The sequence below is a fragment of the Raphanus sativus genome, chromosome 5, assembly GCF_000801105.2.
Source record: "Raphanus sativus cultivar WK10039 chromosome 5, ASM80110v3, whole genome shotgun sequence".
Taxonomy (NCBI): Eukaryota; Viridiplantae; Streptophyta; class Magnoliopsida; order Brassicales; family Brassicaceae; genus Raphanus; species Raphanus sativus.
Genome location: NC_079515.1, coordinates 22,848,370 through 22,904,223, shown reverse-complemented (window position 1 = coordinate 22,904,223; position 55,854 = coordinate 22,848,370). Strand labels below are relative to the sequence as shown.

General features: G+C 33.0%; 9 protein-coding genes across 10 annotated transcripts; 7 read left to right on the top strand and 2 right to left on the bottom strand.

Annotated features, from left to right (window-relative positions):
• Positions 1-7,752: 7,752 nt before the first annotated feature.
• On the bottom strand, positions 7,753-11,210 carry LOC108805285 (sucrose transport protein SUC4). Its single transcript, XM_018577292.2, has 6 exons — positions 10,517-11,210; positions 8,872-9,608; positions 8,726-8,789; positions 8,602-8,645; positions 8,233-8,417; positions 7,753-8,155 (listed from the first exon to the last, which is right to left on the bottom strand). Exons 1-5 carry the CDS (start codon positions 11,010-11,012, stop codon positions 8,259-8,261), a joined length of 1,500 nt encoding a protein of 499 aa, XP_018432794.1. The 5' UTR covers positions 11,013-11,210; the 3' UTR covers positions 7,753-8,155; positions 8,233-8,258.
• Positions 11,211-16,986: 5,776 nt separating this feature from the next.
• LOC108857784 (protein RESPONSE TO ABA AND SALT 1) lies at positions 16,987-18,099 on the top strand. Its single transcript, XM_018631797.2, is given in 2 exon segments — positions 16,987-17,672; positions 17,675-18,099. Coding segments are annotated over 2 exon segments (699 nt in total). The 5' UTR covers positions 16,987-17,197; the 3' UTR covers positions 17,899-18,099.
• Positions 18,100-20,325: 2,226 nt separating this feature from the next.
• Positions 20,326-22,768, top strand: LOC108805165 (glutamyl-tRNA reductase 2, chloroplastic). The gene is made up of 3 exons (XM_018577138.2): positions 20,326-20,776; positions 21,134-21,375; positions 21,467-22,768. Exons 1-3 carry the CDS (start codon positions 20,551-20,553, stop codon positions 22,577-22,579), a joined length of 1,581 nt encoding a protein of 526 aa, XP_018432640.1. The 5' UTR covers positions 20,326-20,550; the 3' UTR covers positions 22,580-22,768.
• Positions 22,769-24,476: 1,708 nt separating this feature from the next.
• Positions 24,477-26,072, top strand: LOC108857665 (phosphoglycerate mutase-like protein 1). The gene is made up of 9 exons (XM_018631676.2): positions 24,477-24,527; positions 24,627-24,734; positions 24,845-24,924; positions 25,017-25,119; positions 25,217-25,291; positions 25,373-25,461; positions 25,552-25,671; positions 25,768-25,812; positions 25,898-26,072. Exons 1-9 carry the CDS (start codon positions 24,477-24,479, stop codon positions 25,920-25,922), a joined length of 696 nt encoding a protein of 231 aa, XP_018487178.1. The 3' UTR covers positions 25,923-26,072.
• An 898-nt stretch (positions 26,073-26,970) lies between these two features.
• On the top strand, positions 26,971-29,901 carry LOC108857663 (oligopeptide transporter 2). Its single transcript, XM_018631672.2, has 3 exons — positions 26,971-27,620; positions 27,995-28,558; positions 28,787-29,901. Exons 1-3 carry the CDS (start codon positions 27,037-27,039, stop codon positions 29,838-29,840), a joined length of 2,202 nt encoding a protein of 733 aa, XP_018487174.1. The 5' UTR covers positions 26,971-27,036; the 3' UTR covers positions 29,841-29,901.
• A 464-nt stretch (positions 29,902-30,365) lies between these two features.
• On the top strand, positions 30,366-31,818 carry LOC108857664 (uncharacterized). 2 transcript variants are annotated; one of them, XM_018631675.2, is made up of 5 exons: positions 30,366-30,525; positions 30,877-31,012; positions 31,110-31,247; positions 31,330-31,442; positions 31,534-31,818. In XM_018631675.2, the coding sequence occupies exons 1-5, from the start codon at positions 30,485-30,487 to the stop codon at positions 31,679-31,681; spliced, it is 576 nt and encodes a 191-aa protein (XP_018487177.1). In that variant the 5' UTR covers positions 30,366-30,484; the 3' UTR covers positions 31,682-31,818. The 2 variants fall into 2 exon arrangements, with proteins under 2 accessions (XP_018487177.1, XP_018487175.1); XM_018631673.2 differs by having other exon boundaries at positions 31,531-31,818.
• A 1,133-nt stretch (positions 31,819-32,951) lies between these two features.
• On the top strand, positions 32,952-34,045 carry LOC108856682 (uncharacterized). The gene is made up of 3 exons (XM_018630542.2): positions 32,952-32,995; positions 33,433-33,568; positions 33,884-34,045. The coding sequence occupies exons 1-3, from the start codon at positions 32,952-32,954 to the stop codon at positions 34,043-34,045; spliced, it is 342 nt and encodes a 113-aa protein (XP_018486044.1).
• Positions 34,046-34,245: 200 nt separating this feature from the next.
• Positions 34,246-40,837, bottom strand: LOC108858409 (uncharacterized). Its single transcript, XM_056985795.1, has 12 exons — positions 40,686-40,837; positions 36,785-37,027; positions 36,534-36,621; positions 36,176-36,457; positions 35,930-36,088; positions 35,707-35,847; positions 35,563-35,619; positions 35,333-35,471; positions 35,151-35,255; positions 34,877-35,067; positions 34,663-34,704; positions 34,246-34,576 (listed from the first exon to the last, which is right to left on the bottom strand). Exons 1-12 carry the CDS (start codon positions 40,835-40,837, stop codon positions 34,445-34,447), a joined length of 1,731 nt encoding a protein of 576 aa, XP_056841775.1. The 3' UTR covers positions 34,246-34,444.
• A 2,767-nt stretch (positions 40,838-43,604) lies between these two features.
• On the top strand, positions 43,605-46,419 carry LOC108859600 (uncharacterized). Its single transcript, XM_018633511.2, has 10 exons — positions 43,605-43,855; positions 43,937-43,993; positions 44,224-44,301; positions 44,500-44,553; positions 44,747-44,829; positions 45,014-45,113; positions 45,271-45,333; positions 45,521-45,769; positions 45,933-45,993; positions 46,073-46,419. Exons 1-10 carry the CDS (start codon positions 43,628-43,630, stop codon positions 46,168-46,170), a joined length of 1,071 nt encoding a protein of 356 aa, XP_018489013.1. The 5' UTR covers positions 43,605-43,627; the 3' UTR covers positions 46,171-46,419.
• Positions 46,420-55,854: the final 9,435 nt, after the last annotated feature.

Sequence of the window (55,854 nt, the reverse complement as noted above, 5' to 3'; positions counted from 1 at the left end):
ACTATTTTTTGAATTTTTAAAACGTTTTTTGATTTTTAAAACGTTTTTTTATTTTTAAAACGTTTTTTGATTTTAAAAACTATTTTTATATATTAAAACTATTTTTATATATTAAAACTATTTTTATATATTAAAACTATTTTTTTATTATTAAACTATTTTTAATATATTAAAACTATTTTTAATATATTAAAACTATTTTTTGTAATTATTAAACTATTTTTAATATTTAAAACTATTTTATATATTAAATCTATTTTTAATATATCAAAACTATTTTTTGTAATTATTAAACAATTTTAATATATTAACAAATTAAATAAATAATTGTATATATTAAATAAAATTTATTTATATAAAGGTCTCAAGAGGAACATACCCCCTCTCGACAGCGTCGTGGTCGTGGTGGTTCGGGGAGCGGCTCCATTTCGGGTTCCGCATCGCCGTACAGCTCCTACTAGACATCTCCTTCTCCATTTCCCTCTCATTCTCCTCCCGCTCCCGGTGTGGCACCCACTCCTGCTCCTGCTCATGCTCCTGCTCCTGCTCATCCGGCACTTCTGAGAGTTGCGGAGTTTGTTCGACAGCCGGGTCGTGACCATCTTCCATATCTCACTCAGTATCCACGTGGACAGGGTCAGACATGGTAATTAAACCTATTTTTTTTTCATTAAAATTTGATTCATTTAAAATATTTAATTCTAAAATAATTAATTCTTTTTATTAGGTTTGACCGATCCGGGAACGGGATCAGCGGATGGATCAACAGTATGATGTACTCGTCCCTCGACAAAGGACATCCGACTTTCACCGACTTCCCTCTCGAGAAGCAGCATATGTGGTTTCAACAGTTTGCGGTAAGTTTTCTATTTTTACTTATTTTTTACTTATTTTTTTCATCTTTAATATTAATTTTCTACTAATTGTGTTTTATTTTCAGCAACAATTCAACTGGAATGTCGATGATACGTTGTTTATCTATTACCACTTCGTCCATAAAGTTATGGACAACTATGGGAAGCAGATGCACTCGTGGAAGAAGAAGTGGGAAATAAACAAGGTTCGTTTTTATTTATGATACAATTTTTTTATTTTTTAAAATATTTTTTTATTTATTTAACAATTTTTTTTTAAAGGTTCCAAAGTTGATGGACCCGACGGTCTGGCGGGAGTTGAGTGAGCATTGGAGTAAGAACGAAGTCAGAGCAACTTCTTCCACCAACTCCACCAACCGCAAGAGCGACCGTAAGGGGAAGGGCATGTACGTCCATAACTTGGGTGCTCAGTCTTTAGCCAGTCTGGGAGATCGCTTGGTAAGCTTGTCGGTTTTTATTATATTATTTAAGATTCTAATATTTTTTTGTGCATTTCTTTTAATTACTAATGTTTGTTTAATTTATGTTTTTTCCAAGGCGCAAGAAAATGAGGGGGAGCCGGTTGATCATCTCCGCCTAATAAAGACGGCGTATACCAACAAGAAGACCGGCGAGATTGATGATGGTGTTGTGAGGGATGTGGTCACCCTCATCGACAGTCAGATTGAACAGGAAGTGTCTCAGCTTCAAACCGAGGATGACGATTCGACGGGATCGACCGGCTTGCCTCGGGTTCGGATCAACCAAATCGTTGAAGCGGTAAGTTCATTTTTTAAAGTTCAATCTTTTTTTATATTATTTAAATTTTTATATTATTTAAATTTACACTTTCTTTTTCAGTCGGTTCCAAAGAAGAAGGGCCGTTTGTTCGGTTTGGCTCGTCGGTCTCCCTCGGTTCCGTCTGCTTCTGCACCACCACCGTCCTATGTTGATCAAGAAGTCCTTCTGAGCCAGATGAGGGACAAGGATGCTCGCATATCTGCGCTGGAGTCCATGGTGGCGAGTCAAGAGGCGGGCTGGGAGGCACAGAGGAAGTTGAACGAGCAAATGATGGCGATGATGAGGAGCATGAACCCGAACGCCAACGTCGACTTCCCGAACATGCCAGACCCGGAATTCCAAACCCCGTAGTTTAATTTATTTCAAAAACTCTAAATGTTTTCTTTTCGTTTGTATGACTTTGAATTTTAAATAATATGTTTTTAATTTAAATTTTAATTTTATATTTACGAATTTAAATTTTAAAAATATTATTTTTTAAAAAAATATTTTTTTAAAAAAATTTAATTTTCGGAATATTCCGAGGAACAGATGTCCTCGGTATATACCGAGGGAAGCGTTCCTCGGTATATTCCGAGGGATGGTTCCTCGAAAATTTTCGAGGAAAGCAGCCCTCGAAAATTTTCGAGGAACCTGTCCCTCGGAAAATTTCGACGAACCGCTTTCCTCGAAAATTTTCGAGGAACACTTTTCGTCGGAATTTTCCGAGGAACAGGTTCCTCGAAAATTTTCGTAGGTCTTTTCCCTCGGTATATACCGAGAGAATTGTTCCTCGATATATTCCGAGGACCTCTTCGACGAAGGACAGTCCTCTAAATTTCCTCGGAAATATGTTTCCTCGAAATTTCGTCACAAAATTTCGAAGAAATTTCGACGGAAAATGAAATTTCGACGAGTTTTTTTCGAGGGACATTTTCCTCGGTATTTCGTCGGAATACGCGTATTCCGACGAAATACCGAGGAAAAAGCCCCTCGATATCGGCGTGTTTTCTTGTAGTGTTAAGTCACTCAGGTTAGAATTATTATTGGATCAAACATAGTTTTTTTTGAATTTCTCCAAAAAGAAACGTTCTAAATATAAAAGTATGTAGCAATGATTTTCAGTCAAATTTCTTTATTTTCATACTACATAAACAGTATTTGGGTTCTGTGTAAATTTTTTTAATGCACGTCCGAAGTATGTATTGATAAGATGTAAAACTACATTGCTATATGTATAATATACACTTCAGTTAAAGGTGTTAAGGCATCACCGTAAACATGCGCTGGTTGCATGCTTCTTGTGGCACACGAGTGGCAACCACATACCTTTAACCTTTTCAAAAGTTAATTAGGAAGTAGTTATATGTCCCAAGACTCTCAACTTAAAGCAAGTTAGTATTTTTATTCTAAAATGCAAATTTTATAGTAACTTTTAGTTTTTAGCTTGGTTTAACCCTTAATAACAAATAAAGTTAAAGGTCGATTAGTTTTTTTACTACCACCCACAAACATAGCTTTTGCGACTGGTATGGTTTATTAGTGTTCTAAAACAATCACAACAAACGTTTTAGATCATCAAATGCAGTTGAGATAAATAAATAAATATTAAAAATTATATTTTTAAAAATAAATTAAAATTTAAAAATTGAAATATTATAAATACATATATATTATATATTTTAATTTAAATTCACTAATACATCATAATTTGTTTATTAAAATTTTAAATAAAAATATTAACTATAATTTTTAAACACTAATATATACATATATAAACGAAACAAAATATCTTTCAAAACTTCATATATAAATTTTCAAGACAAACTTTGTTAAAATCATAACTTTCATCTAAATTAAATAATAAATAAATATTATTATTACTTATCTTTTATTAATAATTATTATATCTTAATCATAATATTATGTTTTAAATATTTTTATAATGTTATAATGTATTAATATTGGTAAGTTTTATTAAATCAATACAATATTTCATAGTCAACCAATCATAAATATTACGCAAATATAGCAATCTTTAATAGATATATCTAAAATACAAACTGCTTACTAACGTTAGAAACCAAATCATGCACATCTACAAACTTTCATAACCGCTGCGTGTGAACCGGTTAGATCCTAAAACAATTTTATAAGTGTGAATAGATTAGATAGTGCAATATATATTTTTTTGGTCTAATAGTGCAATAAATATATCTAGACAATATTTTCTTTGTTTCATTTAAGTGTTAATTTAGCGTTTTTTTCTTGTTGTATAAATTACAATTCTAATGCAATTTACATTTACTTTCAGCTCAATATAATTGCAAAATATATTGATTTTATAAATAAAATTATTTATTTAAAATGGTATTGGAGATTATATTAATGACAATATAAAGCATTTCAACCAATTTCTTAACATGTGTAAAAAGTATTTAAGTGATATTTTTGTGAAACGGAATGAATTCTTTGTCGAATGATTCGAATGAAGGGAGTATAACTAATGAGTTTAAGACATATTCCCTCTGTTTTTTAAAGATGTATGTTTTGGAGTTTTCACACATATTAAAAAATACATTAATCATGCATTGTTTTTAGAAATTACCAAATTTCAATGCATTTTAACCAATAATCTTTCAATAAATTCAATTAAATTCTTCGGTTCCATTATTGCTATATATCGATTGTCTTTGCGGACTCTCTTTTTCGGTGGACTCTTCTTTATCCGACATAGAACAATAAACATGAAAATAATTTATATATTTTTGTTAATATATGTATAGCCGAGTAGGAAAATGAAATTCGTTTTGTCATATTCTGATTAGGTGGAGACAATTAATAATTGATTCCACGCCAGTAGACACCAGCGAGTGCAAACAAAAACACGTATTTCAAATCTTTGAAAATCCGTATGGAAAAACCTTTTATATTGTTGTATTATTTGCCATGATGGAGTTCTTGTGACTATAAGTGATCATGTAACTAGGGAAGCATAATATAAAACGGTCTAATCTATATTATTAAAGAGAAGTATTAAAATAAAATATTCCTTAGTTTTTTAATTTATTTATAAAGTTATGCCATTAAAATTATTAATTAACTTTTTTTTAGGATTATTTGTTTTTTACGTTTAATTAATGTATTTCCAAAATCAAATTCTAACTAAAATCATGGCAACAATAATTAATAAACCTAGATTTAGATTTAGTATTCCTCCTATTTTATTATATGTATGTTTGAAAATAATTAATAAACCTAACTTTAAATAGTTAATGAACAATATTGTTTTAAATTCTATATAATTATATTTTATTATTTATTATTAATAACTAAAGTAAAATTCATATAAAATGAATAATTTATATGATATATAGATTAATATATAAATATATTTTCAAATGTTGAAAGTTATAAAATATATAGCACCATATATTTTAAATAGTATATACAATATTTTTATTATACATTATCATAAAACTTTAATTCATAAAAATATAAAATTTATTTGTGCAGATATATAGATCATATTATAAAATATGGATGATACAATTGATGATTTACAAGATATAATAAAATTACTTAACATAAACTATAAAATTATTATATTTAAAAATGTCATATTAACTAATTATTTAAACGAGTAAATTTTAAAATACATATTATCATTTATACAAACAAATATTTATTTATAAAAAAGTAAAAAGAAATATCCAAACATATGGATTTTTCCGATGTTTGATTTGTTTATATGACTACGATAAAATGTTAGTTACCGCAAAAAAAAATAGCTCAATGTAATGCAACAAACTTCGACAAATGCATCACTAAATACAAAGTAAAAGAAATAAAAATAAAAAATAAATATCTGTGCGGTTAAGGTCTAGTACTCTGATTACGGCCAAAGTATAATTACAATGATAACTAGCTTGCTCTTAAGTAAGATAGGTGCTAAAAGAGCCGATCATCGAATAGATGAGTAGAGAGGAGTCGTTTGCCTAAAGCAATTCAATGTTTTCAAATCTGAAGTTTTCATATAATTTCTATTATACTATTATTCTACTCGTATTCTAGTATTTGTATTCTGCATGTTGACTCGTCCACATTTGTATCAACTGTGGAGACTGTCTCCTCAGCACATACTGAGCATGCTGCTACAAGATAACATTCGGAAAGATATCAAAAATTTCAAATGAAATGATGACTTAACCGAAACCAAGTTCAATAATGTAAATTATAAAGATAATCGAATTCAATAATGTAAGGGCTTTAAACTTTTTTTTTTTTTGACGGCAGGGCTTTAAACCTAAGTTAATGATAATAACTAAAAAAATATGTATGTACATATCATAAGTTCGATCAAAAATTACATGAATACACAAAGATGACGTGGTTGAGGAGTAAACTTGCTGCATGCATGGATCATGTAACACAAACTACTATAGTATAGTATTAACGAATTCTTTCTGACGATTATAGAAAAAAAAGAACCTTGTTTTGGTAATCAGAAAAAAAACTTTATTGCATATTTCTCTCTGGAAGTAATCAAATTTATAGAACTGATACTTTAAAATAGTTTTGACCGTACCATAATTACATCTATGAATTTCTTTTTGGTCAGTGATTTTTCTTCGAATCATCATGAGCTAACATTTTACTCGTCAAAAAGCGATCGAAGCTTCATGGAAAAAGAGGAGATTGGACTAAGAAAGCAAAGTTTTGAAAAATAATTTGTCCAATAATTGAAGCCAAAGAAAAGACAAATCCTTTTTAATTTTTTTTAATTTTTTTACTTTTTGGACAAGCGCATACAACATGACGAGAAGATGTACTGATCATGAACATATACAGGGTGGACTTCACTTACCAATTATTTTCTTCTTTTTTTGTGAATGAAAATTATGAAATATAAAAGCTAATTGCTTTGTTTCATACAAAAAGGTAATTACTTTATTTCTTTTAGGTAAAGCTAGAAAGGTTTACTTAAAGAGAAAAAACACACCACTTATGTAACCCGAAGGCGACAAGAGAAGATGTCGAATGGATAAATAACGAATGCATGCTCACAAGTCACAACAACCCAATTCAATTCTTAGAAATATGCAATGGAGAAATATGCAATGGATATAAAGCGGATTCATCTTATCTTTTTCGTCAAAAGATTTTATCGCATTTAAGCATAACAAAACTATGGGATAATTATTGACACAACTTGTGTGTTTTTGTCGGCAGTTAAAATTATTCTCACTGTCCCAAAGAGTATTATCCCCAAGTCTTTGTCTTACTGTGTTCAACAACACATTAAACTTCTCCAATTTGATACTATAATCGTTAAGAAACCGGAAAATCAATGTTGCCATCTTTCTATTTGCTTTCTCTATAATCAAAACGCTAAATAAATATATGCTGGTTCTAAAAGCCCTGCTCAAAATATACATATATATATATATATATATGCTGGTTTTCAGGTAAAAACGACGGTAATTTAGATATGTAAATCGTTGTAGTGCAAGCCAGATACTCTATCTCCAAGTAATTAATTAAATGAAAAGGAGATGTTTAGTTTTGTCATACGTCTAGAAGGGGGGATGGAGGTGTGAAAGCCGCCTTAGTTGACTTTGAATGAGAGTTCTTTCAATGTGGGTCGGCAAACACCACGTTTTTTTACTTGCTTTATATCAAAATTTAAGAACCTCTTCAAATCCAACAGATTTAGAGGTCCCATATGCCCCCACGTGTAATATTTTTTTATCTTTTATTTTGGTTATGGAAAGATAATATTAGGAAAAATAAATTATGCGTTGGTATTCATATGGGTGCTTAATGATCCATCTTACTAACGTTTTCTTTTTCTTTTTTGACTTAAAGGCTTATCTTGCTAATGTTTCGGTCAAATAATAGTCATATATATCATGGCGATTACATCCTACTCATATCATGCCTATTACTATCCATATTCTGATGCATTAGTACCTGGCTGGGGATAGATCCGGTGAAAGGTTTGCTCACCAAACCCGTTCACGATAATCCGAATGGTTCATTTCTACCATTTCTACACTACACACAGTGACAGAGCACGCGTCTCTTTCTTTTTCAGATCTCATGTTTCTTTACGAAATGAACTTATAATATAACAGTTTCAGAAATTTCAGTCTCCGTTGTACACATGTTCTCACTTATAATTTACAAGCACGTGTTAGTAAATTGGTACAAGCTTTAGCCAAACAACAAACAAACAGAGAAGAGCAAGCCCTATTTGGGTGCTTCCAACAAAGAACAGATGCATAGACCTCACAATCTTAACGATATGTGTTATTATTACGTTGGTAAAACTTTATATGGCTCCTCGGGGAAACGGGGATCGCAGACCCCAGACCAGAAGGGATTAGGTCCTAAAAGCTTCAAATAAGTTAGTTAGTCACACGAGAAGCCATTGCATGAATCCGACAAGGATCACAAAAAACGGTGCATCTCCTTCCACCATATGCTCTCTCTTGATGGGTTCCTCGCTTTGAACTCGTCTGTTTTGCATCAACCAGATATGTTAATTAGTGACGAGTGTTTACTATAATAATTTAATGTAATAGAAAGAACATACTCTGTAGCAAAAAGAGAGAGAGGATATTATGGGAGAGGGATAGGCTTCTGAATCCTTGTTCGCGGAATAGCCAAGATGGCTACAATTCCGCCAATGAACCCTGCAGCTGCTCCAACTGCAAGTGCCGGTGAGTTCCCACCTCCAAATAGTTGGTCCCAAGGACCACTTCCAACAGACACAATTACCTGCAAACACACATACTATTTTTAGCTAACCACAGTAACAGAACTGAGTTAGTTGCTGATTTCGAGTTTGAATACAGGCAAAAATTGAATCAATTGGCAAAGACAGGATGGTTAATAACACTAATGCAGACACGTCCAAACAAAAAATTAAATCATAAAAAAATGATGATTGAACATAGATTACCTGTGGGATGACTATCGCTAAATTCAGTACACCCAAAGATAAGCCTGCCACAACAGAACTTCAATAAGTAACACCACTCGTAGTTAAACCAGTGAGCAATTATAATATTAAAAATGATGCACACCTTGACCTAGGCCCAACGACTCAATACGTATGGAGATCAATGCATAGGGAACGCTGTAAGTTATCTGCAGAAGAAGTAACCGTAGCATTAGTAACAGCCTAAGCGTCAAACAATTGCAGGAGTAAACATGACACCATATTACTTACTGCCAATGGAATGCCCAGAACTGTAAAGATCAATACTGCAGCAATTACGATGCCAGCAGGTGGCTGTTCATGACCAATGTAGCCAATGTGATACGCAACAAACGAGGTGACGATCATCGCAAGAAAGCAAACAGCCATAATGATGTTTGACACCCCCCAAACGAAACCAGCCCCCCACTTTCTGCAAAGCTTCTCCATGAGCACCGAAGTGATCCCAAGGAAAACAGAGTTCAGCATCAAACCCAGCGCACCCATACTCACCCCGGCACTATAAGAAGCACCCTGGTTCGGTTCGCCGCCGTAGATCTCTCGACCCATCCAGTCAGTATCAAACAGAATAAATGGAAACCAACCGATCCACGTCAGAGCTGTAACAAGCAAGATAATCCAGACACTCCCTGGAAAATATCTGAAAGTGCCTAGTATTTCGGTGAGGAAAGCTTCGTCTGTTCCTCCACTTGATTGTTGTCCGTGTGTTTGAGAAGAAGCTAATGAAGCAAGAGGCACCTCGTGAGCCGCTGTGACACTTAGGACGGTAGTTATCGCAATGAAGACTACGTCTATGTAGAATGCGGATTTCAGATTGGCGCATTCCACGTTGCATGCAACGGTCTTTGTAAAAGGGAAGACCTTGTACCAACCGTTATACGATCCAGTAGCGTAGCCGAGAATATTGCCAACGGCCATAAAGAGAGAGAAGTAGCCGTTTGCTACTCTGGTTCTGCGATTATCATTCTCTGGAAAAAAGAAAAGAGATTATAGACAAATCTAAAACAAAATCTCAAACAAAGGAATTGCCATTGTAAACAGTTACTAGTTCTGGCATACTTTCTCATAGAAGCTATATCTATCAGAAAAAAAATCTAAGTCAAGAACAATACTAAGAAAAGTTGTGGGAATATAACAGAAATGCTAAACTGTCACTTGAAAATTAGTTGAAAGCTCGAGCTACATGCATCAATGCTAACTCCAAGAGAAACTAAAAAGAAGATACACAGTTGTCTTGCAGTATCAAACATTTTATTTCAACTACCCCAAAGTCTCAAATATGCAGAAGTCCCAGAAGGATATATCACAGCTACATTCTTCTGGAAAAAAATGAAAGTACCTAGTCTAAAATTAGCTTTATATTTTATCAAAGAAAAAAAGAGATTATCTTTACGGAAATTGAAATAATAAAATCCACCAAAAATGTCCAAATTCAAACATCCTATATGAATCATCTCTCAGTTCCGAAGTCTCTTGATCACTTTATCCAAATTCAAAAGAAAACAGAATCCATTCATTCAAATTCACAAGAAGAAAAGTTTCTGGTGACTCAATGATAAGCCACCGAGACTACAAACAAAAGAAGAGCCTTTTTCAATGTGATTTGCCAAGCTTTTAAACATGAAAAATACAACACAATTGACTTCGTAACACTAATTGTAATATTGCATAATTCGAGCTAAATGTTAGGTGACCAATTCGTAATAATATTACATACCAAATTAACTGTCCGAAAGATCATAAATTTGTGAATTTTCAATGTTTTGCATGTGAGTGTATTCACGAGGAAAAAAAAATCTAAAAAAAATCACGAGATTACATAGAACAAATTCAAATATTAAAAAAAAAAAGAAATAGCAGCAGAGAGATTAATTACCAGTGAGATCAGCGAGGAGAGCTCTACAAGGACCTTGAGTCATATTATTAGCAACATCAAGTATCCAAAACCCCAACACAAACGCCACGATCGCCCTCGGCTTAATCCTCCCTTCTCTGTCCCCAAACGCCCACCCTATATCCGCCGCGTGTCCTATCACCAAAACGGAGATAGCGATCGCCACCGCTCCCGCGACGATAAACGGTCTCCGCCGACCGTACCTGCTCTTACACCTGTCGCTGCTGTGTCCGACGAGCGGCTGCACGAACAGTCCAGAGAGCGGACCGCAGAGCCAGATCACGCTCGCCCAGGCGTGCGGGATCCCCAGCTCCTGCACGTAGGGTGTGAGCAGAGAGAGCTGCAGCGCCCACCCGAACTGGATCCCGCAGGCCACCGAGGCGACGCGGAGGAGCACGCGCTTCGAGACTTTCGATCGAGCAACTTGACGGTTGCGTGACGACGGTCGATGGTGGCGATCTTGGTCGGAAGTAGACATCTCTCTCTCTCTATCTTGTCTTCACCGATTCTCTCTACACGCTTGGTAAGTGGTGGAAGAAAAAGGTGGCAAATGGAGTAATGCTGGTGAGTTTGCGAATCTACTTTTGGAAATTTTTGGTTCAGTTTTTTAATTAGTTTATTTTAATGGGGCGAATTTGTAAATAATAAAAGTGATATTCGGGCAGGGAGAAAGTTGTGTTCTGTAAGGGGATAATAAAAGTCGGTTTTTGAGATTGGAATCATTTTTGGTGGGGGAAAAAGTAACGAGCAATCGTCATATTCCCTTGGATCGCGGGATAAGAACGTTTCGCTATACGTTTGCACAAGAGCGACGTCAGGTATTTCAATAATTGTGAGGATGGAACATTTGTACGCTAAGCCAAAATCAAGAGCTTTATATATCATAAAACTAAACTACTAATTAATCATTAGTTCGCAAATAGTCGCGATAATTTTTTTAAAGTATATAGTTATGATTAGTATGTTATTTTAATCGAGACATATGTAGTTAGAATATCTCATTGTAAATTCAATTTTCTAAGTCATGTGAATCAGTGAATGAGTCACATTCCAATATTTTAGACATTTAAGATGAGATAATATCGACAAAATCTCTTCCCTTCAACCCAAAATTTATAAATCGGACAGGTTGTATAAGGAGTAAACATTAATATCTGAAAATCCTGCCTATAAGCCCTGTCGTAACCTAATATTTTAACAAATGGCTTATGGAATGCGAATCCAAAAGGATTGAGTTGAAGGATTATTGAAATAATGAAAAAAAAGATAATGATGTTATATTGTTTGTAAATCAAGGTGCAAGGACCTAGTGTGAGCCGTAAACGTCCATGACTTATCCCATTACGTTACGGCTTAAACGTATAACACGAGGGTGCCAATATCTAACCAATCCCATTCTAAAGTAAGGACACGAGGGTGCCAAAATCTAACCAATCTCACTCTAATGTAGCATCTTTTTATCTTTACACACATTAGCTTTACGTGACTCATCATACTTTTTATATTTTACTCTATTTTTTTTTAACACACAACTTTTTATATTTACTTACTTTATATAAGCACTAACTAAATAGGGTAGCTCGAGTTGGAGAAAAATTGCTGGAATTTAGTTAAATAGTTTCAGTTTTGGGTAATCAATATTTTCCAGTTAATTATTTAGTGCCCGAGTTTCCTTTTTTTTTAGGACAAACGATGGGTCGCATGCAATGGAGACCCAACAATATGTGAACAAAACTGTGGTGGGCTTTTACCGATAAGTGTAATTAATTATGATCTGGATCACAGTTCAAAAAGATCTTTGCAGTTAAACTTTTCAACTTACCAAATTTAAACAAGCCTGGTTTTAGTACGAAGGCATTTTAGGCCCAAAAACATGTGAACAAAACTCTAGTGGGCTGCACATGTGAGACCGGGAAACCCAAACAAGGAATGCTAAAACACATAAAAGGCCCTTTTCTCTTCTTAAAGAATGACCTAGAACAGCCTTAAGACAGTTTTCATAATTGCAGAAAGAAGCAAAATGATTTAAAATGTGTTGAGATTGCGAGAGCCGCAAAGTACCGCGGGTAACTGACGAAAACGTGGACCCGCGTAAGGAACGCGTCGAAAAGAATCTGCGTCCGTGCGTCCGTGCGCCGCGTAACCAACATGTGCCATCCAAACGTTTTCACCCTTTTTGCATAGTGTGTATACTTACTTCTTTGTCGTCACGTTTTTACAATCTTTTTACTTGTTTTTTCATCAAGTGTCAACGTTCATGTAAATTTTGTATTTTCACCTAAAAGACTGGGCATTTTATCCAATACGATTCGAATTGTTATCTATCTCGATTCGAACCGAAAAATTTAGATATCTGTAAGTTTCCGAAGCAAATAAATATTAAAAATTAATATCCGTTAAAAACGAAACAAATCACAAATACTAGAAAATTTAGAAACGGATAACTGATCCGTTCTAACTTTTATACAAATAGATATATATATATACTTACGATTAAATATAGAGTTTTAAATTTATAATATTTTTTTTATATCGACTAATTTATAATATTATATAATTATTATTTGACATATACTTTATCAAAATTTATTTTAAAGCTTACTTATAAAATATTAAATTACAATAAAGAATATAAAATATTTATACAAAACTACACCTTTTCTAAAAACATTTTCATTCTAAGAAAAAATATTGGTTTTAAAATCTATAAAACATATAGTTTCATTAATTTTTACTTTATATTTTAAATATGTTAAAAGATATTTCTAAAAGGTAAATTAGCATTATTTTTAGATTTACTTGTATTAAAAAAATGGATGAAATATCCGAAATATCGTAAATATTTGCAAATATAAAAAAAATTATGGATATTTGTACTTTTGCGAAGCAAAGCAAATTAGAAAATCAGAATTCAGGAAGTATGAACCAAATCACAAATATACTAGAAAATATGTTACTATTCGATGCGTGCCCCCATACCTACTTTCACTAACACTAGATCATGATCCGCGCACTTGCGCGGATTTATCTTTTGATTCACATATTTTATATACATGTTGTATATTATTTAAGATTTATAATATAAAAAGTTAGAATGATCTGGAAGCAAAAAAATTGACCCGGACAAAAAAATCAAATATATACTTAGATCCAAATGTTGAGAATTCGAAGAACTCGTACCTGAAATGAACAGATTTATACCCGACCCAGTGAGCTAAATTTCAAACATAATATCTTTTGTTATATTTTTAATTCATTTTTTTAGGTTGGTGAAATTTACTATTTATTCGGAAGATTTTTGGCTAACTTAATGGTATATATTCATAGGTTTCTTTTTTTCTGAACAGGAAAAAAAGATTTGAGTTTTGATTAAATTTATCTTATATAACAAATTGCTGCTATAAATAATTTTATATAAACTAATTTGTAATAGTAATATCATTTTTGTTATAAATTAGTATATCATGGTTTATAGGTTCAAAGTATAGAGTTAGTCGTCTTCATAGTATTGCTAATGATAGATACAAGTTAATAAATACATATAATATATTGTATTATTAGTAATTTGTCGTATAATATTATATGTTAGTAGATGTATTATTAATAATCTATCTTATAGTATAATATGCTAGTGGATGTATCTAGCTTATAGTAAAATATATGCAATATAAGAAAACATGCGTATTAGATATAATAATAAGGTAAAAAGTAAAAAACTATGGTAATAGTTGATATTAATTATTTATAAAAAGGCATGTCTAGTAATAAGTAGATTAATATAGCATTAATTACATAAGGTCCAACTTTAAAATCTACCTAAAAGAAGTTGTACTGTTTCCGTTTTAATAAGATAGATCTTTGAAAGCACTAATATCACCGAACAACCATTATCACTGGACCAACTCTGCAAGGTATGCAGAAATGGCCTTTTTGACTTTAATATTTAGTGTCGTGCTTTGTTATAACCATACCAGCATCTCTATAATATTATTTGAGAAGTTACGTGTCGCGCTCACGTTAACTCTCATGATAGTTGATTAAGTTGATATCTTTAATGACTTAAACAATCTATATTTAAATACTATTATTGAAATTTTTATTTAGTTTCTTTTTAAATTTTTCCAAATAACACATATAATAAAAAAAGAAACATTTATAAAGTTTAAAAACAAATTTAAAAACGAAAATATATGTTTATATAATATGATGTCATTAAAAAGGAAATTTCACAAAATATAAATATTTCACTTAAAACAATTTTAAATAACATAATATACTTTTGAAGTAATAAAATATTTATTTATATCTATATTTTCTTAGATGAAAATATATATTTGTATATAATGTGATTTCGTAGTCTATAAATTATATTTTACTTATATAATATGATTTCTAAAATACAATCACAAAAATAAACTGTTTATTTAAATAGATATTAAAAATAAAGTAAAATTAACATTGATCAAATAATTAAAATATTTTAAATTAACATTATAGAGATATTAAAAATATTGTAAAATTAACTTTTGATCAAATAATTAAAATATTTTAAATTAACATAACACTATATAACTTAAAAATGTAGATACATTATATATTATCATTATTAAAAAAAACAAAATTTAAGTTTTATGTTTGTCAAAGTTAATATAACCATAATAAAAATACCAAAGCAAATCTGAATTCTCATTTTTAGGATTATTTAAATAAATTTCAGTTTACCATTTAATAAATATAAAGATAAAATTATTTATAATTTATAAATATTTTAATGATTGTATATATTGATATGTGTTCATGAGCTTCTAAAAATGTATTATTTATTTATGTAAGTAACTTCCTATTGATTATCGTTTTACTTTCTTATATTTTATTTTAAAAATCAACATATAATTATGTTTTTGTAATTTGGAATCAAAACCTTAGTTTATTTTTAATTCATTCTAAGCACAATATATCTTAATTTATACATAATCGTCCTCAAAAATATTTACATATCTAAGATAACAACCAACGTAAATGCAAATAATAAATTTAATCATAATTTTCATATATTTAAAAAAAATATTAGTTGAATTTAGAAAAATTGATGCAATCCAATATACCCAAATACTAACTTATTTAAAATCATATGTCTGATTAAATTAATATAATATTATTAGTTTAAATCATGCATACAAATTATAAATTAATTCAAAATTAAAATTAAATAAAAAACAACTATTGTGACATATTTAATTTATAAATACTTGTATCCGTGAATGAGGACGGAAAAATCACCTGGTAATACAGTATGTGCATTGTTTTTTATGCACATGCAAATATACATAATTTAAAAAAACTGTTCATGGCTTGTTAATTGTATTAGTCATGATTTAATTGCGTGAGAAACATACAAAATGTATACTCTTTAGTTATAAGTTATAACCATTACCTTTTTCTTTGTTATAACCATTACTTCCTCTGTTCCTGAAATTAGGATTTTCTAGATTTTATTTTTGTTTCATAAAGATAGATTTTATATATTTTCAAGGTATTTTGTATATTTTTGAAGATCATTAATTGTGAATATTTGAAATGATTAAATTTTATTGGTAGATAGTTATTGGAAATTGTATAAAAGGATAAATAATAAACTAAAATTATAAGTATTTATTATAGTTTTAATAAACGTGAAAATTCTAGAAAATCTTACTTTCAGAAATGGAGGGAGTATATTTTTCTTCCTTAGCTTCTGGTAATTAGAATATTCTTTGGTTGCACGACACCCAAAACGTTGATGGAGTGAAAGAGAAAGATCTTGTTCGAAAGAAGTGTGAAACGGGACAGCTATAAAACTAAATTAAATGTAGACTTAGTAAAGAAGAAAAAGATGGCGCGAGGCTAAGTCCGCACAATAAACCAAAAGATGAATCATAAACAAAGAAAATTTTAAGATTTTGTAATTGGTATAGTCAGAAAGACTGTGTTTCTATGCTTACATATGTCGTCTTCCCTGTATGACCTCCCTTATTTTAGTAACATGTGTCGGTTTCTCTTTTACAGGCATTTTAAGGCCAATACCATAAAATTATGATGCAACCCACACGTAATTTCAGATAGGAGGATCCAAACTGGAATTAGTAAGTTTTTTTCTAGTGCACATTCGATGGCATATATATATATATATATATATATATATTAAAAAGTGGCAAAGGAGTAGCCAATTACATTGGTGAATCCTTAGTTATAAAATGGAACACTAAGTTGATAAAATGATAATTAGACAATTAACCAACTGGACTAAAAGATTTATATCAATAGTCATTTATTTGAAAGCTATTAACGATAGGTTCTATACTTTTATTGTTGTGGTTTTGTAACTTTATGATTACTGTTAAAAGTGTTGGAACAGGTACTCGAACTTGATTACCAAAAAAATCACAGTAAACGATGATCATAAGACTCTCTGATCACTGACCAACCTTTACTCCCGACATAAAAGAAAAAAAAAAACAATTTCCTTCCAAAGACCGACATCGACATATAAAAATATAAGGGAATAACAATTAATTGCCAAAAGAAAATTTCTTTGGTAAAATCCAAAAGAGAGTATATAAATCTTTGTAGACAAGCACGTTCCAAATTACACACATCGACTCAATACTTAGTGACTACTCAAAAATGCCAATCACCACCAGCTCCCAAAGCTTCACCAGCTTCGCTAATGGCTGGCTGATTCGCCACAGGCATTTCGTCGAACAGCTTACATGCGCTTCTTCCTTCGACGAAACTAACCGCATCACTCTCCAAGACCAACAATTTCTCGTGACCCAGTTCCTAACTCACTGTCTTCAATACTACCAAGAAAAATCCTCCGCCGTCTCCGTCGCCGGAGACAACGTCTTCACCTTCTTCTCCCCGCCGTGGTTCACCTCCTACGCTAAGCTCATTCTCTGGGTCGGAGACTTCAAGCCTTCGCTGGTGTTCAAACTCACGGACTCCTCCGTCGACGACCTCACTCGCCGCCAGAAAGACCGGATCTCGAGTCTCCGGTCGGAGACGAGGAGGAAAGAGAGAGACGTGACGCGAGACTTCGCGCTGGTTCAGCAGAGCGTGGCGGATCCGCCGGTGGTGGTGGCGGCGAGAGGAGTGGGGGCGAGGGGATGGTGGACGGGGAAGAGTCGGATTTGGAAGAGGCGATGGAGGTGCTTAAGAACGGGATGGCGGCGGCGATGAACAGCGCGGATGAGCTGAGGTGTGCGACGGTGGGGAAAGTGGTGGAGATTCTTACGACGTCGCAGGCGGTTAAGGTGTTGAGGACAATCGGAGAGCTTCATCTTCGCTTGAGGGAGTTGGTGGGTTTGGAGAGTGACCAAGAATGACAACGAATGTGCTATGCTCTTTCAACACCACCATGGATGATCTGATCTTTATATATTTTTTTAAAAGCATGCCAATTTGGTTGTAGAGTTGTAGTGATTAAAGTGATGTCATGTTATGTTTTCGCTTATTTTGTTCCAACATCCTATGGAACTTATAATGTTGGCCATGTCATTTATAATAAGTTGCATGTTATTTGTCAATACATTTATATATATAAATATATGGAGTATTAGGAAATAGCAAGAGGAAATGAAAAATTTGCTTACAATCAACTAAACTCGCCAAAAATTACAATCCAAAAGTTTCAAAATCCAAATAGTAAAATCACATAATTATGTAATGTAAGCGGATGGTAGAACCAGCGATACAAAGTCGAAACCAAATCGACATCTAAATGTTTTAATTTTGACTATCAGTTACTAGAAAACAATATTCAAAGAAGTCGTAATGTATATAGGCTTTGCTTGATCCACATTATATTTCAAGGGTGGTTTGTTTTTCTCGGCTTAATTTTGTCTATGTTAGGCCTGCCATTGACTTTATGGCTGCCTAGTTCCCGCAGCAGTTGGCAAATAAGGACTCATGTATTATGTAAAGTCAGCTTAATTGGGGTTTGCGTTAGCTTTTTTCATAAACAGACAATGCTCACTCTTTTTTTTCCTGTAGGTGTAACTCAAATAGTAATGTCTCACCCTCTAAGCACAATGGATTGGGAGGGGGAATACATATGAATGTCAATACTTTGATAATAAATCTGAATATGAGATTTCAGTTATCCTCCAGAAACCCCAAGAAACACATATATAATAGAGCAATTGCACTTGATATACACGATAGAAACATTATTTAGGTGATCGGTTACATACTGTTTGACTTTTCTCATATCCCAAAAGTAACCTTATACAAATCTGACTCGCCTTCTACGTTAATCCTATGCTGCCTAGCTGTCCACTATCTCTCCCTCTCTGTATATTTCCTCCTATCTCCCTCTCTCGTGTCTAATTGTTTTTTTCTTTAAATTGATTTTTGTTATGCCTTGAACTTTCTCTATAGCGGAAGAACATCGATGTTAAACGCCGGAAGGCCACCGTCTCTGTACTAACAACTGCGGCTTCCTCGGCAGCTCCGCCACCATGAATCTATGCTCCAACTGCTACCGCGATCTCTGCCTTAAAAACAGCAAACTCCCATGAAATCCACTCCGTCGCCGGAGATCGTTTCCGTAAAATCCACCGTCGAATCCTCTCTCTTCGCCGTATCTCCTCCATCATCGGAGATCGTTTCCATCTCTTCTCCGATGATCCAGCCTCTAATTCGAAGTCCATTGGCTGAATCGGAGGTAAAGGCGAAGACGGTGACTCCGCCACCGGAGCAGCAGTAGAAACGGCTGAATCGATGCGTTGACTTTTAAGCTATACAGTTGCAATGGTGTTTGCTTTCTATGATGATGATGATGATGATGATGATGGTGACTGGTGAGCTGCTACAGTAAATCCGGCTACAATATATTACAGGAGGCGTCAAACGGTGAGGAAATGGCAACGGGCCACTTACGTAATTTCGTTTATCCTCCTATATCCAACTAGCCAATTAATTTATTTTCTGCATGGTTACCTAAATATCTTTATTTTCTTGTATATTCAGCTAAATAGCTCTATATAATACAAGTTATTACTTATTACCAAACAGAAAATCTAAAAATATGGAGTAGTTGTTACTACTGTGCCAAAATAGTATCAAGCCCTCTTATTCAAATCCTAGTTGTTCTTGAATTTTGTGACCCACTATTTCTTCAAAGTTGACTATAAATATTTAATAGCAAGCGGTAAACTACTTTAATAACGACGACTATGTGCATTATGAATTCGGCGATAACAACGACTTCCACGCATAACTTTTATACATCACACACCAATGATGTGTGTTCTTCATCTAGCATATCAATGTATACTATTCCCACGTTTTATAAACAGTTTTACTTGCTGCCTCATTTCATCTTCGTCCGGATAGGGATAGCTTGTAGAATATCACACACCTTTCCCATTTTATCACGAAAATAACATAAAACCTCGAACCTACTGTCTACTGATCGGAAATACAACAAGCAGACTTTTAGGTGTAAAAAAACAAATTGCGCGTGGAAGAAGAATAGAAGTCTTTGTCAAAAGAAAAAGAAGAAGAAGAATAAAAGTCATAACGAGTGTGTGGATAAATAAAAAACGTGTTGTCCACACCCCCAAATAACAGTATATCTTAAATTAATAGTCTTAAAACTTTTGATTCCATTCACACTTTATTAGTAGATATTTACATCCAATCAAAATCCTCAATTTCTGGTCAACAGTTTTGGCTAGACCCAATCTTAAAACCCGCGTGACCCGACCCGGTAATAACCTGCTTCTTCCTTTTTATATACTTTTTTTGTTCGCTCAGCTAATACACGCGCATGATCCCTTCCTTCCTAACCGGGAGAGCTGAGGTGAGGTGGGGTTTGGTCTCATTTGTCAAACTCAATTATCATTCACAACCAAATCCCTCTTCTTCTTCCTTCGACATCGCTTCATAATCCCTCTTTTGTCTGCTCGATTCCGGAGGCGAAAAGGGATTTATACCTCTGTGTATTCGAGAGAGATTTTAAATACTGCTTGTAAATGGCGGTTTCTAACGCTTTCGTTGTCAACTCGAAGCTGTTATCGAATCCAAATGATCCATCTTCTTCTTCACTAACACCGTCCGATCTAATCGGGACACATGCTCTTCCCATGAACAACAACACGTCAAGACGAGGCCTGATCCAGAGAGCACGTTGCGAGATCTCCGCGTCCAAGGCCGCCAGCATCTCGGCTCTGGAGCAGCTCAAGACCTCTGCTATTGACAGTACGTCTCTCTCTCTCTCTTCCTTTTTGTTTCCAAAGTTTGTTTTTTTTTTCTCTGTCTCTCTGTTTCCAAAGTTTGAATTTTTAATTATCTATTCGACGTTTTGATTCATGTTTGACGTAAACGCAATCTTCTTTGAGCTTGTTCTGTCTCTTTGTTTCCAAAAGTTTGAATTTTTTTAATCAGCTATTCGACATTTTGCTTCATGGTTGACGTAAAAGCAATCTTCTTTGAGATTGTTCTTTCATCTCTGAGCTGTATATTTAATTGGATGTGATGATTACTCTAGTGGATAATCGTATACTAGCTCTGTTTTTTTTTTTAATTGAACTCTCTGATTGATTGGTTGCGGAGCAGGATACACAAAGGAAAAAAGCAGCATTGTGGTGATTGGCCTCAACATCCACACAGCTCCTCTTGAGATGCGTGAGAAGCTCGCCATCCCCGAAGCTGATTGGCCACGAGCTATCACCGAGCTATGCGCTTTGAACCATATCGAAGAAGCTGCTGTCCTCAGCACCTGCAACCGTATGGAGATTTATGTCCTGGCTCTCTCTCAGCACCGTGGTGTCAAAGAAGTCACTGAATGGATGTCTAAGGTTTTGTTTCCTTTTCCCCTGTTTATAATGTACTTCTCTCCCTCATTTGATGATGCTTGCTAACACCAATAATGTTTCTTTCTTTTTGCAGACAAGTGGGATCCCAGTTTCAGATCTCTGTCACCACCGTTTTGTCATGTACGACAAGGACGTCACGCAGCATCTCTTCCAAGTCTCGGCTGGTCTGGACTCTCTTGTCCTAGGAGAAGGTCAGATACTTGCACAGGTTAAACAAGTTGTTAACTTAGGTCAAGGAGTCAACGGGTTTGGGAGGCATATCAGTGGGCTGTTTAAAAAGGCAATCACTGCTGGAAAGCGTGCAAGAACTGAGACTAACATCGCTGCTGGAGCTGTCTCCGTCAGCTCTGCTGCAGTTGAGCTTGCTCTCATGAAGCTTCCAGCATCACATTCATCATCATCTGCTAGGGTGTTGGTGGTCGGTGCAGGGAAGATGGGGAAGCTTGTGATCAAGCACTTGGTTGCTAAGGGATGCAATAAGATGGTGGTTGTGAACAGAAGCGAAGAGAAAGTTGAAGCTATACGCCAAGAGATGCCTCCTGGTGTTGAGATTGTTTATAAACCTTTTGATGAGATGCTAGCTTGTGCTGGAGAAGCTGATGTTGTGTTTACCAGTACAGCCTCGGAGACACCGTTGTTCTTGAAGGAACACTTGGAGAGTCTCCCTCCCGTTGCGGATGGGAGGCTCTTTGTTGACATCTCTGTTCCTAGGAACGTTGGTTCCTGCGTCGATGAGCTAGACGGTGCGCGAGTGTACAACGTGGATGACCTCAAGGAAGTGGTTGCTGCTAATAAAGAAGACAGGGCGAAGAAAGCAATGGAAGCTCAGAGTATCATCACAGAGGAGTCCCAACAGTTTGAGGCGTGGAGAGATTCGTTGGAGACGGTTCCAACGATCAAGAAGCTAAGGGAGTATTGCGAGAGAACAAGAGCTGGTTTGGTTGAAAGATTCATGTCGAAACATGGCGATGGAATGGACAAGAAGACGAGGAAAGCGGTGGAGGATTTGACACGAAGTGTAGTGAACAAGCTGTTGCACGGTCCAATGCAGCATTTGAGATGCGATGGGAGTGATAGCAGAACGTTGAAAGAGACGTTAGAGAACATGCAGGCTCTGAACAGAATGTATGGACTCGATGCAGAGTTGCTCGAGGATAAGATTAGAGCAAAGGTGGAACAAAAATAGAGAGTATTTGCTTACAATTCATTTTTTTTCTTCTTTATATTCGTAGAGGTCACACATGAGTAGAGAGAGTGATGATAGCTTCTGTGGGAGAAGATGTGAGAAGTAAACCATAATTGTTTCATTGAGAATGTGTTTGAAATTAAATAATATTTACATTTTTGAACCAAATAAACAAATTTAAGAATGATACGATTTTGAAAGCAACTTGAAATCTGCATCCATGAGGAGATATCGATGTTCAAGTAATTTCATTTTGAAAATATATTAATACATGTAAATTTAGATTAAGTGATCATACTCAAATGTATGAAAAAAATAGTAATTTTATCATGGATGTAAAAAATGAAAGAAAATAGCTACACTTTTTTTTTTGAATGAAAGATATATATAGCTAGACTTTTATTTTTCAATACATAGTGTTTGTAATTTTAAAAGGTTCTAGATTAGTCATAGATGTTTAGATGCGTGAGAACTTCTAAACCAGCGGATCTTGGACTAGTGATACTAGATCCTGTAATACGGTAAATCAACTCACGTTGATTACTAAAAAATTAATATTTCAGCATTATTAGAAAGAGAAAACCAACTCACGGATGGATAACGTAGGCTGTAAATGTGAGGCTAAGCTGAACTCACCTTACAATAAAAGTCAGTATATCTCTGTGTAAGTCAAAAAAAAACTCATGACTAGAATATTTTGACATGTAACCAAGAAAAAGAAAAACAATTCGACATGTATTTCACGACAACTATTTTTAGCTATCTCTTAAACAACAATTGGGAATGTAAAGTTTTTATTTTTATCAAATAAAGGGTTAAACCCGGTTTTATTAAAGACAAGATCTAATCCTCGGGTGAAGGTATAACCCACATATAGACTTTCTCTTCGACATTCAAATAAATCAAAATAATAGTTCATATCCGTGTGATCAGTAGAGTTAGAACCATGGTTCGCTGTATTGGATTTATCTTTCAAGCACCACTGGATTACCACCACTGGTTTTGGAAAGTAAAGTTCGAAAGATAAACGAGTAAAAAGACTAAACGAGTATGACCTTTCCAGCTAAAGGCAAAATATATATCAACATTTACTCTTGGAATTTTACGATCTCTTTTGTCTCCTTTTTCTACGTAATTTGGTCCCATATTTGGCTCCAAGATCCTTTGAAAAGTTGAAAGAAAAATCAGCAGTCACAAGTCACAACGTACAATCCAACTCAAATTGATACACAATAACCCCCAACTCTTTTATTTTCTGTTGTAAAAAAAATCATTAGTGAAAAGTGAAAACCCTTTTTCAAAAAAAATAATAATAATCAGTTTGCAACATTTAATGATTATATTATACCAAGCAGACATTTAGCTTGTAATGTGATGCTGAAAATATTCATGAATCGTGATCATAAATACAGGACAATACATTGATTATTTACATTCATCGTGATTACAAGGTCTTTAATTCCATTTTCTCTGTTTTTGTATTAACATAAATATTTTTTACTAAGAAATCTAGCTTGTTATGTTGTATACGTTAATTAGCAATACCAAGTGAAGAATGAGTCAAATGTTTGACTTGTAGTTGCATGAAATTTTACGTACAATTCGACTTCCACATGTGTGGTCTTGATTATTTCAAGTATATATAAGAGCCCATCATTTTGTTTATCAATATCATCATTGAACTATAACCTTGAGATCAAAGAAAGCCCCTTGAGATCTTATTTTCCTGCAAAAGTACATTTTTTCAAAGGTCTGACATTTTCAATTCTTTAGTATCTCATTTTAGTTGACAATGTTCTTGTTAATGTATCAATGCGCTATGCGCATATTTGTAGATAAATACATGTACGAATAATATTTACAGTAAAATCAGAAATTGGTTGTTTCTTGTGCAGGAATGGATGCAAGATTCTTGTACCCTTTAGAGAGTTGTAAGATCATCCACTTGGTAAGTCACAAATTCTAAACAAGGTTGATGAACCACACACAAGTCTATTACTTAGTAAATACGTACTGATCATGCTTATAATTATTTATTTTATTCAAGTTGAGACATGGACAAGCGTTGCATAATGTCGAAGCTGAGAAGGATAGGAATGCATTGTTGTCTCCTCATCTTTTCGACGCTCCACTTACTGATCATGGTCACCAACAGGTACAACAAAAATCTACAACTGAAAATGGACATAATTTTCACGTCAATGAATATATAGTACTTATTGGTATATAGTATTTATTTTCTAATCGTGCAATGCTTCTCTAAAGGTTGAGAACCTCCGCGAACGTCTTGTTTTAAGGGGGGTGCTAAAGAGGGTTGAGCTAGTTGTAACTTCACCCTTGTTGAGGTAGTAATATTCAGATAGAAGAAATGAAGACTTTAAAATGATTATATTTTTGTATAGTGACTTGGACTCATTAAGTTTTGGTGTATATATAGAACTATGCAAACAGCGGTGGGCGTTTTTGGAAATGAAGATAGACTACACAATATGACAAGCAGCCCTTCCATCTTGGCTCTTGAGGTTGCTCGAGACCGTAATGTATGATTGATACATGGCCAATATTCAGCATCAATTAAAGCAAATTCATTCGGAAATTTAAACTAACTAATGTATATATGGATATGTATGCATGCAGGGAGTCCGTCCTCCTGATATGAGAAGAAACGTGAGCGAGTATCAAGCTCTTTTCCCCACTATTGATTTCTCTCAGGCATATATCTTCATGAATATATATTACTGATACACATGGTAGTTTCTCTAATATATATCTTGGATCATATATTAATTATAGATTGTAAGTGAAGAAGACAATCTTTGGAGACCTGATGTTCGAGAATCCGAAGAAGAGATTTTTGCGAGAGGGTTAGAGTTCATGAAATGGTAACCCTTTTGAATTTTAACTTCGTGAAGTATAGATTAAAAATGCGTATAGAATGTTGATTAGAGAACTGATGAATTATCTATAATTAGGTTATGGAAGAGACCAGAGAGGGAGGTCGCAGTTGTTAGCCATGGCATAGTGTTGCAGCATATGCTGTATGTGTTCGCAAACGATTGTGACAAGCCAATTAGACATGACCTTTGCAAAAGGTTATACAAAATTATCTTTTGCAAATATGGACTAACTTGTTAATTCCTTGTATAAAATTTATAATTGTTTGGTCAATAATACGGATTCTCTTACAGGTTTGCTAATTGCGAAATTCGTACTGTCGTTATTGTAGACAAAGGGTTAGTATGAACTTAATCAATTTACTTTTAATTATAATATACATTTCTTGACCCTCAATAGTGTTATTATGTTTTTACTTTTCAGAATGAGCTCTTCTACGGAAAATTGATTACACGAAGAAATTTCAAAGAGTTTACAGACTTTTATTAAAAACAACATTGCAGAAGTTACTAATGATATTCATTTTATTGTTTTATTTTGAAGCTCAATATTGTTAAGTTGAGCTTCTTCTATTTGCTTAAACCCCTCGCTTATCTATTTTTCGTATTCTTCATATTTTTGTTTGTGTGGGAGTTGTATTAAATAAAAATGAAATTAAATTAATTACATGATAAAAAAAATTACATGATTATGATAATAAATGCGAAGACCTATTGGTTACAACTTACAAGTCTCCGTGTATTAAAAAAAAAGTCTCCGTGTTTTGTTTTTAGTTTTTTACAGTTTTGTACTTTGTATCGTATGTGAGAGCTATTGTCACTGGAGCGTAGAATACGGTTCTTGTATCTTGTTTGAGAGTGTTTTAAAAACTAAATAAAAGCTTTTGCATGAAACAATCTCATAAAGCGTGAGATGTTTATTTAAAACTTAGCTTATATATAGGCTCATTGTCCTAGTTTCGTGATTGAACACGAAAATAAACACAAATATTTGAGATTTGACAGAAACTTAGTTGATTTAAATTTTTATGAGCGGTCTAAGAAAAACTATAATGATTTTTGGAACAAGATTTTTCAATAACAAAAAAACATAAATCCGACTTTTCTGTCAAAAGTATCTATTTCACTAATAATCATAGCAAAATAAAAGCACCACAAAAAATTTCAAAAATATTTAGCCTATAAATATAGGTGATAATTCTCCAATAAATAAGATCTTATAGTATATGCTTTCACTATAAATAGTTTTTTTTCCGACTCAAAATAATGAAGTAGCACTATGAGGATTATTTCCCGCTTTTAAAGGCGCCAAGTTAGTTAAAGCGTGGTTTAATTCTTTGTAACTAACTCTTCGATTTTCCAGGGAACTGACAAACTCTGATTATTTTCATTTTCTATTTTTATCCAAAAAAAAGAAAAAAAATCATAATCTTTAATCTGCGTATCCTTGACCTGATTACATCACAGATTCATGAATCTTTTTTAAGATTCTCACAATATTCACCGACTCCTTCACCTCTACATAACCCTAGCTCTGGCCACACACCACACGACACAACAACAATGGCTGCGCTTGAGTTACACAAGCCCGATGAGATCGACGAAGAAGAAGACGAATCTTCCGTGGAAGAGGTTCGTCTCACTGTTTCCAACGAAGATGATCCTTCTCTACCCGTGTGGACGTTTCGCATGTGGTTTCTTGGGCTTCTCTCTTGCGTCCTCCTCTCGTTTCTCAACACTTTCTTCGGCTACAGGACGCAGCCTCTGATGATCACCATGATCTCCGTTCAAGTGGTCACGTTGCCTTTAGGGAAGCTCATGGCTCGGATCTTGCCTGAGACCAAGTACCGGATCGGGTCCTGGGAGTTCTCGTTTAACCCGGGTCCGTTTAACGTGAAAGAGCACGTGCTGATCTCCATGTTTGCTAATGCTGGTGCTGGTTTCGGATCTGGTACAGCTTACGCTGTTGGGATCGTTGATATCATCATGGCGTTTTACAAAAGGAAGATCAGTTTCTTGGCTAGTTGGATTCTTGTTATCACCACGCAGATTCTTGGGTATGGTTGGGCTGGTATCATGAGAAAGCTAGTGGTTGATCCTGCTCAGATGTGGTGGCCAACTAGTGTTCTTCAAGTCTCTCTGTTTCGGTACGTTGATCTTAAAGCATACACACTTGTTTATGATGTTTAGTAGTCTATTGGACATAGTCAAGTGAAACATTATGATGTTTAGTTCTCTCTAGTTAGGGCCGGTTTAATATACATTAGTTAAGGCCGGTCAAAAACATAGTCAAGTGAACCATTGTGATGTTTAGTTTTTTTCCTAGTTAGGGTCAGTCTTGCCATAGTTCAGAGTTAATCTACATCAACATTCCAAATGGTTAAAAATATAACTTTACTAAAATTTGTAAAAAAGCTTCCAAATTCTTTAAGACCGGGTCTCTAGTTAATTTGTACAGTTTGTGTTTGAAATCTTCCTTTTTTGTGTTAAAGTCTTTCTCTTTTTTTTATCTTGTTTCTAGTGCACTTCATGAGAAGGACAAGGCGAGAATGTCAAGAGGAAAGTTCTTTGTGATCGCGTTCGTTTGTAGCTTCGCGTGGTACATTTTCCCAGCTTACTTGTTCTTGACGTTATCATCAATCTCATGGGTCTGCTGGGCGTTCCCCAAGTCCATCACAGCTCAGCAAATAGGCTCCGGGATGTCAGGACTTGGAGTTGGTTCTTTCGCGCTTGACTGGTCCGTCATAGCTTCTTACCTTGGAAGCCCACTCGTGACTCCCTTCTTTGCGATCGTCAACGTCATCGTAGGTTACGTCCTGATCATGTATATGGTGATACCAATCTCATACTGGGGCACGAATGTGTATGAAGCGCACAAGTTCCCTATCTTCTCCTCTGATCTGTTTGATTCACAAGGGAAGCTTTATAACATCTCCACTATTGTTAATGACAAGTTTGAGTTGGATGAAGTGATGTATCAACGAGAAGGAAGGGTTTATCTCAGTACGTTCTTTGCTATCACATATGGGATTGGTTTCGCAGCAATCGTTTCTACACTCACTCATGTTGCTCTCTTCAATGGAAAGTAAGTAGAAAGAACTATTAATCATTTTTTTAGTACTGGTCAAATAGTCAATTACATCATCATATAATCTCTATTTCTATTACTTATGTTAATCATTTTTTTAATATCGGCCAAATAATCAATTACATCATCATATAATCTCTATTTCTATTACTTATGTTAATCATTTTAATTTCTGGACTAATTACTTATGGATGTCTGCTTACTAATCTTGTTTTTTTTGGTTAGGGGAATATGGCAACAAGTGAGAGCTTCAGCCAAGGCTAAAGTGGACATACACACAAGGTTGATGAAGAAGTACAAGGACATACCAAGCTGGTGGTTTTATAGTATGCTCTGTGTCTCAATAGCACTATCTCTCGTTCTATGCACTGTCATGAAAGATGAGATTCAAATGCCATGGTGGGGACTTCTTCTAGCATCATTTATGGCCTTGATCTTCACCGTACCAGTCAGCATCATCACAGCTACAACTAACCAGACTCCAGGTCTAAACATAATCACAGAATATCTCATGGGCGTCTTGTTACCAGGGAGACCAATAGCTAACGTGGTCTTCAAGACTTACGGTTACATAAGCATGTCACAAGCCATTTCGTTCCTCAACGACTTTAAGCTAGGCCATTACATGAAGATACCGCCGAGATCGATGTTCTTGGTCCAGTTCATAGGAACGATCATAGCGGGAACGGTGAATATATCAGTGGCGTGGTACTTGCTTACATCGGTGGACAACATCTGCCAGAAAGAGCTGCTCCCACCGAACAGTCCATGGACGTGTCCGAGCGACAGAGTGTTCTTCGACGCGTCGGTGATTTGGGGATTAGTGGGACCGAAGAGGATCTTCGGTCGGCTAGGGAACTACCCTGCGTTGAACTGGTTCTTCTTAGGTGGACTGATAGGACCAGTACTGGTGTGGCTTCTCCAAAAAGCGTTTCCGACGAGAACGTGGATCTCGCAGATCAATCTCCCTGTTCTTTTGGGCGCGACGGCTGCGATGCCGCCAGCGACGAGCGTGAACTTCAACTGCTGGATCATAGTTGGTGTCGTGTTCAATTACTTTGTGTTCAAGAACTACAAGAAGTGGTGGCAGAGGTATAACTACGTGTTGTCTGCGGCTTTGGATGCGGGGTTGGCGTTCATGGGAGTGTTGCTGTACTTTAGTTTGACGATGAATGGTATATCGATAGGTCACTGGTGGGGTGCGGAAGGTGAGAACTGTCCTCTCGCTTCTTGTCCTACTGCTCCTGGTGTTCAAGTTGAAGGTTGTCCTGTTTTTTAAAATGGTTTTTAGATGATTTTTTCTTTAAAAGATATTTGTTTGATTTGGATATTAGATTTTTAATTCTGCAAATTTCAGGGTTTAGCAAGAGCAGAGAGTAATGATATACTCCCTCCGTTTCAATTTATTTGTCGTTCTAGACTTCGGCACACAGATTAATAAAACATTTAATTTTTTATATTTACTAGATAAAAACATCATTACCAATACACCTAATTAGATTTCAACCAATAGAAAAATAGATTAGATTAAAAAGTCAATAAATTTTGCATTGAAATCATAAAACGACACTTATTTTGGAACAAAAATTTTGCTCCAAAACGACATATAATTTGAAACGGAGGGAGTATTATTTTTCAGTTTTTATAGTACTAAAATTCATTAACAAAGACTAATGAAAAACAAAATATAAGTGGAGATTTTTATATATACAAAAATTGCAATGTGGGCGCGTGTAGTACAATTAGAGGAGAAGAGCGTGGCAGGAAGACATTATAGACATTCATTTAAATAGGTTTGATTACAACTATTAATAATAGAGTCCTTGGTTAGTAACTTGAACCTCTTGTCTGCTCTCGTAAAGATCCGTGCTTGAAATCTCCCCGTCCTCTTCATCTGATCTCTTTTTTCTTTTGAAATTGAAGATGGCTGAGAACGGAGAAATCAGCATCGTATGCAGCCACTGGTATCTTCCCGAAACCATGGACTTCTTTTATCTCGTGGCTCTGTTTTTTTTTCTCTCTTTAAACAATTGATCGTATTTGCGATTTCTTCTCGCTGTCCTCTTTGTTGCTTGTCTTCTGTAGATTTGTTTGGAATCGAAAAAGAAACTTCTTTCTGTAAATTTAAAGTCATGATTTTTCTTTTTCTTTTTTGCAATTGGTCGGTGATTGCAAGTTGTGTGGGTATTGAACACACTTTTGAGCTGCGTTCCCTGCAGTCACTTGAATCAGTTTGGTCTACTTAGATTGGATGGCATGAGAGAGAGAGAGAGAGTACTTTATTAAGCTTGTCTTTTTTAATGTTTTTTTTGCAGTGAGAGAGACATTCCATCATCAAACATCGATTTGCATCGTGTACATTGTGCTCGGAATCTAGAAAAATGTAACATCTGTGGTGATATGGTTCCCAAAAAACATGCCGAGGAACACTTGTTGAACACACATGCTCCGGTACGCTCGTTTTTTCTATTTCTTTAATTTGTATTCTTTGCTTTGATGAACGAGATTACCTATGAGATTCCTCTCTTGTACTGTATTGGTCATAAAGGTACCATGCTCGATGTGCAAAGAGACCATAGAACGTGACGTTTACGATAGTCATATAGGAGAAACTTGCCCCAAGAGGACTGTAGCATGCGAGTTCTGTGATTTTCCCTTGCCTGCACTTGATCTCCCTGATCATCAGGTTATTCACTTCTCTCTCTCTCTCTCCACATTGAAATAGGTTTATCTGACTCTCTCTCTGGGGTTGTTCTTATAAAAATCAGGAAGTATGTGGCAACCGCACGGAGCTCTGTTATCAATGCAACAGCTACGTTAGATTGCGAGAAACATTTAACCATGTCACCAAATGCCCTGGTTCTTCTGAATCATCATCCAGGTACGTTTTCTGATGATCTAAATCGTTTTCGAAAGGCTTTAACCCTTTTGGCTAAAACACACGCCGTGGCATGGTTTCTGATGTGTAGAAGGAACACAAGAGCAGGAGCACAAGGAGATGGAAACGGGAGGAGGCGGAGAGATGTGAACGGTGTTGCTAACAAAAGGCTTTTCTTCACTGTAGCAGTAACGGGAATAGCTGTCTTAATGGGATCTCTCTTCTTCCAGAGGAAGCCTTAGGATGAGACATAGCTCCTGTGTTAGTTCTGTAAATTTGCGCAAAAATACTTCAGAGAGATTCTACATTTTAATGCTTACTGAGACAGAGACTTGTCCCCCCGCAGAAGATTTGATGATTACCATGACACTTTCTTTTATATTTGGTTTCAAAATAAAAATGTTTCTCTTAGCAAGAATCAACATAAGAGTTCTGACTAGTGAGTGAACTACTAACTGGTATCAAATGAAGCTTGGTGGGATGCTTCTCGAACAAATTCAGATTAGTGGAACTGAAATAGCTACAAAGAACTGTGGCAAAGAAGACAAACAAAAGATCAGACAACATTGCTCTATGTGATTCCGTACTCAGCTAGAGAATGTAGGGAAAAGTTGTCAAGTAAATAGTAATTTTAGAGCTCGGCTTTTTAGCTCGATCCCAACAACCAACTCCTCCACAAAGAAGGTTGCTTCTGCTTAGGGTCATCTAGATTGGCATTGTCAAAAGGATGTTTGAGATGAGGGTTCACCACTTTGGCCTGTAAGAAAAAGACAAAAGAGAGTCATGCATTCGTGTTATTCTTAACGAGGAAAATGTAAATATTTGTGCAATAATACCTTGAAATCTTCAAGAGGACAAAAATCTTTTCCATCACAACACTGTTGGCAGAAATATATAAACTTGTAAGGAGATGTCAGGAAGAAGCATAAGAAAAGAGTCAGTTCATTTCTCAAGGAAGTTTGAGCTCAAATTCTACGTTGCCACTACAATAGAGCTGAAGTTGGGTTTGCGTAATTGCGTTTATTAATCAGATGAAACTTACTGGAAGTGCGATGGGAAGCTCGTTGTGCAGAACCTGCACAAAGTACTTGGGAGAGGAAGGTGCAGGACAACTGTAGAGGACAAGCCTGTTGTCCTCCTTCTGTATCTTTTCATACTCTAGAACATTTAACATTTCACAACGAATGCAAACGAAGAGAAATACTGATATATACGTGGATGAGGAGACTTGTATATATATACAAAAATTGCAATGTGGCGCGTGTAGTACAATTAAAGGGAGAAGAGCGTAGCATGAAGACATTATAGACATTCTTTTTTCTTTTTTTTTGTCAAGCAGACATTACAGAATATAGACATTCATTTGAATAAGTTTGATTACAAAACTTTCAACTGGTATTAATAAATTGAAATCTTCCCTCTCATAGGGACTTTATTCTTCTTTACACTACGACCTCATCTCTTACCCTAGTCCTCTTCATCTGATCTCTTTTCTCTTTTTTGAAATAGAAGATGGCTAGTGAGAACGGAGAAATCACCATCGTATGCGACCACTGGTATCTTCCCGAAACCATTGACTTCTTTTATCTTTGTTGCTTGTCTTCTGTAAATTCGTTTCGAATCGAAAAAGAAACTTCTTTCTGGAAATTTAAAGTCATGATTTTTTTTTTTTTTTTTTTTTTTGCAATTGGTGGGTGATTGCAAGTTGTGTGGGTATTGAACACACTTGAATGAGATTGGTCTGTGGTCGGTGATTAGTTATATAACTAGGGATTAGATGGATGATGGTTGTGCAAACTATTATGATATGCAAGCCATTCTTTTTTTGGCAAAAGAGTTAAAGAGAATTGCAAGACTATGGATGTTAGCATCTACTCTACTTGGATGGCATGAGAGAGAGAGAGAGAGAGAGAGAGAGAGAGAGAGAGAGAGAGAGAGAGAGGCTTATAAAGCTTGACCTAATTGACCTTTTTTAATGTTTTTTTTTTTGCAGTGAGAGAGACATTCCATCACCAAACATGGATCTGCATCGTGTACATTGTGCCCGGAATCTCGAAAAATGTAACATCTGTGGCGATATGGTTCCCAGAAAACATACCGAGGAACACTTATTGAACACACATGCTCCGGTACGATGGTTTTTCTATTTATCACCAGTCTTTAAATTGCATTCTTTGCTTTGAGGAACCTCTCTTCGTTAGCTCTTATATGAACTCTAGTTTTTGGTGTTGTTTGTTGATTCAAAAGGATCTCCGTGGTTTCATATTGTTGTGTTGTGGTGTCGGTATTTGCGTTATTGGATATTTTTAAAATCTAATCCACGTATATTTTGTTTTCGTTAATGAATTTTAACCATGAAAAACCAAATGCCCTGGTTCTTGAATCATTTTCTGATGATCTAAATCCCCTTTTCAAAGGCTTTTAACCCTTTTGGCTAAACTCAGGCCGTGGAATGGATTCTGAACACAAGAGCAGCACAAGGAGATGGAAACGGGAGGAGGCGAAGAGATGTGAACGGTGTTTCTAACAAAAGGCTTTTCTTCACTGTAGTAGTAACGGGAATAGCTGTCTTAATGGGATCTCTCTTCTTCCAGAGGAAGCGTTGAGGGGAGATGTAGATATTATATAATTCGTGTGTAATTCTGTAAATTTTCCGCAAAATCATTCAGACAGAGATTCTAAGGAAGGCTTTTATACATTTTAATGCTTACTGAGACAGAGACTTTGTCCTTCGTAGAAGCTGATCACCGTGAGACTTTCTTTTTATATTTGGTTTCAATAAAAGAGACTTCAGAACATGTAGAAAGGAACCAACAAAATGTTTTATCTTAGCAAGAATCAACATATGAGTTCTGACTAGTGAGTGAACTACTTACTGGTATCAAATGAAAGCTTGCGAGCTATTTCAGATTACAAAGAACTGTGGCAAAGGGAGGACAAACAAAAGACCGACAACATTGCTCTATGTGATTTAAGGAAAAGTTGTCAAGTAAATAAATAGTTATTTAGAGCTCGGCCTTTTGGCTCGACCCCAACAGCCAACTCCACAAAGATTGATGCTTCTGTTTAGGGTCATCTAGATTAGCATTGCAGAGGTTGTCAAAAGCATGCTTGAGATGAGGGGTCACCACTTTGGCCTGTAAGAAAAAAGACAAAAGTGAGTCATGGATGCGTTGTGCTGTGTTAACGAGGAAAACATTTAGAGGGAATGTTTGCATAATACCTTGAAATCTTCAAGAGGACAGAAGTCTTTTCCATCACAACCCTGTTGTCAGAAATATATAAACTTGTAAGGAGATGTTAGGAAGAAGCATAAGAAAAGAGTTCAAGGAAAAATAAGTCAGTTCATTTCTCAAGGAAGTTTGAACTCAAATTCTATGTTGCCACTACAATAGAGTTGAAGTTGGGTTTGCGTTCATTAATCAGATGGAACTTACTGGAAGTGCTATGGGAAGCTCGTTGTGCAGAACCTGCACAAAGTACTTGGGAGAGGAAGGTGCAGGACAACTGTAGAGTACAAGCATGTTGTTCCCACCAAAGGGGGCCATGGTGCTGCCTTTAAAGTCCCTGGTCTTAGGAGGCTGGGGAGGGAGTTCCAATGGTTTCTCCTTCTGTATCTTCTCATACTCTAGAAACATTTTAACAAGGCATTAAGGGGACTTATCTGTTTTACAACGAATTGCAAACGCAGAGAAATACTGATAGACTAACCAGATCCACCTAGGAAGAGCCCAAGAAGACAAGAGAAGGGAACTATTGTTTCCGCATGTGCAAACCTAAGCCTTGCTTTTTCGTAGCTTCCAGGTGGGAGCTTGTCTGCATGGTAATGAAAAAAGGATCAAGATGACAAGCAAATAGTTCAACTTCTTGTCCTTGTTTCAAGTTGACTTTACCTTCTCTGGCCTTGATAGCTTCTTCCATCGAATGCAAAACATCGTCTAACAACGGAACTCCCATTTTGTAGTTCAAGGAGTTTCCATAACCTTTGAGGATAAACACTTCCAAGTCATCTGCCCATTCCAGCAAAGCAACCTACAGTTTTTGATCATGTGTTTACTCACAACTAACTAACACTAAAATCCATAAGCTAAAGATCATTCAAACACATCATTAAACAAATTACCTCAGATGGCGTGAAAAGTTCACAACTTTGATTCGTTACATTAAGCAATGATGCTTCCTGAAATTTTTCAAAAGAACTTTAAGCATTCCAATCCATTCAATTAAAGAAATGTTTTAACAAAAATGCAAAGAAGGAAAGAAGCACCTGCTTGCAAAGAAACCAGAGAGAAGAAATGTCCTGTTTAGTGAAATTCAAATCATGTCTCTTTGCAACGGAAGCTGTAATCTTATCGAGAACAGGCTCCTTGAGCTTATCCACAGCAGGCCCTTTAGCTTTCCTATAGCTCTGCATTCATATACCATGTTAAAGAATAATACTCACACATACAATACAAATTACAAGACTGAGACAATCACCAACTATATACCTTATAGTTTTGACAACACTCAAAAAACCTCAGCTTGGTATCACTAGCACGGTTCTCACTAGTGACAGCGAACGCTCTATTACGACCAGGTCCAAGATCTCCTTTCTCACTGAACAACCCCATCCCAAACGCCACAGCACTTGCAGACGCCCGAGGAATCTTAACCAATTCAAGAGTGTTAACATTAATAATAAAAATAAAAAAAAACTTTGCTTTGTAGCTCAAAAAGCAACCAAACACACCAACCTGAGTAGCTCTTATGGTGTAAACATCAGGGTGATAATCCTCTTTGAACAAAGTCGGAAACCGTTCCCTGACTCTGATTCCAAGCTGGTACAGCTCCTCCTCTCCTTGTTTGATCAGCTCCCCGCCTTTCACTTTCCCTTGCCATGGAGATACCCATTTCCCTAACCATCCAGGGACTTTGTCTGAAGCTTTTGCATCTCTTACAAGCTCCTTTAACCTACCGGATAAATTCTCCAGTTCACGTAACCTTTTCTTGGTTGGAGAACGAGTTCCATGCCTAGCCTAACACCATTTTTCAGTATTCATCAGTTCCTCGTTTGGATGTTCCATTTATCAAAGATGTAAGTTTATGCCTTACCACAAGGTTAAGGTGGATAGGTGTACACTCACTGGGGATAGTTGACCCTTCAATCAAATTTTGAGAGACTTCTTTTGAAACAGAGTATCTGCATTTCCAAATCCAATTTATAAACTCAGCTAAATAATCTTAATCTACACAACCTTTTCTGACAAATTAGGTTAAAAGTCAGACACAGATGTGAAAGTGTTGTTCCTGATTCAATGTCGTAACAACGATGGAAAATGTAATAAGAGGGAAAGTGAAAAAACCTGGTGACGGTGGATAAGTGATGACGAACATCGAAACCAACATGATCTGCCTCTGCGATAACGAATAAACAGAGCAGTGTGATCCAAACAATCTTCTTCATCGCAATCGAATTTCGCGCTTTGTTGGGGGGGTCAAAGTTTCTGTCTTGTTTATAAAAACACGCTACTGTTCTTCTTCTACTGGCTTTTCCGGTCACATGGGATGATGACGCACACGGGTTATGTCTTCTCGCGACACGTGTCCTTTATTCACGTTTTATGGTTTAGTATTTTGGTTCTAAAATTTAGTGTAATTGATTTGGTTCAATTTCGGTTTAACCCGGTTTATATCGAGTCTTATAATTAACGAAAAGCTTTTAGCTTCGATTTCTAAAATTTAATGTAACTAGGTGCATTTCCGGTTTACGCCCGGGTCAATTATTTAGGAATAATCTATATTATTAAAAGAGAAGTACCCATATAAAATACCTCTTAGTTTTCACTTTTATTTACAATGGTATGCTACTGACATTAAATAATATTTCATATTTTAATGCTGTCTTTTCCACTTCAATTAATGTGTTTTCCAAATTAAATTTAAATTAAATACACTTCATTAATTTCTCCATTAAATCAATGTCAAATTCAAAAAATACATTTTTATTAGACAAAAGATTCTGAAAATTATAATATCAACTCTTCATTTAAAAAATTTGAACGAAAAAGTATTAGCATATTTGAACCGAAACTAGATAATATCCAAACGGATTTACCATTTTGGTATCTAGAGAACCATAACCAAACTTCCTCCGAACGAAATATTTCGGATATTCAAATGTATTTAAATCATATTTATATACTTCAATATGTTAGCTATTTTTCGAATTAATATCCAAGATATAAGCTATTTTAAGTTGGTTAAAATATTTGAAATATAAAAAATAATCAAAAGTAAACATTTTAAAGTAGATAAACAATAATCAAAACTCCAAAAATATTTAAAATATATATTTATTCTTCATCCAAATATTCAAGTTAAACCTATTTTAATTTTTAATTTAGGTACTTTGGCTTACATTACTCAAATTTACATGTTATATTATTTTTATTTTTAGATTTAGGGAAATTTAAAGATATATAAATTTTGAAAATTCAAAAATAGTTTAAACGGGTTATCAAACCCGCAAAGATCTGAATCAAACCGGAACCAAAGTTTATAAATACCCGAATAGAGGTAGAATCTTTAAACTCAAAAAACTCAAATCCGAATAGATTTTAACCGAATTCGAGTGGATACCCAAATACCCACCCCTAACTTAGTCAATATAAAACGATTAAATATTATAAATATATTATTTAGTATAAAAAAACTAAAACTGAAAATTAATACCCGTGCGGTCGTACGGGTCAAGATCTAGTTTTCTATTTAATTTAGAAATAATATGACAATATATTTTTGTTGTTTTCTATAATTATAAATATAGTATCTATTTTTGGGAACATATTTTGAAATGTAACTTTACACATTACATTAAATTTTAAATTTTAAATAGGGTATTGCATTATAGTTTTGTGATTCTTTGTAATTTTATGTTTGATTCAATAATTTTTATACAGTATGTGAAACTGATGAAGTTATTTTGAAGGTAATTAACAGTTTTCTACAATGTTTAAACCTAATAGATAGTTTGATGATAACACTCTATAGGCCGTTTTTACCACTTTCTAACACACTTGTAAATCATAGAAGTAGAGTCATCATCACAAAACCTATGGGTGCACTGACTAAAGGTATGGACCAGACCAGATGTTTGCATTCATAAAATTGTCAATGTGTGATGTTGAATTTATGTCTAGTTGAATTAACTGTTGAGTTCACAATGATTATCCTGGTAACATATCCTTACATTTACATATATGTATCTATGTGCATATATAGATATATGTATGTATGGTAATGTATCCATACATATATGTATATATGTATCTACATTCCAAACAACAGCTTAAGACGGAAGTGGAATAGCGAAAAGCATAGAAATTTGATAAAATATGTAGAGACTTCTCTAAATGCATCGATAGATAATTTTCTAACCTAAATTGGTTTTTGCACATACTTATTTTGTAGGACATCTAATCTATTAATTTAGAGTCCTATTTAAATCTACTGTGGCATCTTTTTCTTTGAACCTATTGGACATGTTGTGACTGACTTAATATGAACCTAGATACATATGTTATTATCCTTTTTTTACTACTTAATATTGTTACATAAGGAACGCGTATTCACGTAACATAGTCTATGGCACTTAAGATTTATAATTATCAATGATATCTAACTTAATAATATATTTCCAAAAATACATTTAAACATAGACGTAAAAGCACATATACTTAAAAAACTCCACTTATATATACTAATATTATAATAAATAAATTATCATATATTATATATATGACTCTACATAAAATACATACTAGACAATCGTATATACCATAATAATTTTATAATAAGTTTTGTAATGGGCAGTTTTTATAGATTTAGTCATTTATAACATAGTCCAACACGTTTAAGTAATTTTCTAATACCATTAGATTTTTAATTTTCAGTAATTTACCATTACATAATAAATTATAATTTTAAAAAGATTTGAACGCAGATACTGTGTTTATTGTTACACAGAATATTATTTGTACCACGATTTTAGTAAATAGTTGAAATACTAATTAAAACTGTGTATATCTTCTTAACTAATTTATTTAAAATCTATACTTTTAAAATGAAATAATTTTACAATTTTATTTTTAAAAGTTGTTAGATCTATCTAAAATAAATAAACAAAAAAAAAATATAAATAAATTTATCAACAAAATTTAATTCCGCGCTTTTTAAAGCGCGCGGGTTATATCCTAGTTATAATTAAATGATGGACAAATCTAACAGTTTTTATTGATATACTGAGGTAACAATTAAAAACAAATCTTTGTAATGTGACGTATTGTCCACTGAACTTTATCAAAAGCTATTAATAACTTATTAAATTACTATTTCTCATATATTAAATTAATAACTTATTAAATTATTGAAAATATGATTTTCAAAGAATTTTAACTATTTTAAGATTTAATATTTTTATTCATGGTAGTTTAATTTTTATATTAATTTACATAATATCATTCTAAATATCAATTTAGTAACTTTAAATAGTTTAAATTTCTGATACTTTAGATATCTATATCCATTTTTAAATGATACGGAAGTTTTATTATTTCTAAAACTTAACTTAAAATATTGGCAATGTTAAATTTGTAAGGAGGTAGCAAATATATCAATCTAACTTTTAGGTCACTTTTATAATGTTATTATTTTATACTACTAATTTATATTTTGACAAATATGAATTCTTAGAAGATTTATGTTTTTCTAAGACATCATCTTCTCTTTTAACTGATTTAAATAATTTTTAGTCTCTTATATTTAATGGCAGTTTATTATATCTTAATATTTAATTAAAATAATATATATTAATTTTTTAAATAATTAGCCTAGATTATAATTTTATTTCTTTTAGGACTACTACTAAGTACTAAGTGAATACTATCAAGTGAGAAGTAATAACTTCAAATGCGTAATTTTATTACAGGGAGAAGTTAATACTACTAAGTGAGAAGTTATAATTGCCACAGGGATATGTGATATTAGTTGAAAAATAAGCAAAGACTAATGCTGAACTGTTGCGCAAGGAGAGTAATGATCTTTTCAAAGTCTGCTAATCATCACGTGCCAAGAGAAAAAGTTTAATCAAAATAGGTAAATTGTTTGAAAGGAAAAAAAACTCTGAAAGATGCAAGCTGAAAGGAAAGCGTGAGTCAATAATCAAACTGAAAAACAAAGTCTTAAACTGCAATGAACCCTTAGAACCTCCAGTTATCGATATGTGTGATGTGACATTTGTCTTCTACAGTTATCGGTGATAGAGAAGCACTTTTCTCGAAAATATCGATTGCTTTGGCTACGATCTGATAGATGTAGCGGTGGTGTATCATTCTATGAGACTTAAAATGATCCACCATGGCCATAACAAAATCAATGTTGACCGCATCTCCATCAATCCTTGGTCCCACGTACTGGTCCTCCACTTCTACAAAAGAAAAAATAAAAAAATGATGATGCGTTTTATATAGATTTTGATGCGTTGTTTTGAAAAGTTGTTAATTTTGCATACAATATATAAACTACTAACATTTTGATGTGTTTTATATAGACTTTAGGCTTTGAATTTGCTGATAGGTTTAAAACTTTATGTTGGTTAAAGTATAACCTTTTGAAATTTCAGTTTTATAGTTTCTGATTTCATGTTTACTTATGTTGAATTTATTATAAATTAAACAATACTACATTCACAATAGTCTACATTTGATACATATACACATATATTTTACATATAAATAATTAATATAGTTATTAAAATGTTTAAATTTAGTACACAAATGAAAGAAACATGATAATGTATCATTTTCATGTCTATTTTTCAAGCCGAATATAATTGTTTCCAACAAATACATGTGAAGTGAATATTTTTTTGTTCTTTTAAATTTCTAATGTTACTTTCTATATATAAGCATCTTGATATATAAATTAGTTACATGTGAAGGTAATTATGGTCTTTGTTGATTGGATGTGCATCAAATTTTCTTACCTTTGTATAGCCACATCAGCAAAAGGCGAACCAACAATGCATGTATTAAGACTACCTTACCATTATCTTAAATGTCTAACTACAAGGTTTGTTGCTAATTTAGCAATTCTTACAATTTTATAGCCGATAGTCTAGTTACTATAACACTCTTGTTCTAGACTTAATAATCGTAATCACAACATAAGAAAGATGAGGATACTTACAGCAGATAGCAAAACACATTGGTTTAGCTCTCTCTGAGTTTTGCTATTTCTTGGAGAAAAACTTCTGCAATTGATTGCTCTTTAGTCTTAAACTGAAGAATTCAAGCATTTAATGCAGCTGAGTTAGGCTTTATATTACTGATGGTAAAGAATCGACATTTGGTGGTTAAGAGAACAACAATTTGATTGATGCATTTGAGACTCATATTACGTGTTTGAGGAAAAAGATAAGAGTAAAATTTGGATCGTAGAAGATAGAGCAGTGACTTTTTTCCGAAGCATATAAGAAGAGCACAAAGAAGAACTCAAAAAAGAAATCAAAACAGAGGTTGATGACTTAATTTCTCTTGGAAAAGAAAGAGTAAATGTGAAAATGCTCATGACCTTTAAATAACTTGTCATCCTTGCTATACATCTATCTTATTAAAACAGAAACATTATAACTTCTTTTAGGTGGATTTTTAAGTTGGACATCACATTATTATTCTTTAAATATTTTCTTAAAGAGTTAGATATCAACCATCTATCAATTAACTCCACAATAAGATTTATGTCTTTTACATTATATACATCTATTAAATAAAATATATATTCTTTTCGTTAGAGTATACTCACATTATCATTTTTATATTATATCATAGTACAAATATAACAATCCCTCTCTTTTATTATAGTCAAATGAATACAATAAACCTCTCTTTTATTATAGTCAAATGAATACGATAAATGTCTCCAATATTTACACGAGTCTGAGTTCTTAAAAATAAAAATATAAATAGATAGAAATAAAAATAAATATTACACATATTATTAAAAATATAAATATTATTACACGAGTAGGTTGACAAAAAATTACAAAAATTACACGAATCTTTAGCCAGTCATTATACAACTAAACCAATTGATTCAATTAACCAAATAACTCTCAACCTACAATATCGGATTTAGAAAACAATTATTTGGCATCGAATACTGATGAATCTTTAAAATTTTAAATAGCTTGATACATAACTTTTAAAACTCAATACTAAAGATATCAGAATATATTTTTTTATTCTCAAATAATCGAGGTTTACTTTGAATATACACTAAATAGAATATACTAACGTATATTCTTATTTCAAAAACATCAATTTATACTTTTTAAAAAAAATCGATTATTGGAAAACCTCTTCACCAAGTTGAGTCTACTATACCTAAAATCTCGGTTACAATCAAATATTCACAATCAAATTGCCAGATTTGAAAAATTATGAATATGAAAAACCCTCTTCTCCAAGTTTATTCTACTATACCTAAAATCTCGGTGTCAATAGATTTTGTATTTATTATATCTAACTTAATAGGTTAGAAAATATTCAATTCCTCCCACTTAAAATGTGTGTACAAGTATTTGCCTTCGTATTTATTATTGGACATTCACAAAACATTCAGAAAAAACTCCCAAAAAGCACAATGTCAAAACCAAATCGTATTGTTTGATATTATGTTAGTGTTTTCACCATACATTTATATCTCTAATACACCAATGAAAAACTATTAATAGAAAAAACAGTTTTAACATTTTTCTTAAACAATGAGAAAACTCGAGATTATATAAAACCATATTATGTGAAAAGGACAAACTTCAAATTGTATTAACTATTATAGAATATATGTTATGTGTTAAAAATAAAAAATAAATCCGCGCGGTCGCGCGGGTCATGATCTAGTACCTTTTAAAAGAAAAACCAAAATATATTCATTTTGGTGTCTGTATCATAGGCTTGGCTCATACCATCAAATATTAAGTCTAATTAATTCTCTTATTTCTATTAAATGTTTGTATAAGCTTTGTGGTAATGAAAAATTGAATCTGAACAGTATAGTTGAGCCAAAGTGCTGAACAAGGGTAAACGCCGTCGTATCCTTAAACCCTTGTATCGAAAAAAAAGTATTTCAGTGAGGGGGGGAAAGTTAGAATGAGTGATAATCTGAAGCATCCTCTTGAGGATTCAGCTTCGCTAGAGAGACTATCAAAGGTTGCGAAGATCGAGGGCGAAGAAGAAGAAGGACCGGTTGACTCTGAGTCGGAGCTATCGATGAACCCTAGAGCGCAGCGTTACTTGGTTGCAATCGAGTATATAGGAACGCGTTTCTCGGGGTCACAACAGCAGCCTAAGGACCGCACCGTCGTCGGCGTATTGCAGGTGCTCCTCAATGTCTTCACATTTCTCTGTTCACATTAGACTGATGATGATATGTTGTTATCTTCACTGATCCACTTCCAGGAGGCTTTTCATAAGTTTATTGGCCAGCCTGTCAAGATCTTCTGCTCAAGTCGAACGGTGAGAGCTTCTCGTTTGTTTATTGGGGCCACAGATCAATAATGATGATCTGATCATACACATTTTTGTTTCATCCAGTTTTGAATTTGAATTGCCTTTGTCACTACAGATTCATAGGGACTGGTGCATTCATAGTCAATTGATATAAAGATTTTGATCAATTAGGTCTAAGCAGATTTAGAGGTTTTAATGATATATGCTCATTGTTATGGCATCTTGTTTCGCTCTAGGATGCAGGAGTGCATGCTCTATCAAATGTTTGCCATGTTGATGTGGAACGCCTCAGTAAAAGAAAGCCTGGTGATGTGGTATTATCCCTTTTTCATCCCCTGCTTACAATTTGGTATTATCCGCTTTACTTTTCATGTGAAGGAAAAATGATAATATTAATAAGAGAAGAGGACACTGAATGTTCCAATTGTTATCTTATATGCTTTAATGTTCGTGGAAGCTATCAAGTATAGAGATTAGTAGATTTCTCATTGAAACCTATTCTCTAAATGCAGTTACCACCTCATGAACCTGGTGTGGTCCAGAGAGCTGTGAACCATTTCTTACAGGTTAATATTCTTCTCATTTCACGATTACTCACTCATGTAATTGGTGACCTTAACAAAGTTTTAACTGAAGTCTACATTATTCCTATATGAGTTTCTTTTTATCTGTATTTTCCTAAAAGTGCTTGCTCTCACCTAGTTTGATCTGTCTTGTACCGAACATCTGATTAAAAATCCTTACGTTTTAACTAATCAGAGAAATGACGGTGATGTTATGGTGACTGATGTTCGGTGTGTCCCAAGTAATTATCATGCCAGATATAAAGCCCGGGAGCGCACGTAGGTATTCTCTCTGCATCACTCATTAAAGAAGCTAATATTCCGTTGTTCTATACATTTCAGTGCTCATATTTATGTGCTGATACTGTGAATTCAAAGAACTCTGACAGTCTGACTTCAGTTAGATGGGTCTGTCCCAGCAGTTGATTACTTGAATGTTTCCCTGACCCTCACATCACTGTAGGTACTTCTACCGCTTGCTTTCGGGGTCGGATCCTTTATCCATCCTTGAAAAAGACCGTGCGTGGCATGTTCCTGAGGAGCTAGATCTTCGCTCTATGCAGGTTTTCACCTACTTCTATTCTGATCGGTTTTTGTCGTTACTGTGATCTACATCAGCAGTGTGATCCAAACCTATTTTATTTTCCCTTAAAAGATAACTTACAACTCTAAAAGCAAGAGATATCTAATGACCATCGTCAATCATTGATTGTTACACAGGAAGCATGCAGAGTTCTCGTTGGATCTCATGACTTTACCTCCTTCAGGGCAGCTGGTTGCCAGGTCAAATTTCTTTCTAGTTTCTAGTTGAACACTCTCGTTATTTAATACCCGACCAGTTGAAATGTATTGAATGATTGGGTGTTTTTTTTCATAATTTGCTGATCCATGCATCTAATTGGTTGTTTGGTAAAACGTAAATTTCAATTTTAGATTATTGTTTCTACTAAAACTTGATAAAACTTTGCAGGCAAAGTCACCTGTGAGATGTTTAGATGAATTCAATGTCATGGAAGTACCATCAACACCATATTTTCCATCTATCATGGAAAGGGCGGAGAGTAACCTAAACAATGGAGATGATCCTCTCGCATGTTCCAGCCAAACCAAGACTGAGACTGCTGGTGTTACTACAAATTTCGGCGAGACTTTTGGTGTAAGAAGACGACACCGCTGCTACGTAGTAACAGCGCGTGCCCGCGGTTTTCTGTACCACCAGGTTTGATTATATCCACTGATTCTCTTGGTAGATCATATATTATCAGTTGTAGTCTCTTGATTGTTATGAGAAACCAAATCAAATTGATTTGTCTACATTAAGTCTGACAGATTTGAGATACTGTTTAAGTCACCTTGATTTATAGTCTCTTTATGTCGTGCAGGTTCGACTGCTTGTAGGAGCACTTAAATGTGTTGGCACTGGAGAGTTGACCGTTTCAGATGGTAAGTCTCTGTCTCTCCTTGTTGAGTTCACGTTTGTGGGTTAAGTTGAAGAGAGGGTTTGTCTATGAATTTGCTTCAGTTGAACGAATCCTGGAGGCGAAGACTGTGTCTGCAGCCAAACCCATGGCTCCTGCATCTGGTCTGTATCTGGCGACTGTCAAATATGAACTTCCATGAAGGTTCCATTTCCGCAACAATGGTGAGGAGTCACAGAATTGGTCTTTGTTCAGAAGCTGAATAGATAGAGGAATATATGTTTCTTCTAATGTGCTCCACCATAGACCATGGATCCTGAGTTATGAATTTAATAGTGCGATGATATTTCGTATCAGGCGTGAATATTTTTTAGTTTGAAAGTTCAATTTTCACGGCATTACATTATGAAAGTTTTGATCTCCTACTAATTGGTCTGACCAATTTGCTCGTTCTGTTTGAGTTGAGCAGATGAATGTTTAAAAACAATGATTTCAAAAGTCTAGATATGAATATTACTTTAATAAAAGAGAAATTGCACCCTATAATCATCAAACAATCTTTAGTTCACCCTAAATCTAGAACTCCTAACTCACCTGTACATTGCTTCTATTTTATAAATACTAGGGTTTTTCTTTTAAAAATTAGGATTTATGGTTTATTTTTAGATTTTCTGGTTAAGTTTAGTAAAAAAAATATTATTATATATTTTTTAATTTTTAAATAAAATAATAGTTAAACGGGAAAATAAAATATTCTTAAAATTTTAGCCGAATGTACGGTTTGGAAGACTTTCCTGTATGTCATCTAATTTAAATTATTCACCGTCTGTAAGTCATCTAGTTTAAATTATTCACCAGACAATTTTCCTGTAAGTCGTCTAGACCCTAACATAATTTCTTAACTAAATTAACTAACTAAACACTTCATAATATCAAATTAAACTTAATTTTTTTTACTATACACATAAATAAACATATATATAGTTAAAGATTCAATTTTTCAAAAATAATCTTAAGCTTTCCAAAATCTAACCCTAGAAATACATACAATACTACAACATATATTGTCAAATCTTAAACTAAAGAATATCATGATTCACTACTTTCACTCATCTATGTTGAAAACAATTCAATTTTATTATATATTAATTTATATCACTTAAAACTGTTTATAATTACATGATTTTAATTTTTCACTCATCAAAATATTTTTTGCAAAATTTATAAATTATTTTTAAGATCAACTATAACAGAAGACTTCCATGGACATCGTCTAGACGACTTACATTATCTCAGAAGATTCAGAAGATTTTTCGGGGTTATATTTGTAAAAACGAATTCTAGTTATTTTTTTTGTCACAAGGGGTTGACTGTAATTTTACAAGGTTTTTAGGTTAGTTTTGCATTTAATTCAAGTTTGGATATACTTTTGCATTTAAAATCAAAATTTGAGTCATATCTGGAAAATCCTCTTTAAATTTTAATTGTATTTTGTTTTGCTAATTAACTTTATTTTTTTTATTTAAAAACATGTTTTGGAAATATTGACATTGTTATAAATAGTAAATTAAATTTTTGATTAATTGTATATTAAATTTAACATAGTGAATATATATACACATATACAGTTTATATCAATTTTAATTCTCACTTAACATTTATTTTAATATTCCAAATATAAAGATATACATTATACATATCAACTCAATTTTAATGATTTTTATTTGTCAATTACCTTTTTATGTTCATTTCTATTTTATTTTCAAAGAGATATTCAATAGGAATCTTCACATTTTTACAAATGGTCTACATATCAATTTAATTAATTTTTATTATATTTTATTTTGTTAGTTTACTTAATTCCGTGTTCTTTCATTTTCAAAAACAAAAGTGGCAATATTGACACTTTGATAAATAGTAAATTAAAATGTTGATGTGTCATATTTTTATTAGTTGTTTAAATATTAGGTTGACACCCCTTAAAATTCTTATATTTTAAGATATAATGATATATTTTAAGTATATATTATTAAATATGATATATTGTAAATCTTGTTAGTTAATTGTAGGTTTAATTCCAGATAGTAAGTATATAAAATTAAATATTATTTTCCATTTTCACTAAATGGTTATGTTAATTTTCCAATTATACATCATAGATATTAACTAAAATTTTAAGGATTTTTTAAAAAAATTTTAATTTACCTTTGATGTAGATTTCTACTTTATTTTAAAATAATTTTTGTAGGAATATTGTCATTTTTTATAAATAGTATACATATCAATTTAATTAATTTATAACAGTTTTTTGTTAGTTTATTTATTTAGAAATTTATTATTTTATTTTAAAAGATAAATTTGGTTAATATTGACAAATTTGGTTATTAAAATTGTAACTAATCTTATATTAAATTTATAATAGTTAAGATATATATTATTAAATATTTATTTTACATTTTACATTTCATGTTTATGTTAAATTTTCAAATATATATATCAGAGATATCAACTCAATTTTTAATGATTTTATATTTGTTAATTTACTGTTTGATGTTGATTTTTTTTTTTGAACGTCTGGAATGATATTAATCAAAAGGGTGGGAACACCAATACAAAGGCAATACCTTCTACCATAAGGTAGATAAAATCAAAAACAACAACACTCTAAATAAGAGTCAAACGTTGCTTCTATCTTGTTCTCTTGCAATCCTATCATGAAGCCAAGAGGGACCACCCATTGCTAGGTAAGACTGGAATCTTCCATCACGCAGTACGCTTCTAGCAATCTCCCTTGCAACCCCGTTATCGGTTACTTTCTCTCCTCAAAAAGTAACAGACACAAAGTTACTTTTGAGATGCAATATTTGCTGTAACAGAGCTCTATAACGAGGCAATTGCCGAGGTGATTTTATAGCTTCAATGATCTCATTGTAGTCGGTGGAGATGATTATATTTGTAGCTCCTAGATCTCTCAAGCTAGACATAGCATAGATAACACACCGAAGCTCTGCAATGAAACGGTTAGGCGCATTTACAATCGCATCTCGCGCATGGTGCGTCACATTACCGGTGTGATCTCTTGCAATCCGCCAATTAGGTGAGCATTGCGCCAATTAGCATGAATGTTGCACTTGATGGTGCCATTGTCAGGAGGAGACCAACCTTCACCATTCTGCATATGAGTACTCTCTGAAACCATATTCTTGGTGAGTTGAAACCAGAGCTCCACCTCTTCTTTCATATCGCCAATGAGCTTCTGACTTGATAGTTGAGTTTCCGCATACAGGATCGAGTTCCTGTTCTTCCATATAAGCCAGAGAACCCACGGAACCGAGCACACTAGAGGCTGAGGTCTGTTATTGTCTTCCATCAAGTTGAGAACATAGCTGATATTTTCTTCAAGAGATTGGTGTAGAGATATACTAGCTAGTGATAAACCTACTTCCGACCATAAACTTCTGGCATCTTGACATTGGAACAGAACATGATTGATGGTTTCTGGTCCACCATTGCAGAGCTTACACACATTGTCTACCCCGAGGCCTCTCGAGTTCAGCCTATCCGCCACTGCTAAAGCGCCTGACACAGCTCTCCAGAGGAACATCCTTATCTTTGGAAGGATGTTTATTATAGGAATCTTTACATTTATACAAATTGTATACATATCAAGTTAATTAATTTTTCATAATTTAATTTGGTTAGTTTACTTAATTTGGCAATTTTATTTTATTTTCAGAAGACCAGACTTTAGAAATATTAATACTTTTATAAATAGTATATTAAAAATGTGATGTGGCATATTAAGAGTAGTTGTTTTAAATCATATGTAGACACTCTCAATGACTTATAGCCTCAACTTTTATATTGTATATATTTTATTTGTGAATATTTTCAATAGCATGTAGCCTAAAATTTGAAAATCATGTGTTTCAAATTTTATAATTGTAATTGTTTGAAAGACTAACATTTTTAAAGTAATTACGATTTTGTTAGTTTTAGAAACCTTATAGATATTAATTTAACTCATATATAGTATATTTTCTATTGTAAATTTAACCTATTTGATATTGACTTACATTTAATTTTGAAATGAAATGTTTTGGTAATATTGACCTAAAAAATTGAGTGAAAAATCAAATTAAAAATAATTTATTATATATTGATTAGTGGTTTAAATCATATGACGACACTGTCAATAGTTTATAACTTCAACTTTTATATAGTAAAGATTTGTGAATATTTCATTTCATGTTTGTAAGTCCATCAAATCCTTGAATATATCCAATGGATTGCTTGATATTAATTCTTTTATGTCTGAAATTTGAAAGGTTGTTAAGTAAACCGTTTGAAGCAAAACATCATAATGAGAAGCACAAACTCACTTAGGCTAGTTACTTTGTTTTTCATTTTGAACTTGGCTAACTGGTTAATTGTCATATTAGTTGTTGAGTAAACCTTCAAAACATACATCATCATGAAAAGCACAACCTCACGTTTTCAAACTACAGCTTAATAATGTACATAAACTGTTAATATCTCATTTCAAACGACAGTTCATCTTTTAAAATGCAGTTTCTGTACATTTTAGGAATCTTTCGTTTCGATCATGTTTGTAAGTTGCACTAAAATCACTGAATATATGCATGCAATGGGTTACTTGCTACCAATTAGCTTGTGTTTAAATTTGAAAGGTAGGATGACAGCACTGGAGTTTGATGTTGAAAAAGTGAAGATTGAGTTGTCTAAGAAGAAGTGTTAAGGGAGGTACATGTGGTCTGACTTTCTATTTAAGTAAATAAAAACGTTCATAGTGATGATGAACTGTTTAGGTTGTTTCTCAGGCTGGTCACTGATATGAGTTACTCATTATCAGTCTTCCCATTACGCTCTATAGTTTTCAGTATATGTTGGCACTCTTTCATTTCATGTTTGTAAGTCCATCAAATCCTTGAATATATTTAATGGATTGCTTGATATTAATTATTTTATGTCTGAAATTTGAAAAGTTGTGAAGTAAACCGTCTGAAGCAAAACATCATTATGAGAAGCACAAACTCACTTAGGCTAGTTACTTTGTTTTTCATCTTGAACTTGGATAACTGGTCAATTGTCATCTTAGTTGTTGAATAAACCTTCAAAACATACATCATCATGAGAAGCACAACCTGACGTTTTCAAACTGCAGCTTAATAATGTATAGAAACTGTTAATATCTCATTTCAAACCGCGGTTCATCTTTTAAGCCGCAGTTTCTATACATTTCAGGAATCTCTCGTTTTGATCATGTTTGTAAGTTGCACTAAAATCACCGAATATATGCATGCAATGAGACCAATTACCTTGTGTTTAAATTTGAGTGGTTGTGAACTAAACTTTGGAAACACACATCATAAACTTTGGAAACATACATCATCACAATGTTTCAAAAAAAAACCATACATCATCACAATATTTATTTGGATCAACTTCTGCTTGGAATCGTTTTATCTATTATTATAATATTTTGAAGTCCATACGGTCCAATAGAGTGAGAGAAAAATGACTCCTTGCTGGAGTCGAAAATATTCCAAAATGTCCAATAGAAACCAAAAAAGTTTTTTTATTGAAGATTTTCAGATATGAAAAAGGGAGAGAGAACCGAACCCTAACTAAATCGACGAGGAAAATGACGCGGTGGTTCCGAGAAGACCCGTGCTTCATATAAGGCAGCTAAAGCTAATGCTTTATGCCACATTTTTTTTCAAAAAAAAAAAACTGGGCCACATCTTAAATTATGTGTATACCCTTTTTTATTTTTTTCTATTTTTATGTAATAGTTATCAAAACAATAAAGGCAAATTAACCTTTTGTTAGTTTCCATTTTTATGTTATAGTTATCAAAATAAAATTAAAAGGAAACTTTCCAGCCATCATTATAAATAAACTTGACCCTCTTCATAAAAATACACACGGATATTTAACTCTGATCACTGACTTGTTTTATATCTATCCATAACAATTGAATTTTTATTTTTATTTTATTAATCAGGAGATCCGGCTGCCGTGGCCAGCCGACTAATCCCCTGAACCCGGAACCAGCATGCGTTTGTACCTTCTAGAAGGCTTAAGTCATTTCGTAATCAGCGCAAATCTAATCCGGATCCGTATTGGGATCGAAACTCCCTCAAAACCACTTGACCAATTTGGGATGGTTATTGAATTTTGATTTGACAATTTGGTATTTCTCACTAAATAGGTTATCAGTGATATCTATTAAAAACGATATGATTAATAAACTTGCTTAGGAAAAGAGACGAATTTGCTGGAAAAAGTTAGAAGATCTGTTTTTCAGAAATAAAATTGTATTGATATATTATAGTTTTTGTCATTTCAGAATTTTAATAATCTAATCTATTAATTTAGGAATCTACTATATTAATTTAGAGTCCTGTTTTTTATCTACCATTTAGAAGTTGTCATTTATTTTTGGACTTCCTCTAGAATAGTAACTGTTTGGTTACTTAAATATGTTTGGCTATTAAGATATATCAGTAGAACTTATAACTTAATATAAACCAGCATAAAAATACAAAGTCCATCGGTTATGTTTAAGTCAAACCAATTCTCATACCAAGCCATATTTTTTTTTCTATACGTGTAACATAATCCTTTTTATACAAAACATCAAACAGAACAAATTTTAAAATATTTTTTTCTTTCTTTTCTTTTTCTGGGTTTTTTTTTTGAAGATCAATCAAACCGTGAGGATTGGGGAGAGAGACTCGATGGTGATTCGATCTGGACGAAAAGTGTTTTGAGATTAGTTTGGATTTTGTCTATAGGTTTAGGCAACATGGTTACCAAAATCATATTTGGTGATAATGATCTCGGCGGCGATGGGGATTGACGGGACGAATTAGAAGGTTTTGATTTTGTTGCATGTTTAATTTGTCTCAAAATTGTGGTTAAAGAGGTGGAAATATGTTAAGGGATTTGTTTCCTTGACACGGAAGTGTTGCGACTTGCGCATGGATGTGGATGAAGAAACTGTATAATTCAAGGAACTGCATAAACTATTGACGATGACATATAGTTTCTTGAATCAATGAACAACCGGTCTTATAATCAGCTAAGTTTTTGACAATGATGTTTTATGGAATCATAAACCATAAAACGATTCATATATTTGATTTCCTATTGATTTTCTCACTATTTGTATATAATATTCATAAAAATTAAATAAGATCCTTCAGATATGGTAACAAAAAAAGATCCTCTTGATAAATGGTATAAGAGCTTTGATAATAGGTTTCCATAGCGATATCTGATAAAAGTCAATTCTAAACAAGAAATATATGGCATTAGATAAGATCTTTAAGATCTTTGATAATTTTTTTAGAAAAAAAACCTTTAACCATTTTATTCCACAATATTCATATCTAATAATAAAAATTCAAACAAAAAAAATCGGAAACTCACCTTACAATATAATCTAAATTTTAAACTTTAATTTTTTTTGTAATTTTTATGTATTAATTCGTATTTCTTTTAATATTATTGAAAATTCATTTATTATCAGTTTATTCCTTAGTTTAGTTTTTAAGATAGATTTTCTATATTTTGGTTAGATATCTAATCACATATATATATATATATATATATATATATATATATATATATATTGGCATCTAAGGATAGTTATTAAGTATTTATGGAAATATTTAAAATCGAAAATGAAAGAAAATTGTGGAACCATTTACATAAATCAACATACTTGGACATACTACGAGTTTCCATTAAAAATATATACTATGCAAATAAAAAAATAAAAAATTTCATTTGAACTACATATTTATATAAAATATCAACATTTTGACGTGTGGGTCCGAATCTATTCACTTATTAACTAGAATTCTATCTTTGAACCTAAGTTTTTAAATTAAATATACATTTCTATTTTATATATTAAACATACCTTAATTCACTAATACTCATTCTTTATAGTATTATCCATGTTTTAAAACAATGCAATAATTAATCTTATGTTCAAACAATATAAAAACTAGATTTCATATTTTTAATATATATTAAACATTTTTTTCCAGTTGTTGATATATTAAATAATTGAGAAAATTCAAATAATGTATGAAACAACAAAAATAAATAGAATTATTTTTTCCAGGTTTAGATACTACAAAAGAGTTTCAATCAATAACAAATCAATTAATATGGATTATTTTATTTATGTTTCCTAAACAATGGTTATATCATTTACTTAAGTAAAATAATAATTCAATAATAGCCATTACATAATATATATATATATAAACTATACATTGAAAATAACTATTGTACAATAAATATAATTATGAAAAATATTCAAAATATATATTATCTGGAAAAATGCTTTAACACTGATTGTAAACAAATTTTTTTAACCGATTATAATTTAAACCAGATCATTAACAAAATAAGTTACACAAAAAATATAATCAATCTAATTAAACTATATAAAAAGAGTATTATGATCAAGACATATTTATACTTCTTAGTTATTTTATATTTACCATTTTTCTCTATCAAAATTTTATAGAAACGCTATTATTTCATATAATTGCAAAACAATGAACTTTAAAATATAGATTAAAAGGTGACAAATTATGAAACAATAAGAATCTAGATCAAATTTGATTACATATAGGTTATCTATCAGTTAAGTCGGTTATACTCTGATTTTAGTGATTTTTACAGGTTTTAAATATATTCTTATAAACTTCAACCAAACTATCTGATCATCATTATTCGGTTTAACCGTGAGTCCGGATCGATTTTAATAGCACTCATATAAATGCAAAAATATATTTTAGATGTACAAAATTATTATAAATTAACAAAATTTTTGTTATTAGTGAATTTTTTCATCATAAAACATTCCGCGCTTGAAAAGCGCGGGTCAATATCTAGTTATCTATTATTTGAAGTTCTCATTTAAATTTTGGACTCTTTCATAGTTGTTACTAGAATATATCATGCCTCCTATACAATGTAACCTACCAACTTAAATTAAACCAAATCTTAACCAACATAGATTAGTTAAACCTAACAAGTAACACTTTTATAATATTTTTGGTTAATCTCTTAATATAATTAGATCATATAAAACTGAACCACTCTTAAATCAACGAGTTCCATATCATTCCAGACATAAGGAAAAAAATATCCGACTCATTTACAACGTAAGCATACAAAGACCGTGTATGCTTATGCTCATTGATCTTCCAAAACCAAATAATTGTGGCATAGACTAACGTAGGCTCATGTTCGTATCACTAACTTTACTTCCATATATTTACTCTTCACCTACATCATATCACAACATACACAGTTATGCAAGAACATGATTTTTTTTTGTTCAAACAACCAAATAATGGTGGCATATGGTCAGTAGATTTTTTAAATATGTTTTTTTATATATTACATTTTACGAGACTATGTGTATAAGTTTTTTTTTGAAAACGGGCATAACTATGTGTATAAGTTAAAAGGTAAAAGGTGTGATAAGGCAAATTATTATACTAAAAATGAAAGAAGATTAAATACAAACTAATAACAAATAACATGTACAACACAAATTATAACACTATTAAATTCTATATATATTTAATAAAATATTATATATATATATGTCTAATATGTATATATATATAAATGTTACACAAAATATATATAATATTATATACACATATTATATATACCATATATTATTAATTGAAATTTGACAAATCAATTTCCGCCCTTTAGGGCGGGTCCTAAACTAGTTTATTTTACAATACGAAGGCCACATTTTTCTAATGCTTTAGGCCACCAAAATATTCGTCTTGTTCCGAGGAAGCACTGTTTCTAAGGT

Excerpts from the sequence above, each read along its gene's own strand:
- LOC108857663 (XM_018631672.2), top strand. The coding sequence starts at position 27,037 with ATGGCTGCGCTTGAGTTACACAAGCCCGATGAGATCGACGAAGAAGAA. Across the intron at positions 27,621-27,994 it reads CTTCAAGTCTCTCTGTTTCG|TGCACTTCATGAGAAGGACA; the intron begins GTACGTTGATCT and ends TCTTGTTTCTAG. Across the intron at positions 28,559-28,786 it reads GTTGCTCTCTTCAATGGAAA|GGGAATATGGCAACAAGTGA; the intron begins GTAAGTAGAAAG and ends TTTTTTGGTTAG.
- LOC108858409 (XM_056985795.1), bottom strand. The coding sequence starts at position 40,837 with ATGGTGGATCATTTTAAGTCTCATAGAATGATACACCACCGCTACATC. Across the intron at positions 36,089-36,175 it reads ACACCATAAGAGCTACTCAG|ATTCCTCGGGCGTCTGCAAG; the intron begins GTTGGTGTGTTT and ends GAATTGGTTAAG. Across the intron at positions 35,620-35,706 it reads TCTGGTTTCTTTGCAAGCAG|GAAGCATCATTGCTTAATGT; the intron begins GTGCTTCTTTCC and ends GAAAAATTTCAG.
- LOC108805165 (XM_018577138.2), top strand. The coding sequence starts at position 20,551 with ATGGCGGTTTCTAACGCTTTCGTTGTCAACTCGAAGCTGTTATCGAAT. Across the intron at positions 20,777-21,133 it reads CAAGACCTCTGCTATTGACA|GATACACAAAGGAAAAAAGC; the intron begins GTACGTCTCTCT and ends GTTGCGGAGCAG. Across the intron at positions 21,376-21,466 it reads TCACTGAATGGATGTCTAAG|ACAAGTGGGATCCCAGTTTC; the intron begins GTTTTGTTTCCT and ends TTCTTTTTGCAG.
- LOC108857665 (XM_018631676.2), top strand. The coding sequence starts at position 24,477 with ATGGATGCAAGATTCTTGTACCCTTTAGAGAGTTGTAAGATCATCCAC. Across the intron at positions 25,120-25,216 it reads AGGTTGCTCGAGACCGTAAT|GGAGTCCGTCCTCCTGATAT; the intron begins GTATGATTGATA and ends GTATGCATGCAG. Across the intron at positions 25,672-25,767 it reads AGACATGACCTTTGCAAAAG|GTTTGCTAATTGCGAAATTC; the intron begins GTTATACAAAAT and ends ATTCTCTTACAG.
- LOC108859600 (XM_018633511.2), top strand. The coding sequence starts at position 43,628 with ATGAGTGATAATCTGAAGCATCCTCTTGAGGATTCAGCTTCGCTAGAG. Across the intron at positions 44,554-44,746 it reads CTGTGAACCATTTCTTACAG|AGAAATGACGGTGATGTTAT; the intron begins GTTAATATTCTT and ends TTAACTAATCAG. Across the intron at positions 45,114-45,270 it reads TAGATCTTCGCTCTATGCAG|GAAGCATGCAGAGTTCTCGT; the intron begins GTTTTCACCTAC and ends ATTGTTACACAG.
- LOC108805285 (XM_018577292.2), bottom strand. The coding sequence starts at position 11,012 with ATGTCTACTTCCGACCAAGATCGCCACCATCGACCGTCGTCACGCAAC. Across the intron at positions 8,646-8,725 it reads GTCGTTGGGCCTAGGTCAAG|GCTTATCTTTGGGTGTACTG; the intron begins GTGTGCATCATT and ends CTGTTGTGGCAG. Across the intron at positions 8,418-8,601 it reads TAGCGATAGTCATCCCACAG|GTAATTGTGTCTGTTGGAAG; the intron begins GTAATCTATGTT and ends GTGTGTTTGCAG.
- LOC108857664 (XM_018631673.2), top strand. The coding sequence starts at position 30,485 with ATGGCTGAGAACGGAGAAATCAGCATCGTATGCAGCCACTG. Across the intron at positions 31,013-31,109 it reads TGTTGAACACACATGCTCCG|GTACCATGCTCGATGTGCAA; the intron begins GTACGCTCGTTT and ends TTGGTCATAAAG. Across the intron at positions 31,248-31,329 it reads TTGATCTCCCTGATCATCAG|GAAGTATGTGGCAACCGCAC; the intron begins GTTATTCACTTC and ends TATAAAAATCAG.
- LOC108856682 (XM_018630542.2), top strand. The coding sequence starts at position 32,952 with ATGGCTAGTGAGAACGGAGAAATCACCATCGTATGCGACCACTG. Across the intron at positions 32,996-33,432 it reads ACCATCGTATGCGACCACTG|TGAGAGAGACATTCCATCAC; the intron begins GTATCTTCCCGA and ends TTTTTTTTGCAG. Across the intron at positions 33,569-33,883 it reads TATTGAACACACATGCTCCG|GCCGTGGAATGGATTCTGAA; the intron begins GTACGATGGTTT and ends GGCTAAACTCAG.